The following is a 72089-nucleotide window of genomic DNA, read 5'->3' on the forward strand; positions in this document are numbered from 1 at the left end:
TGAAAAATACTTTTTCAAGTCCCTGAAATTCTCATTGCTTGTGCTATTTCTGAAGCCCAAATATGACTTGTTTACTAGTAAACCAAATGGAACTTGGACTTATTCTCTGTCCCTAACCATAATTGCTTTATTACTATAGTTCATCCTATTTCACCTTCCATGATATGAATAATCTGCATATCCCTGCTTAGCATGGTCCTTGGGCCACATTTAATCCACCATATGTGCCAAAGAACTATCTGAGACAGTACAAGTAGTCGAAAAAACTGTGGGGTGATGCTCTAACAATATAAGCATTCAAAAAAATTGAACTGCAGTACTCTGGGATATTGGTACAATGGAATTTGCTTATGTATAGGTATGTGTATACATACATGCAGAGATATATCAGTATAAAGGTGAAAGCAATAAGAAGAATAAAAAAGGAGCTTAGTAAGCGTGAGGACAATGTGTATGTCTTGGTTGAGTGTGTTGTCTGGGGGATCTCTTCTACTCGTTAGGGAATATCAGCCCTCCTGTGCCTGTGGAAGCATCCCAAGCTTTTGATGTGCTGTCAGTAATAGACAGACAACCAGATAATTTCTTCCTCTGGTTGCTATTGCTATGAATTTCCCTAATGGCATGAGTGGTTTCACAGGTTACAGGCATCTTTAGAAGCTCTATCTGTTTGCTTATAAAAGCAAGAGACTAAGCATTATGTAGAACACCCACATGAACTACCTGGGAGGTCCACTGAGAGCCAAGGACTTCTATTTAAGTATAAAAATACTGTGAACACTGACTTTGTAAATACAGGCAAATGAAAGAGCAGTGGAGACTCATGTTTTTCCATGTGGAACACAATCATGTTTCAAAACCTTTGCTTTTCCAAATAAGAGTGTGCTGCCATCTTTCTACTGCCTTTGCTTCTTTTATATCTGGCATTAACAGCAGGAAGTTTTGGCTTCATATCTTGAGTGAGAAGCAAAGGTGGAGCAAATCCAGTGTCAACATCCAGAGGCCGATTCTGCACTGAGAACTGCTACAATTTATAGTCCTTTCTAGCACAAAGCAAGATCTGTGGAGCAGCTGATTATACATTATATTTCAGTCATAAAATACTACCCATAAAATACTGTGCTAATAGTGAATGAAAGATATTGTTTTGCATGTAATAAGAATTGTGTTTTATTTGCAGTTGAGGAAGGAAGGCCAGAAAGGAGTAATTTGGACATTTCCACTGTTCCTAGGCAAGGTCATGATTTTTCCATATATAATATCTGTTAGGTAAAAGTGAACGTTCATACTATGTTTGGCCCTGCTCCAATCTTTGCTGTTCAGTTTTCTTATTTAGAATTGAGGGTTTAATTTTGCAGCTTCTTTAATTTCCTTTTTGATGCAAATATGCATAAGCCATTTCTGTGTGCACAAGAATTTTAGCATAATAAAAGCCAACAGGGTGAATCTCTAGTTACTGAATAGACCACAGATTTCATCCATTTCATATTGGGATCTGAAGTGTGGATTACTTAAAAATGCATTTATTAAGTCTGACCTACTTTTTAATCTTCAGTATTTCACTGTGGTTTCTTTACAGTGTGGGGAGCTCCAGGATCTGTATGCTCCTGCCTGTTCATACTCAGGTTGCTTTAGTCAGTATAGGGAAACCACGTTCATTTGGAGTTGACAATATCTCTCAATAGAATGTCCTTGGGGATAGGAACTGACAATTCCTCAATTCAAGTTTTGTTGGTAATGATGTCTTAAGAGGGTTGATCATCTTTTTTGAAACTTTCTATTTGCAAGCTTTGTGTTTCAAGTGCTTATATCTGCAACTGAGCTCAGAAAAACTGACTCTGGGTGATGCTTGTCATGCTCAACCTCTTTTCAAACCAAAAATGTGCAGAAACTGATTTACTGTTATCTCAAAATAGTAGCAGCTTTCATAAGTCTTACAAAAATAATTACAGTATGAATGAGACAAGTACTAGAATTATTGAGAGAGGAAATTAATATTGGCACTCCTTTGCCTTCTTATTAAAAATCAAACAGAAGTAATAACCAAAATTTATAAAGTGTGACTGGAAAAAGGAAAACAGTAATCAAGATTAAAGAAAAGACAGTGGTAAGTATTTAAGGTGATGAAATAGCAAATAAAAGAAAGAAAGGAGTGATGAGATTGCTAGTTGCTACTAAATGTGATGCAAAAGCAAATCTCAGCAAAATAGTATGCTGATTTGAGATTTGTCTCAGACATTTAAGTAACAAGAAGATAGAATCTCTTAAGCAAAATACATTTTTAAGCACCTAAACCTATACATTTTTAAGCACTATGAATTATATCAGTTTTGCCTAAAGATTAAAAGACTGTTATTGGATTTATGCATACCACAATGACAGCAGCTGATGCGATGTTACTTCTCCTTTAATGGAAAATTATGATAGAATGATAATCTTTACTAGTAATGAACAGATGGATAAAACATTTTTGGAAAATTGTTTGGAAGAATATAGCCAAGATGCCTCTATATATGAAATCTTAGGTTTACCAGTGTAGACATTTAAGAGGAGCAAATTTCAAATTTACACACACAAACAATATTTTTGAAACCATTTCTTAAAGTTTTAGACAATCCCAGATTACCATATATTCATGTTTTGTATAAGCATATATGTATTTGAGATATAATCCCATAACTATACTTGAAACCAGAAGTGATTTTATAAAATAGAAAAAAGGCCCTTACTATGTTTACTACAGCTCATCTGTCTGTGTCTTATATATACTCCCTGGTGCTTCCATGTATCTGATTTCTGGCAAAACAAACAAACAAACCCCCCCCAAGAAAACCAACCAAAAAAAAAATCTTAGAAACTCCGTAAGAGGATGTACCTACTGTTAGAGCAAAATGGTTTTGAAAGAAACCTGAGTTCAGGTAATTCAATTTGCTCTTAAGGTCAATAAGGGCAGGAGTTGGATCTGAGGAACATGCTGAACCTCAACTCTCTTCCTAGAATTTGTTACTTCAGGAAAGGTCAGCTGTGGGGCAGTGCTGCACTTTTATGCAATGGCATTGGTGTTACACAAACAATGTCCTGTTTTGCAAAAAAAATCCCAAACATCAATATTGAACTTCAAGAACGTTGAGCAAATATCCCTAAAGAGAATGAATCCATAACATTGAAATATAGCAACACTGATGAATATTTTCAAACAGGTACTAGGTATATGAAAAGAACACATATGGTTATGGGAAAAAAATAATAATCCGAGTACCAGTTATGCTGTATAAACTATCTGAAAATATTCTTCACTCAACACTGCTGTTTTATTGCCCAAAACTTTGGAAGTATCATAGCTCAAAAAAGTTGTTAACTTGGTACACAAGCTGGTATGCAAAAAAAGTATTGAGAAGTCTTTGTTCATTTATCTGATTTTTTTTTGTTTTCCCTGTTTCCAGCTGTTATTAGCTAGCTGGCCTGCCTGGATTTTAGATGGTGGCCATTGAGAATATTTGGTTCTTAGCCTTGCATTGCAGGGCCGACAATATTGTTCACTACATGAGACACTGTCAGCCTTATTTCCACCATTCTGTTGGTGACCACTTAACGTCTTGTGGATCAGCAACAGTGATGTCAGCTGTTAACCACATCTACTTTTCTGGTTGTTGCTTATGGCTTCTCTCTGATCAAAGATTTTATTTGAATCTCTGCTTGCCAGGAGCAAGCCAAAAATGAAGTTAAAGTTTTGTGCTCCCTCAGAAGCAATATGAATTTTCCTTTAGATATAGTGCTATCTCTAGCTCTCATATGTACATTTGTTTCCAGAGAAGAAGCTCTGCAGTGGAAAAAATACAGAGTTTAGCTATCATGGGGAGATATAAAACCCAATGTAGGACATATGCTGAACTAGAAAGAGCTTACACTGTAGCACATATATTTAAATAGACTGAGAGTTCATTCTCATGAAACTGCTGTTCATTGGGGCTGCATGATAACAACATATGCAACCATCAAAGCACTTCTCAGCTTGCTCATTCTGACACGGGGTATGTGGCAAAGATGCAATCTGGTCCATAGTAAAAATCAGTGTATTTGCTAGGATGCAGACATAGCAGTTTGGTTATGACTGCATGCTTCATTGTTCACAGAAGAAACGTGTCAAGTGTGATTGCATTCTTCATGCCTACTGTGAGGTTTTCAATACTTGAAATACGTGTTTTTTGGTTGTTTTTTTTTTTTTTTTTTTTTTTTTTTTTTTAATGGTCTTATAATAGAATAGAGTGGTTTTATATTTTAGTATGGAATGAAAAACTTTACTCTTTGTATCATTATTTTATAGCTACTAATGAATTTTGAAGCAGACAGCTGTGTGTTTATGGCAGTGGGGAAACAGAAAATCCTAGATTTGTACAGGCCATGGTACTGCAGTAGAGTGGTAATTAGCAACCAAACTTCTTCATTCTGATAACTAAAAATCTATTTCACAGTGATCCCGATGAGGTGATATGGTTCCTGGAAAAATTACTTTGTTAGTGTCTTATATATTTTCTAAGCGAATAAAACAGTACTTTGTGTTAAGCATGCTGGGGTTTTTAAACCAAATTTCATTAGTGGTAGAGAATATCTGGATGCCTGATGTACTGTATATGTTGATTTCTGTCTATCTTTACTCTTCCTCAGACCAATAAAATACCAATCAAATTCAATCTATAGGGAAAGAACTTTTGCAAAGGCATTTCATTCACGGTTGATTTTCAGGGGGTGAGGAAGGATTAGAATAATTGAGACTATGGATCAACTCAGTGAAAGGGAAGTTCCCTGAAGACATGTGGCCACATACACTCACGTTAGAGCTGTGCTTAAGGTATATGAGTATTTCAGAAAAGCATATATAATAAGAATTTTTCCTTACTATTCCCTTTTCTATCAGGTAACAATTAACAAGAGTGGTGGTCTTCACCTCCATTGGGAGGGGATGATGAATGCAAGCCCTTTTGAGGAAAGTGCATACTATTACTCCAAAATATATGGATATAATCCTACCATCTGGCTCAGGTACATCTTGATCAAAGATACAACTTTTATCCAGCTCCTAATATACCTCCTTAAGCTATATCAGATATCCTATTCTGTATTTTAAATAGGCAAGTTCAAGAGACTGTTTGCCCTTAGAAATAACAGACTAAGCAGTTAGTTGACCCATGTGGAAACCATGCTTCTCAGTTTCTTTTCAGTGATATATTTCTCCATAGTTAGTTCAGGTAAGGAATTAAGGCATTGAGGTGTGGGTCCTAGCAGAAGAGAACTTCAGTCTTCTTGGTTGTAGAGTTCTGCATAATTAGCAAGCAAGGAGTACAGAGCATAACACTATTCTGGGTACACCATACTCAAATTAACCTATTTGGCTGCCAATTAACTTTCTGCTTCCTTGGCTTATTTTTCCTCTCTGGAATAAACATAAAATAGCTTGTTTTCAAAGAAATCATCATGAATAACAAAGGGGTTTTTTGCTGCTATCACCATTAACATATTGTGACCTGAATACTAGACAGACATAAGATGACCCAGGAAACCGACTGGAAGCCAAAGCTTCAAGCACAAACTATTGTCTTTTAAGATCTCCTTTTTTTGCTATCTTCTTCACTGTTGTGCTTCTGCAAATGAGGTTTCCAATGCTTAGCAGTTTTAGTCAGTGATTAGACAGGGATTTTGAGCAATTGGGAAGCTGAAATTGTAACACAGCTTCTGAGCTACTATTGCTATTTACTTTTGTGTTTATACATGGTTCATATGGTTTTGTTTAATTTGTTTTTCTTTCCCCTTCCTTTCTGGACACATTTACTACAAATCAGGTTTTAATCTACTAGGAGCTTGGAAATTTCTGCTCTACAGCCTGAACCTCCCACTCTGATAATCCTTAGCATACCATAACAAAGCAGAAAAACTTCACAAGGGAAGCTTTTCAGACCTGCAAGACATCCTCCTGATTTTGAGAATGGTTTCTTAGAAAGGAAGACTACATTCCTATTAGAGCAATTTATTTTGAAGTTTACTGAGGGTAAGTCTGTGACTTTTAGCATGGCCTTGAGCAAAGAACCAATGATCTGCAGCATATGGCAGGGGAAGGGATTGATTGTACCATGTGCATCCTTTACAAACTAGTCCCTTGAGGTTGCTCTGTATTCTTGAGGGAATAGGACAGTTATCCCAAAAGACATATTATGATAACTATGTAATTCAGGCTTTCACATTGATTTCCATAAGAAAATCATAGTTTCTCTTGAGTTCCTGTTGTGCTATTTTAATATCTCTATTTAATCTCACTTTTTTGTGTTCAATTTCTATGTTGTCGAGGCTGAAAAGCCTAAGACCAGGTATTATGGAATATCCTGAGTGAATTGTGATTTTCAAGAGGCCATCAGCCTCCTAGCACAGCCCTTTGTCCCTTCAGCCAGTCAGAAGGGTTGCTTTGGTGTCAGCTAACAAGGAGGTGACACAGGTTTTACCATTGGGTTTTGCGGGTTTCACTGGGAGCAAAGAAGCAACTTGGAACAGCAGCATACCTCACATTTGAAAAATGCTAAATCCACATGCCAGAAAAGTGGCAGCTTTATCCTAATGAGGACATGATTTTCACAGCCTAGCAGGGATTTGAATACTGGATGCCCCCAGCTTCAGTTTTGGAAATAGTGGTATTCTTTTGTTGAAAGCTTTCAGTAGCCCTGCTTTTGAGGTTATGGGGGAAATATTTGAATACTTCAAGTGCAAAACGTAGGAACTAAATCCCAGAATTTTACAATGGGACATTTTAGACACTATTAGCAGTACTGACTCCACGTTCAACTTAAAAAGTTAAACAGATAATGTGCAAAAAGATGGCATTAATTATATGCAATACTGTTCCACAGTCTTTTGCCAGTTAAATATCTTAATGAAAACCGTACAAGAATTCTCCACTGTGGGTTTTACAAGTGCTTCTGACAATTTTCATTGTTAATGTTAATTACAATTTTTCTTTTCACTGACAATCTAAGTCTATACTGTAATAGGACTTGGTTATGATAGGTGTTTTAAAGTCCCCAAATAATGCATTAGGTGAAAGAAAGTGAGATTAAGGGGGAGTGGAGCAGGAATGGATAACAATAGAATGTGAACATTTCTTTTAGTGACTGGCTCACCAGAGAGACATACAGTCTCAGCAGACGAATTTTAGCCCTAATTAGGACATTGTCAGTGGAATAGTTACTATCCTAATCAGGAACTGTGGCAGACAAGTGGTTTGTTAGACAGGTTGTAAAAGACAGACAATGCATAATAAAGTCACCAGAGACCAGACAATGTATTGATGATTATCCCAGTGCTCTTTCCAATGCTGCTCTTTGCATTGAAATTTTTGGCTTATTTCTCTGATAAATGTGATCCTTGCTGTACAACTGTGACCTTTGAATGCCTTTGTTAACATACAACACAGTTCCATTTGATGACAGGATAGCACGAAGAGCCTTACAGGAAAACTGGTGTTATTTTTTGTCATCTGCAGAATAATCATGCAAGTGTGCCAATGACTAATTGTTGAGCAGTTTATATCCTGACCCCTTGGACTCAGTTTTACAAGCTGTTTTGTGCTGTATTTCAATTTAGGAAGAGTGTAGAAATCTCACAGTAACAGAAAAAACAAACAAATCCCACAAACCAACCATTAAAATTGTTCCAATGCCCCAAACAGTAGTATTTCTTATCACATGGTTTCCCTAGGCAGAAATGTTTAAGTCTGGTAGCACCAAGATTCTGGAGAACAACAGACAGTGTTTGTCTTCTACTTAAGGCTACCTGAGACTTTTCAAATAGATCTTACAGCTGAGCTCTCTAATGGCCTAGTGTACTCAGAGCTTGCTTAACAACCTGAGGGTAGGAAAGCTCTGCAGACAGACCCAGACAGACTCCATCAATGGGCTGAGGACAACTGCAGGAGGTTCAATAAGGTGAAGTTCTGGGTCCTGCACTTGAGTCACAACAAACCCAGGCAGTGCTGCAGGATGGGGGAGGAGTGGCTTGAGAACAATTCAGCAGAAAGGACCTGGGGGTGCTTGTTGATAGCTGGCTGAACATGGACCAGTGTGGGCCTTGGTAGGCAAAAGGACAATAGCGTCTTGCCCTGGACAAGAGTAATGTAACCAGCAGGCCAAGGAAAGGATCATCTCCCTGTACCTGGCATTGGTGAGGCTACACTATATTCAGTTTTGGATCACTCAGTTCAAAAGGGGTATTGAGGTACTGGAGCATGTCCAGCGAAGGGCAACAAAGCTTGTGAAAGGACTAGAGAACATGTCTGGTGAGGAAGAGCTGAAGGAGGTGGGTTTGTTTAGTCTCCAGAAGAGGAGGCTCAGGGGAGACCTCATTGCTCTCTACAACTCCCTGAGAGGAGGTTGCAGTGAGGTGGGGGTTGGTCTCTTCTGCTGTGCCTGCAGTGAGAGAACAAGAGGAAATGATCTTAAGCTGAGACAGGTGTGATTCCAGTTAGATATTAGAAAAGAAATGTCACTATCAAAGTTATCAGGCATAGGAATAGATTGCCCAGGGAGGTGGTAGAGTAACCCTCCGTGGAGGTGTTTAAGAGGTGCCTGGATCTGGCACTGGGTGATGTGTTTTTGTGTTTTAGGGGTTACAGTGGTAGCACTGGGTTGATGGACTTGATGATCTTAAAGGTGTCTTCCAACTTTGACAATTCTATGATTCTAACATGCAATAATAATGGTAATTTCAGCAATTGTAATGGTAAGAAAACTCAATAAGTAACATGCTCCAAGGAAAGTGGGTTCACGCCCTTTTTCACGCCAAGTACAATTATTCACAGCTACCTGAAACAAAAACAGTGGAAATCATCTAAATAAAAGAAATTCCATAGGAAATACCTTTTATCCTTCCTGATAGTATTACCAGGGACTTTTCTCATCTTGCCCTCTGTATATAGAGGGGATGTATACTTGTTAAGAGGGCAGAATTTAGGTCAGGAAATTTGTGGCCATGAAGGCATGCAGCTCATGAAACTCATGGACTCCCATATCCCATCTTCTGACTTACTACTCATCAGATAAGGACATTTCAGGAGCTTACACTTTTTATGGATAATGGTAAAACACATGGCAAATACTATTTCATGTAGGATCATTCATCATAACTGGCAATATGGTCACATGGAATATTGTCATCCTCTGAACAAGAATGAATTAATGAATTAAGGTGGACTTTTTTAATCCATCAGAATCCAAGAACATTGATCTATTTTGCCTTGCTTTATTTCTGAAATTATGTCTGAAATTATTTATGAAATTATTTCCTATTTTCCACATTTTTTTACTTGCTTCTTTCTCCATTTTCTCAGCACCATATTAATAAAACTGCTGCTTGACCTCCTGTCCTGATGCTCAGACCTGTGGGAAATCAGTAAATTGCCTAGCATGACAGCAGACCATCCACAAACACTGAGGATACCCTAGGTGAAATAAATTCCGCTTCTGATACCTGATCTGGCTCACATCCATCAAAAATGATGTGCAGAGAGTGTGGTCTTGCAGACAGATGTATCCAAGCTGGTGGAATCATTTTAGAAACAGTTTTTCTGAGATAAATGACACCAAGGGCTGAATGAGAAACCATATGTTGTTAGGATTATGGAAGGCAGACATGGAACTGGGAGTCATTTTTCCAGTCTGTGACTTATACTACTAACCTCTGGGAGCTGAGAAATATGAAGTGGAAGTTGGTAGGCCCTCTTATTGAGGCTGATATCATCAAAGGTCTAAGTGTGGATGTGTCCAGAACTCATGGTCCAAGTCCAGCATCCACACAAAGAAAAGTGCACAGATAGATTTTCACACTGAGATGGATTCGGAAAAGGCTACAAGGATTATTTGGAATCTAGAAAACTTGTCTTTAGTGTGAGAAATTGAGGAAGACCAGTGTATTTAATCTATCCTCTTGTGTTTTGAAAAATAACTTACTAAGGGTCCACAAATCTCTCTTCTTGTCACGCAAGTATTCTAACCTGAAAATCAAAAGTGTTTGTGTCTAAGAAGATTAAAGGCTTCTGATACAGGACATATTTTTAAAACAGGATAGTGATAGGGCCAAGTCTGACATCTGGTTATCTGACACGAGAAAAAATTAGAACTGCAGTAACTTCAAGCTTGTGAACATTGGGAAAGCAATGTTTTTCCGACAAGGTTGACTCAGTAAATTTCTTAAGATTGTGTTCTAAGTTAAACACAATTAATTCAGCCTCTGTAGGCCAAATCTTAGATGGTTAAAGAATGATGGTAAAGTCAATATTGCAAATATATAATTAATAAATAATTAATCTGCTAATTTAAATTTACTAGCTGAAAATTGAAAGTAGTAGAAGTAGTTAGCTGTCAACGTTCCCCTGCCTACCAACCACCCACAGGTGGTCCCATGAAATCCCTTCATTAATGCCTCTTTCAGGAATTATTAATAAAAGTAGTGTACAGATCCAGTGGAGGAAAAAATTAAGTCCAGAGTTAATGGTCAAACTCATCTTGTCATGGAAGGTGACAGCCTCCCCACTGTGAGTGACAGACTGTTGTTATTTACATACAGCTCATTTCTGCCTGGTGAAAAATCTGACATGGTGGTGAAGGTCTTCTATTGGCTCAGTTGCTAAGAGATAGGAGGATTTGCTTTGATGCAGATAATAAACAGCTGTTTACACAGCATGTTTGCACATGCTTTAATAGGATCACTTTGCTTATTTGGGTTTTTTCCCTACTGGTTGCACTGTGTTAACATCTGTCAAACAACAGATAGCATTACCTGAAATGCATTAATATTAATGAAGATGCTATTTTCATCATGGGAAGGACATGGAAGTAAATGTCATAAAAAATTTTATTTTAATATCTTTTCTCATTTGAGGAAATTTACCTATCCCTCACATGATTTCTTCACCCATATGTGTTTATGAGTGATTTTATCCCTTAACTCAAAATCAGACTAAGCATGAATAACTTGTAAATGGCCTCATGATTTCTTAAGCCTTGAGGCCATGGGGTTATGATTGTGCTGCACACAAGCCATGCAATTTCATTAAGTAGTTAATGGAATGGACATATTTATGTCTTTTGAGTGATCTAAAGCATATATTTTGAGAATGCTACAGCCAATTTGATATGAAAGGTCTTAAGTGAGAAAGAAAACACTGCATCCATAAGAAGTTGTTCCTGTGCTTAATCACATGTAAAATTTAAAAATGTACATCTTAACTGTAGTATGACTATAGCTTTGCTTTCAGAAACTGAACACCTTTTAGTGCCTTGATCTGAGGTGTTGCTTCGCGTATCTGTCTCTCAGGTCAGCTCAGCGTCAGCTGGGCCGCCCTGCTAGCTGTGATACGCCCAACAGTACCTTCGCGTGGGTTTTTGGCTCCGCAGCCCCTTTGCCTTAGCTGTCTCGGCCGTGGTTAGAAAGAGGGGACACTCCAGGCTCAGGGAGAAAAGGTTTTATTCGGGTAACTCAGGGAGCAGCCCCTGGTTCCAGGCCTGTGCCTCTGGGGAGTGACCCCGGGCCTCGGTTACAGGGGGTTTTTGTTCCCCCAAAATCTCAGGGGTGGATACAGGTTACAAGACCAATCACACAAAGCCAGGTGGGTAAGGTCAAAATGCAATACACAACATTAACAAATCAGGTGGATTTGGGATGTGGCCCTGTGAGACTCACCAATCCCTGTCAGACACCTCTCCTGAAGGTCTGGGGTCTGGGGGATGGTGGACATGTGGGGGAGAAGTACAATGGGATGGGGGAAAACACAATAGGACGATCGAAACCCAGGGCAGAGGATTAGAGTTGTCTTGGCAACTCTTACCAACCTCTGATAAGCACATTCCAAGGCAGTAACTTTACCTGGCTAGGGTCAAAGTCCAAATCACATCAAACCTACAACTAAGAAACTTATGATACCATTCCAGCACCCCCACACCTCCCCCTTTTTCTTTTATTTGTGTCACTGGTCTGGAGTGGAGATATCTGAATCACATTCGCTGCTGGAGTCAGAGTCCGGTGGGAATTCGATGGCAAGTGTATGGCGCGTTTTCCCCTCTCTAAGGGCTGGTTTTCTGCAGCGTGGGACGACGGCATTGACGGCTTGTAGCATCTCCTTGAGAGGAGGTGTCGAGCCTGGTTCTCTGGGTATCAGATTTATTGCAGCAGTGCACTCTTCGTTCGCATGAGAGAAAGCCAACTGCTGAATTACTTGTTTCTGTGCCTCCTCTCCATTAAATTGCTGTTCCATTCTGGGAACAAGAAGAAGGGGGAAGGGCACCAAGAGGTGATGGCTGTACCTCGTGGCTGCCGCCATTATGGAGGCCTTTTCCTTTGTTCTCTGGGGAGGGGGGGGTCTCTGTGTCTCCCTTCGGGGGTTTCTCACAGCCGTTTTCGCTGCCGGACCCCACCGGGCGGGTTGGGGACTGGTGGTCTTCCTCGGCGAATGAGAAACGGACTCTGGGTTTGTTGGCTGGGGAAATCGGGGGGGTCGTGGGGGGGGTTTGGGCGTTCTGGCCAGCCAGACTGCCCCGGGAGCCCCGAACAGCCCGGCCGTGGCTGCGGGGAGCGGGGGACCCAGGAATTCTCAAAATGCTCGGAGAGGGGGACCCCGGGGGTGCCGGAGCATTTTTTAAAATACCTGGGGGGGTTTTGGGGGTTTTAGGGGATTTAGGGGGCTTGGGTGACCTGGAGGAAGGAAAAAGGGGAGACCTGGGGGGTTTGGGAGATTTCGGGGAGGCCGGGGGATGGGACCGGGGGGGTTGGGGGGACTTGGGAGAGGCAGGGGGAGGGGTATGGGGGGAAGGGACTGAGTGAATGCTCTGAGAGAATGCAACTTTGTTATCTTGCATTCCTGTGATCTCTTTTAAGGCAGCTTTTATTTGCCACGGCCAGAATGCAAATTTTGCAGCCAGGACGTCTCCTGACTTCCCTAATTTTTCCAACTTTTTAGAAGCATTTTCCCAGAACCAAATGCTGTTCACTTGGTCCGAATTAACATTCGGAAAATGCAAAAACAAATATCTAATAAACTTTTTCAGTTCCTTTTTTGAGTATTTAACTTTGGCAACAATTAAAACTCCAATTAAACTTTTAAAAACCTCTTTCTGGGTGGTGTTTAGTCTGTTTCCCATTCCGACTAGCTGTTATCCTTTTCCACCACCCCTTCCCAGCAAAACCCCCCCCAAATCCCTGTGGGCGTCCTTTCCTAGGGGTAAGGGCTTCCTTCGGGTGGACCCCCGGTCCCCCCCTGTCCCGTCCCTCCTAGGGTTCCCTGAGGCTTCCCAAGCCTCTGTGGTGGGTATCCTCCCCTCCCTTAGAGGAAATATACTCACCAAGCCCTCGGTACACTGGAGACGTTGCTGGGGCAACCACAAGCCTGAAGGGACTCCTCTGGGCAGGAGCTGTTCCCTTCTTCCACCAGGGGTGCTTTTTAGCAACCCCAGTGGCTCCGTGAAATGCTGAAGACCTCGGGACACGACAAGGCGACGTCCTCTCAGAAGGTCTCTGGGTCACAGGGTCCGAGTCTTCCTCAGGCCTCCGTGTCAGCTCCCACGGCACAGCGGGTCAAAAGGCGTCTGCAGGCCCCACAGTTGGCGCGCCAATCTGTTGCTTCGCGTATCTGTCTCTCAGGTCAGCTCAGCGTCAGCTGGGCCGCCCTGCTAGCTGTGATACGCCCAACAGTACCTTCGCGTGGGTTTTTGGCTCCGCAGCCCCTTTGCCTTAGCTGTCTCGGCCGTGGTTAGAAAGAGGGGACACTCCAGGCTCAGGGAGAAAAGGTTTTATTCGGGTAACTCAGGGAGCAGCCCCTGGTTCCAGGCCTGTGCCTCTGGGGAGTGACCCCGGGCCTCGGTTACAGGGGGTTTTTGTTCCCCCAAAATCTCAGGGGTGGATACAGGTTACAAGACCAATCACACAAAGCCAGGTGGGTAAGGTCAAAATGCAATACACAACATTAACAAATCAGGTGGATTTGGGATGTGGCCCTGTGAGACTCACCAATCCCTGTCAGACACCTCTCCTGAAGGTCTGGGGTCTGGGGGATGGTGGGCATGTGGGGGAGAAGTACAATGGGATGGGGGAAAACACAATAGGACGATCGAAACCCAGGGCAGAGGATTAGAGTTGTCTTGGCAACTCTTACCAACCTCTGATAAGCACATTCCAAGGCAGTAACTTTACCTGGCTAGGGTCAAAGTCCAAATCACATCAAACCTACAACTAAGAAACTTATGATACCATTCCAGCACCCCCACACTGAGGGTAACAAGTTAGAGCATGTGGCATGTGGAAATACAGTTGGAGATGCATCATCTTTGTGCAGCTTTATGGCATTGCTTAGCAAGTTTTAGAATTATAAGAACTCTCCTCCAGAAATTTACTTAGAATTCTAGTGCAGCTAGAATTCCATACCCTGAGGACAATGGGTCACTAAATTTCTTTCTGAATGTCTTGTCTTTGTTTCACCATCACCATTTTGGCAGTACTATTTCTCCTGGATATAGTGGCTATCAGCCTCTGGCCAATATTTATTTGTTGTATGTCAAGTAGAAATGCACACTTGATTGCATTAGCTTTTGCCCATTTAGAGCTTTACATGAGCAGTTTAACAATACTCCTGCTTCAATGACTTTAATATAAAAGCCTGATTCTGTAATTCTCTCTGCTTCTAATGGATACAAAAAAACAGCAATACAGATGTGTTCTTTTAAAAATAGCTATCAGTAGTAATTTAATATTGTACACAGTAAAAATGTAAAATTATCTCAGTGTTCTATAACATTTAGAGTCTCCAGAGCTGACAGACCTAAAATAAAACAACAGCTCTTTCCTGTTTTCATATGACAGCTTCATTTTTTTTTGTTCCCAAAGCCTATTTACATTTTTCTTTTTAGCACAAGATAATCAGTTTTCAGCATACCAGTTTTTTCCCATAAACCTACTGAACTGCAATTCATGAACAGAATTGCAGAATTACTACAGAGAAGTTGATGCTTTTAATTTTTTTTTAATTCAAAAGAAATTTTGATGTAAATAAGAAGGATTTTCTATCATTCAAAAGAGTACACATATATAAACACACTAGTCTATAAATGGACAAAAAATTCTCAGTCCTTCCTCAGTCCCATCATTTAGTTTTCTGATAAAGATCACTTGAATTTTTAAAGGAATGTTGGAGATTATAATTAATTATTTTACAATTATAATATAATTACTGTTTTCCTGAGCACATCTCTTAACTGCACGCTTATTAACTCTGAAATAAGCATTTCTGTTCACTTTGGCCTTATTCATTCTTCCTGGACATCTAGACTGTGATCCTTACCAGCTGGTTATTTCCAGCTAAGAGACTTGGCATCTCAACAGTTTTCAAAAGTTAAATGTATCTTTTATTCCTATACACTTATCACAAATATATGAAGTTGAGTTTTGGTTTTGGTTTTTTTAATATCCATGTTCCAGTGTGAGGAGTTCCATACATTGCTGTAGGTAATTTTACATATTACTATACAACAATTCATGATGACAAATTTATTAGGCATCAGAAGTACTACTTTTAACAGGTTGATTGCTGCTGAGTTTTTCAATTTCCTTTATTAGTTTATCCCATAGGTCAACATTTCACAGCTTTTGTTCTTTACTTTCTCACTGCTGAGGATGTCTGGCAACTTTAAAGAACACATTATAATTGGAAGAATCTTGAATAATCTGCTGGTTTTAAACAGCAATGCAATCTGAGCTAATCAAGGGGATATAAATGACTTTCAGAAAGAGCTTCAGTGAGAACCATGTTGTGTTCAAAGCAGGAGTCTGATTCCAGCTTCAGGAGACTTTGGCAGGAGGTGGAAGCATCTCAGAAGTGCCCTGCAGCTTTGAGTTATCAGCTCTGGTAAGTACATTACCAATGTCAGATCACAGCTGCCTCCCCTCCTTGCTGAGCTAGCCTGGCATTGTGGGTCTCCTGGGGAGAACATCACCTGCAATGAGAGAGTGTGGCTGCTGAAGCCTTGAATTCTTCTGGGAATGGGAGCTCCAGCATCCAAATGTAAAGTTCTGCACTCACTCATGGCAGAAAATGTCTCTGGATTTCCAGTGAATTCGAAGTAACTTACTGAAAAACTGGCCTGGTAGAGAGCAAAGGCATTGCTGGTCACAGACATAGCCTGTATTTTTGGAGAACAGCACCCATGGAGACAGAGGCTGCATAGTGCAGTGGGAATACAGTATAAAGGACCTGATATGTTTTCCCTGAATTTGTCTAGCTCCTTGCTTCAGGGCCTTGCCTCAGGGATAATGCAATCTGTTTTTATACAGCAGTAGTAGTCACCTAAATAAAAACCTTCTCAGGAATCACAGCAAATGTTCAAAAAATTATAGCAAAAACTACCAGACTGTCTTGCAAAGAGGTGCTTCCACATCTTGGTGTTAGACTTAGCTGCTTGTGAAAATTTTGCAAAAAAAAATTGGCACTAATTTCTGAGTCTCAACTCTAGTCAGGCTATGTGCCTGAAGCTGACACTTTCTTGTGTCTAACATTTTGAGGTGTCTTCATTAGAGGTATATATTTGGCTGTTGCATGCATGAAATGAGCTTTACTGGGTGTGTCTATGCAATCTGCCCTGAGCAAAGAGGAATCCAGGGAGAAAAATGTCTTTCCTAGTTTTCAGAAGCTAAAGAACAATAAACTGGCATAATCTTCTTGCTGATTTCAATGAAAAGGAAAGTTGAAAGTAGTACTCAGAGCCTACCTGGTTCTCCTGTGACACCATCTAAAGTGTTTGAAGACAGCATCGATTTTACTGGTGTGAGACTAGGCAGGAACTTGGCAGAGAATCTACTGCTTTTCTTTTGTTAGCTTGGTGCTGAAATGAATGTCACAAGCTGGCATCTATTCTATTTGCGACATAACATTATATAATAAGCAAACAAATTGTGCATCTCTAAAATTATGTGCAAAGAACTTACCCTGGTTAAATGTCTTTATTTGGTATTATGTGTCAACTTTGTGCTGCTCTTCTCTTTGTCTAAATTGACTAAAATTACTTCTACTGATATTATATACTAAACTTCAAAATAATCACATTTTGCTACAGCATTTAGTGCCAAGTACTTTTCTGCACAGTGCAGCCTCTGTTTTTGTAAAAGCTATGTTCTTAGCCACCTGGCAGCTCATTCTCAGTTCATGTGCATTTAGTTACAGCTGGCACAAAAATCAGAGTTTTCCAAGGACACTGCAGACTTATCCAGTGGAAATTATAACCTCTATAAAATTTTTCGTGATCAAATTTTGTTTTCTCAGGCCTGTTTTGTCAGATCATGGCCTTGGGTAGAAATACTGGAGTCACTGAGCTGCTAGGGTGGCATGTCTAACTAGAATTATATTAAAGGTAACAAACAACTTTTAAATAGAAGGGACTTTTCCTTCCATTGATTCCTTTGCACAGTCAGCATTAAGGACATTCAATTATTCCCATAGAGATCTGCTGCCCACTTCTTAGTTTTAGTTTTTTAACTTCTAAATTTTTCGTGGTGTTTTGGAATTGGCTAGTTTTGTTGGATTTTTACAGAGGTTTTAACGACATTTAAGATTTATCTGAGGGGTATATCCAGGGATTTCAACCCTTGAGAATGTGCCAGAAAATTAGGAAAAGCACTAGAGAATATCAATCACTAAAATATATAATGGAGTTACAAATAATGGCTGTTGCTTTAAAAATAAAAAATACCTTACAGCCTCAGAATATGTCCTTGCCACATTTAGTAATGTTTTTATTCAGGCATGTGATTGCAGTAATTCTGTCAGGCTGCCAGAAGAGTGAAACTGTTGACCAGGAAGGTAAAATGATTTGTACAGATCAGTCCAGGAGAACAGCAGCATCAGGAGAAACAGGCTAGAGGCCATCAGAGCTCCACGTAAATGTCTGAGCAATTCAGTGACAGAGGTTTTCCACAGTCCTTCTGATCCTCACAGGAGCACTCCAAGAGGTAAGACCCTGTGCAGTGCAAACATATTAGTGGAGTCCTCATTGATTACCTTAACATATTGACAAATATCTACCATGTTCTGCCACAAGTATCTTTTTACAATATTCTGACTTAATCTTACTTATTCTAATGAGACTAATTATGACTTATTTTAACTTATATTTTAAAGTTTGGATTATTTGTACTGTTTTATATGTTAAAATATATAATGTGAGATGGGAATTGTGCGCGTATGCAGTCGGATAATATGGATATACAATCTGCCAGTCAGAAAATTCCCAAGTTGTACAAATTGGTTCACCTGCTCAGTCTAGTGCATTATTTTGTTCATGCTGGTGTTTTGAGATTCTTAAGTGAACAGCTTCATTCCTAAGTGAATAGAAATTGATCTCACAGTAATGGTTTGGAGTCAAGTGGGAAGTGTAAGTTTCTGATCGTCACTTGCAAGAGAGAATAAGTCATGAAAGAGGCTTCATTTACAAAGAGAGGTGCAAGAAAGTTGTTGGTGCTCTGTAAATCAGACAATAGAATCAAATTAATGGAATTAGGAAGCTCCCATTTCTGTAGGTTTCACTCTTCATGGCACAGTATTATAGTAAACATAACAGAAGTAGTAATGGCAACTTGATACAAGGGAAAATTAGAGTGACAATCTGTAATGAAATGTATTTTTAAAAAGGGGCCTATTTAAAATTGTAAAGTCACCCTGAAGTTTGAAGATGAACATGTGATGCCTTAAGTTCTAGCTTTCATATATTTCAGATTCTGTACTGCATTAGTATATAGCTCTGCACTTCATATAGAATGTTAGTGCATTCTCTTCACAGTGTAGCTAGATGAAACAATCCCTTTCCAACCCAAGAACCAAGGACACAGTGGCAGCTTCAGTCCCCAAGAAGTATAAACAAAAGCAAAACTATAAGAATGTGACTTCTTAACCTGAAGCTGTAATTGGACAATTAACCCCAACATGTAAATGGACCAAAATTATAAAAGTGTGAAAACACATGACCTGTGGTCCATCTTGGGCGTAGCAACGGCCAGGCTCTTGTACTGCCCAAGGTGTGTCCTTTGAAGGCCTTTTAGTAAATACCTACTTTATTCCTTTAACTCTGTCTAGCCTCTTCCAGGTAATCTCTCTAGGCATCACAAGGAAAAGTAAGACTTCTTGCAAATGCCTTCCAGGGCACTTCTGCCATCCCAGGAATAATCTAAAAATCACATTATACCATAGTGGTTCTGTTTGTGATTCTTTATAAAGAGACTCAAATTAATAAACCCCCAAATTAGCAAAAAATAACCCTTCAGAGCAAGTAGAAATAAGAATGTCTTTTTAGTTGGGTGTTGGATTTTTTTTTTTTTAAAGCTTGAAATTATTAATTAATATATTGGATTACTAAAATTTCTCACAATGACTGCATATGAACACTCAATTGATGTTGTGATGTTTTTATACCCAGTACTTCTTAGATATTATTTTAAAAACTATCTCCATCTCAGTTGCATCTACTTGGTTGCATAGATGTCAACCAGAAGTAAAGCAGCTGAAATTAACAAAGCTCCAATTCTATAAAATCAGCCTAGAAGGCAGGTTAACTTTTAATTAACTTTTGCAGCCTCTTTCTCTTTCATTTCATAATAGAGTAAAACCACTGCAAAACTCTTGGATTAACTGGAAATCTACATCATTTACATTAATAGGAATAGAGAGTAAACAATTTGTTTTTATTTTCAATAGCCATGATAACTGTAGCCTTATGTGTTACTATATAAAACACATGCTCTACATAACTCATGTTCATATAGAACTGGCATACGTAAATTGCAGATTATAGTTCCATTATAGTTCCAGCAGAACTGAACCTCTATTGCATAGGCTACTGCTACAGACCCAAAACTATGATTTGAAGTCAGATTCTTAAATTTAAGGACTGACATGTACACACTGCATGCTTAAGTTCTTATGTAATTTTTTAAAACTAGTAGCATGATCAGTGGATTCTAAAAAATTATTCAGCTTATGAGCCATTAGATATCTATTTCTATCTATTTCTATTTTTCTATCTATGAGAAAAACTGCTTTTCTAGTTTGTGTTAGATGTGCACTGAGAAATTTAGGGGGGTGTGTGCCAATATAACAGGATGGTTTACTAACATCGAAGTGAAATGTTTGAGACATGAGTCAGCACTGCCTCCTCCTGTTCTCGCCAACACCAGTCCGAATGTAAAGGGCATTTGAAAAAGTAGATAGAGCTTGGAGCTCGTGTGCATTCTTTTCCTCCTTTAACAAAGATTACTAATTTTTTAATCAGCTTACTCTCACCTTGTCCAGCTGCCTTAAAAGTAATGAAGTGGAGAATTCAGAGAAGACATAAAAAGGGAGTAAGAGGCTTCCAAGAAACTTCTCAGAAATCAAGTAAATCTAGATAATATTGTCCCATACATTCTTTAGTCTCTCATAGAGAAACTGTCCCTCTACCAGGAGTGTTGAGAAATTATTCTCTTTCATGAGATAGCAAATATTGATAAAAGGCAATTGGAGGCACCCTGGATATATCACTACAAATCACTTTGGAATGAACAGTCTTAAGAGTGAGGCATGCTTTGTACATAATACTAATAATGTATAGTGATATTATTAAAATCAAAAATCCCTGCTTGGGATTTCAAAAAATATATGGAATTACAATATTTTTGTGGTTTAGAAATTAAATTTTAATGCATCAGAAAAGTAGAGATTATAGTATGAGAAGGACTCAAAAAATCTGAGTCTGTTTATCTAAACTACCTATCCCAAAAAGCCTTCAGATTGAAGTGGTTAATTACTAGTCCATTTATTTTAATTATGATTGGTTATTTTTGGTCAGGCTTCCTCATCCATTCTTTCATGAGCCAGTACTGATATTTTTTCTTCCAACAGCATTAAAAAAAAATTGCTGTGTATGAAGTGACAGTGCTATCTTTTTTATTTTCTTTTCCATAATTCTAAGGAAAAAAGCTTTGATTTTTGATTTACTGATGTAGTTATTTGTTCACTCTTTCAGGCTTCATATGTCATTCCACTTTCCACAATGTTTTCTGTGAATGTTATCAATGAGTTTTCAATGCTTTTCTTCCAAATTGTTTGCTATTTATCTATTTCATATGGAAGTTTCTCAAAATTGTGATGTAAAGTCACACTAGTAATAGAAAAAATTTACTTTTACCTTTTCAGTGTTTATAAAAATTCTGTATTACTATATCTAAATATTGAGGTTTGTTCTTGTCTGAATGACTGTTAACTAACTTAATCCTCTAGATTCATCTGCTTTTCTTCAAGATATAATTTAGCAAACAGAGCAACACTCTGCTCTCCACTCAGACTACAGAGTTCACCAAGGAAACTGTACAACATTCCGTGCAATTGCTTTCTCTAACACCATTTCAAAGGATAAGAGAACATGCTGGAAACCTTAGATCATGTCTTATCCTGCTATCAGCAGCATGCAGACCCCAGGCATAGAACAGCCTTATTGGCCACAGCTATTTGGTAAAGCCTAATCTCAGTCTATCATTTTAGAGGTCTACTTATTTGATGCTTCACTCTTCCCTGATTGTGGTGATGGATGCCACACTGCACTCAAGAATGATGAATTTGTTTCAGATCTCTGAAGATTCAACAGTTACGGCTTCTACCTAAAGCTGATTCTACCTGCCAGCCTTTCTACAAAAATGTTCCACATCGCCTTGCTAACTCTAAGATGCAATTTATCAGGAAAGTGAAAAATGAGGCATTTTGTATTCTGTGAACATCTTTAAAGCCAACGGACACTTTACATGTGACAATGTTTATATTTCACATTTAGAGAATATCCTTCACAAGGATCATCTCTGCAGGCAGTTTAAAAAGAATTACATGTTATCACTGTACTGACTCCATTCAGTCCACCTTGTTTGGGTTTAATCCTGACAGTGTCAAACATTCAGTGCTGTCTGATCCAGGACTACATCATGGTTTATGTCTTCTGATGTGAAGGTACATGGAAAATCTCATCCATGTCTCTCTATGTCAGAATTAAGATACAAATTTTGGAAAAAGTGGAAATTTGTCCAAATATTGTACCCCTGTACCCCAAATGTTTCCCTCTGTTTTCAACACTGCCAAAATCCTGGTGTCTCTTTTGTTTGCCTTCAGACTAGCTTAATTTTATAAATAAATACACAGTTCTGTATATAAAAGAAACTGATTTGCTGTACCAATGTAATGTGGTCTTCATCGAATTAGGCTACAAAGTCACAGAAAAAAAGCATGGCTGTGCTGTTCAGACTTGAGATTAAATTTCTCTTTCCTTTCTTATGATAAACCCAATGACGTGGATGTTTTGTGAATGTATTTGCCCTCAGCAGTTTCCTATTTTAAATTCATAAATATAGTGTACTGTATAAGCAAAAACAAACCAAAACAACTTATCTCTGTGCCATATAGTACATATATATTACACAGGGTCCTGTGGAGGTCACCTGAAGTGCATGACCCATTTTGAATTCCTTCAGTTTGCATGATTTTGTCAGGCTTAAGCTGATGATTCTGACAATATTCATCAGCTTCCACTGTTAAACATTTAAAACTCTCTTCCTACTGCTTTTCCTACTGATGCTAGCTTTCAAATTGATGAAGTCATAATTAAACAAAAAATCATCCCATAGATAATTATAAAATATCACTCAGCCTATCATTTGAGCTGCCCAAAGGCATTTTAGATGCTTGTTTCTATTTGTGTTATGTGGCTTTTCTATAATACTAATAACTTTATTTTTTCCTGTATATCTTTCTCTAATTCCTCTCAGATGATGTCAGTTTATGAGATGGTTTAATTCTCTCAGATGTCTTTCCAGGAATAAGTGACCTCACTCTGCAGGATTGGACATTTGGAATGTGCAAATGTGCAGTAAACTTCCTGCCTCTTGGTATCAGCTCTTCTGAGGTGCTTTCTGCAAATCCAAATCTGTGAGTGAAGAAACTGCAATGGTGCCAGAAAGCTGCTCTGAAGTCCCTGATGATTCTCAGAAGCTATTTTGCTTGTGGGGTCATTCAATTATGCCTGAAGTCAGTTCAGTGAATAATTTTGGTTTGCAAGTATAAAAATAGAAAATATTTTGAAATTGAGGATTGTACTCCAACTGTAATTTTAATACATTGAAGAATAGTTCCAACTGTGGAGTCTGGGGGCTGTTCCATTTTTACGTAAATGCTGAGACTGCAGATTTATGTCAAGACCTCCCTGCTGAAAACTTCAAAGGCATTCCTTCCAGGCAGAGAGTTTATTCTAGAAGAGTGGAAGTTCCTCCCTGAGGTTCAAAGGGTCATTGTTAGAAAACTTGTTATCTGTAGGGACTGGTGACTTGAATAAAAATATGAAAAATACTATTAATATTCCCATGGTCACAAGGTTACAGGATATGGGTATTGGTCAATAAATTGAATAATGGGTAGAAAAAAATTTGGGAGGAGGGAGAGGGAGTGGGATGAGATGTGTGCAGGTACTTACAGTATAAAGAGAGATTTTTTAAGTATGGCAAAAAAATTTTATTCAAAGCATCTAAAATTGATCTGAAAGTTAAACCAAGACTGGTGTCAAAACTGATTTTAAAGAGGTATCAAGGAATGAGGGAATACTCATTGTTGGGAAAAAATCCAGAAGTGGTGGAAAGTCAACCAAGTATATATTCACTGAACTTTCTTTTTCCTGTACTTTGTACAGAGACAGATATCAGGAGGTAAGATGCCTGGTGTGACAAGACCGGAAAAATGGAATTGAGCTTAAAAGTTTTCTATATATACAGACTGCTCAGTACCACCAATACTCCTTCCTTTTCAGAAAATAGTAATTTTCTCTTCAATGCCTGCTTAAATTTCTATAGTCAATTGCTTACTCCTCGCATTCAATGTGCTCTTCTACTCAGAAGCACGTACCCCAAAAGATTAATTAAAGTTAAAAGATGATTAGCTGTGGTTGGGTACCATCACATACAATTCTGGAACATAAAACAGTGAGAGCATAATTTTCTTGTGCAAAAAAGTAAACTTTCTCAATGGTTGATGCCACCTGACAGCAAGGCACGGAATGGCTCTCACTGACCCAGCAATCTCACCTTTTTTCTTGTGCATATTATATCCTTAACACATTTCAGAAAATGAATGAGCATATTAACAAAAAAAAAAAAAAAAAAAAAAAAAAAAAAAAAAAAAAAAAAAAAAAAAAAAGCCAAAAATCCTCAAAAGCATGTCCCACCCTATTTCTCATGGATAAGGACAAGAAAGCAAATATTTGGCAGGCATCAATCACAGTGCCTGTCACATAGGTCACTTAGTAGAAGTGAAATCTGTGAGAACCTCTGGAGTTCAGGACCTATGTATACTGAATGCCCAGGCCATATCTGTTCTCACATAGCTACCTATCAGTGCTAAATCTGGGGCACAGGTTATACTGCCAGGCAGTCAGAATATTTAACCAGTTTGTATGTATGCTAGAGAAGAACAGTTTATCTCTGTATTAGTAAGTCCAGTGTTTCCAGGTACTCTTGTCAGTACTACAATATTTCTGGAATGATTGATGACACACTTTTGGCCTGAGTCTTTCCAGGAAATCTTCCCAGAATTTTGTTTGCAAAATTTGAGCCTTAACTTAGGGAAGAAAACATCCCCAAAAATCAGATCAGATATTCTGGAGAGTAAGAAGAGACAGTTTGGTTCCCTTTAGTCTTGAGAAGACAGAATAGGTGCTGACACTGCGTTAGTTAACCAGTAGAATGAGGTGTGTTGTCTGAGTATGCTGATCCCTTGACCCACTACTGAATTAGAAGAAAAAATATTGGCTATTGCATTTCTTGCCATCTCCCATGTGGAAAAGTGTTTTTTTTGCACATTTGCTTTCTTTACAATCACAAAATAGTTGAAATGATATTTTTTCCAAAATACTTTAATTTTGGTTGAACATATGTTCCTATATTCAATGATTAACAAAAGATGAAGAAAGCTTACTGGCATATTTATGTCTGTGCATGTGTAGAGTTCACAATAAGTAAAGATGAAACTAAAACTGTCCCTTCAAGACCTTTGCTGTCAATGAAAAATAAAAGCTAAAAGGTCATATTTCAAGCCAATGAATATTAGGATAGATTTTCTGGCTGTTGTACCAGTAACAAGTAACTAGAGTACCATTAACTACATGGGGATAAACCTGCTTAACAGATTTATGTCAGACCATCATCATGATTGTACCACAATTTATTAAACAAGAAATTAGGTTGAAAATGTGAGTTCTGATTGAAATAAATTTTAAATATAACTATTATGATCCATGCAAGACCAAAAGGCCTTCTTGCCTTTTACATTTTGAGTTGAGATGGAGTCACTTTTCTTCCACTCAAGTTTTCTTAGATTCACCCCATATGACTGTAATTACACTTGTGAGGATCCTTCAACCTCTATATTTTGTTTCCTCAACTGCAGCCATAAGTTTGATGTGATTTTAACAATATTTGTTCTATGTGTACACACATGACAATTGTAATAGGCTCGTAATAGGCTGCAGAATGATTTTATACTCTAAAATGTACTTCCACAAAGGAACCAACAGCAAAGTGTAGATATCAGCTATATGGAAAAATAACTGCCATAGAGTCTAAAGCTTTTAAAGTTAATGCTATAATAATAAAGTATTGGAGCATCTAACTTTACAACATGAAAAGCCTTTATCTATAGTATTCTAACACTGCAATTGATTTTAGTTAAATGATAATGGCTGCTGGTTGTGTCTGTTTCCTGATTGAATGTATAGAATGTTATCCAATTTTCATGACTCTTTAAACTTATATTTCTCTTTCACCTACTAAAGAGCAAAAAGAAGTATAACTTAAATTTGAGAAGTTAAAATAACTGTGCTATAACTCCAACTGAAATATTTTGGATGCTTAATATTTAAACATTTCCCAAGAGACTTGAAAAACCACTTGGAGAATGTAAGTGGGAGTGTCCTGAGTATGACATATATATAAATATTACCCACATCTTTTTATTTTGAAGTTTGAATGAGAAAATATTTAGAGTTGCATTGTATTGTCATAATCAAACTACTTTTCTTCATGTTCTTCTTAGTTTGTATTTCATATGCCAAAACTTAATTCTCAGAATTCTTCAAATTTATTGTCAGTTGGACCTACACATAGAAGTGATTTAAATTTTTTATGTGGCGTCTCAAGATTAATCTTGCTATGTCCTCACAGATGATGCTTGGATTTTAGACTTGGAGGTTCAACACATGTATAGTGTCATGGGGTTGGAAGTCAGACCCCCACTCACATGCTCTCTCACTGCCCCTCCTCAAGAAGATGTTGAGGGTAGGAAAAAAGGTAAAAAAGCTCAAGATTAGAGATAAATACAGAGAAATCACTTACCAGTTACCACTGCAGGCAAAACAGACTCAGTATGGGGACAGTTACGTTTATTGCCAAGTAAAAATGATTTATACAATGAGAAACAAAGATAAACTAAACCAACACCACCATCCCACCTTTTTCTTTTTCCCTGTAAGGCTCAATCTCACTACATTGCCAAGGCCTTTACCTCCTCTACCCCATGAGGTGCGGGAGGATGAGGAATGAGGGCTGTGCTCAGACCATAATAGCTCTGCTCTGAACTCTTTCCCCCTCACACTTTTTCCGTATGTGGGTGCTTCCATAGACTGCTGGGAAGCACCTCCTTCACCATGGTCTCCCCATGGGCTGCAGGGTGATCTCTGCTTCAGCACATGGACCATCCTCTCCAATTCCTTTGTCTCCTATCTTAGTGTTCCCAAAGTTTATTTCTTCCATTTTTTTTCCCCCGGCTCCTCTTTGTCATCTGGTAATTTTGTCATTTCTTAAATATTTTCCCCAGTGCCACTCCCACCTTGTGTGTGGGGCTCAGCTGCGCCCTGCAGTGGGTGGTTGGATCTGGCTGGAACTGGCTGTGTCCGGCTGGAACTGGCTGTGTCTGGCTGGGGCAGCCCTGGTCTGCCCTCACAGAGCCCCCACTGCTGCTGGAGCCAAGATATCTGCAACCTATAAAAATGTCCTGTGCTTTTAAATAATGAACTTTGAATATTCATGGCGTTTTTTTTTTCCTTAAAAATGTATAGGTGCAGCTGAATTATATTTTGCATTATTATGAAAGATTTAAATACCTGTATTTGGGGGTTTTTTTGCACTTGTTAACTCTCTCCTTCTTTCCTCTTTCTTAGAAGTTCATAAAGCCTCAGAAAAAAAGAGACATTATTTTTTCCCTAATTCAGCCTGGACATTCTGAATGATCACGGGATCCAGAAATGAATGGATTATACTTCAAAATGGTGTAGTGCCTTAAAACCAGAAATGTAGTGTGATCCATGATTCTACGACATTTTAAAATAACTGTGTAAATATCAGCAGATCAGCCATGATCTTTCTAAAACTTTCCACCCTGAGAACTCCTGAATGAATTTGAAATCCACAGGCACAACCAACATCAAAATAGCTGAAAATTTTATTGAAAAGAGTATGATTATAAAAACATTAATAGGACATCCTCTAGTTAAGTCTCAAAGAACTAAAGAAGTTCATGCAGATACATGGCTCAAAATTTCAATCACATAATGCATTTTTATCTTTGATCACTAATTAAAGGTTTTTGTTTCTTTTCATTCAGCACTAGTTACCTTCTCAATTTCCTGCAGTCATTCAGGTTAATCAATGATTTAATCATGTTATCCTTCCATCAGTTTAGTCTCAAATCCTTTTGTGGGATTTTTGCAGTTTAATAGAGCTAATTTTCAAGTTAGAAAGATCTGAAGAGATCAAGATTAAGATCTATCAAGAACCCACACAACTATCCACTATTGATTTGCAGTCTTGAATGTAAAATCTCTGACTTTCATTTGAGATCTTTCTGTCTTTTTTTATGGACGCCTTCTCATTCTATCTGAGGATCTTGTTTAGGGAGATAATTTTCCCTTGCTTTATTTCTCATTTCCCATGACAATCTTTGGCATAGTAAGAGCAGGATCAGATATCTAATGAGATTCAGAAATTGCACCGAATGCTCAAAATTTCCAACTGCATCTGCTCCATTATCTGGCCCTGATAATCTCCTGTCCAAATGAAACAAGATGTAGGACTTTCAATTCACACTTATTTCTGCCAGCCTTCCTATAAGCACTCTTCCTCAACAATAGATGATACAAAGAATGAGAAGTTATTACACTGATGCAGTTATGTGAAATAGAATGAAATAATTCCAAAATCATTTATTTGTGGCTCAATATTTTGACAGTAAGAGGCATTACTGGATAAATGACAGCACAGTCGTTGATCTACCTGAGGATCAATTCTTGCGTTTCCTAGTGTTGCAGAAAGCCACAGGGGTTTGAAAATAATTTTTATATTTTACTGTATTGTTTTACTCTTTCTCATATCCTAATAGCAGGACAGGATTAACAATTAAATCTAATAATCAAGATGTATTTATGTCATAGATTTAAGCAGCAGTAATGATGTTTTCTTTTGTCTTTCACTGTTTGCTTTCTGATAATCCCTAATATTTATTTTTGTTCATTAATTTGTTGGTTTCATCAAACTGTAATCTCATTTTTGAATGGAAATAGTAAGAGTAGAGCTCATCACCCTATATGCAAATCAAAGCTTGTTTTACTCCTTTTATATTACTTTGCATTTATCATCATCCAGTCTTGGCTATCAGATTATTGCCTAGTCACTTCATACTATAAGATACTACAGAAAATTTCCACGTATGACTTTTTGTTTTATCACCCTGAATAATATATAAATAAACTTAGTCACTTCATTATTTTTGTCTTTTCTACCTCAGTATAACCAAAAACCAAATCAAGGCATGGATGTCACTGGGATCTAACTGGAACTTCTATTGATAAAACTTGTTATTGATTCCTATCTTTTGCTTTATCCTTCAACCAGGAATTAATTCAATTATACTTTTGAAAAGAGTGTTTCAAGATTTCAGGGTTTGCTGTTGCTCATTGGATTATTTATTTCTTCCAAGAACTCTTAACACACCTGCAACGAGTGTGATTCTCCATTACAGTATCTAAGCTACTTCTCCCTCATCATATCACAGTCACCTAACATCTGTTAATTCTACTCATTCTTATAATTTCAAACATTTTACTTGGTATGGAAGTTTTACTTGGTTGATTTCTTGCTCCCTAGACATTACTTTACAATTTGACATCACATTTATTACCTTCCAATCCCCACATGCTAATGGCGTTTTAAGTGTTAATGTGCTCTGAAGAACTTAAAGAACTTAGTGCTTTAATGCTTCTTCAAGTTTTTGGGTGACTCTTTCTTTGTTCTATTCTTCTTTTTTATTAGAAAAAAAATTAAAAAAATCAGTTCCTTTCCCTGTTCTTTAGAAAATTATTCCAGTCTGGGAATCCTTCCTTATATCAAGGAATTAATTTAGATTTTCTAGTATGAGCCTGTATTTTCATTTAATTTAGTTTCAAATTACCATATATTTTTGTGTGCAATATATTTCAATTAAGTACAGATCACAGACTGCTTATGTGTTAAACTGAACCTTCAAAAGATAAAACAAATTGCCTAGATGTATGCAAACATTTAGCAGAGCTGGTAAAAAGTAATAAATACTTATGACAGGAAATTTCCTTTAACCTAAAATCTGAAAAGAGAACTCCAGAACATATGATTAAAGAAAAAACAAAATAAAAATAAAAAAAAAGCCAAATGAGTCTAGCTTATATATGAATGTTAGGGTTTTTTAAAAAAATCTAAGCTTTTCAGTATGGTTCTTAAAGGATGGCAATTTTCTCTTTAAGGACTTCAAGCAATTACACTGACTTTTGAGACACCTCTTAGCAAAATATTTCCCACAGGTATTTTACAGAACTGTCAGTTTTGCAGGCTGTAGTGTCTGCATTTGAGTTTTACTCTGACTCCCTTAGGCCAAAAGCTCATGAATCATTTTTTTACCTGCCTGCTGGGAAAGGCAAGAGGAACTGATTCAGTTTATGTGGGCTGATTCATCCTCTCCTTCCTTATTCCCTTTCCATAAATAGGCCCCAAAGTATTGTTTACTCTAATTTCTTCTCAAGTTCTCCCCTATAATCCTGCAGATTTGCTCTTGGTAGAGGAGGAAATTGAAAGGGACAAGAAGTTGACTCATTGGGGTTTTTTTACAAAAAAATAGAGGAGGGTTGTGCATGAAAGACTGAGTAGGAGAGGAGAAAAGCAAAGGATAATACCAGGAAATTTGAACCATGTGAATAGTGGCAGAGGTAGCTAGGGTCGACAGGTGGTTTCTGTGCAAAACTTGAATGCTCCAGACAGCGCGAGAGTGCCAGGGAAAAAAAAAAAAAAAAAAAAAAAAAAAAAAAAAAAAAAAAAAGTTGGGAGGAGAAGGAAAGAGCAATCATTTAATAATAATTAAGAAAAATCTGTTTCTGGTTTCAGTGAAAAAACTTAATCCTTTGTAGCATTCACTGTCTTCTCCATTTCATTTGGTTTCATTAACTTTCAAAACTGTGTTTTGTTTTCTGTTCCTCAATTCAAATACATGGAGAGAGTGACTGCTAAAGACATTGTGAAAGTTCTTTCTGGCAATTAGAAGACAAATATGGACAGTTTGAAACAGCACCTATTGGTTGTCACTGTCTTTCTGTTAGTTTCTGTTGTGTGCAACTTGATTTCCTGTCTTTATCTTTCTTAACATATGTAAAAATCTCTCTTTTAGTCTTAAATATTTTTACACAGATATTCCATATTTCATACAAATTATTATTAAAAGCCATAATTAGTTTCTTCCCATGCAGTTAATTGACAAAAATTTCATCATTAACAGGTGAATGCCGCTATGCAATATTAATCTTCTTTCAATTCAGAGCAAGAAGGCAAAATTCCCTGACTTTTACACTTGCTAGTTTTGAAGGCGTGACCTTGGAGTGACACTGAGGTCTTTGAGACTGGTCTCACAAATGTTTTACCCTGCATCTTGGTGTCAGAACAAATTACCTTAGGTTTTCATACAAATTACACAGTTGAGTAACCTGAGAGTACATCAATAGTCTGGTTCTTTTATATCAATTAAAACCTTTAGCTGGATTCAAATATATTTGAAAAATACTTTTATATTTAAAGATGCATTAGTGTAATAGATTTGTGCAAAATTAGTTGCATATATAATAATAGAAAGCATAAGACTGCTTTTTTTTCTTTCTAGGTTTTGCTTTGATGATGCTGAAGAAAACTTGAAAACAATTGATGAATGCAAATCTGTGCATCTTTTACTGCATCTAATTAATTAAGCACAGCCATTTTCCCTGGGAGCCAACTGTCAACACTGATAAATAAATAATATGCCAGATTTTTCATGCTGTCCAGTATCTCTCATTTTTTGTGTACTTTTATAATTATATATAAAAATGTAATTTTTCAAGTCCTAATTTCTGTTTCTAGGTTTTAAAAGTCAGGTGAAGACAGGTACTCACTAATGTTTTTGTAGGAAAAACATCCCATGATCTTTTCTGTTTCCAAAAAATTATAACCTGTGCATGCAAGTGCTTCTCTTTTTTGCTTCTGAAAGATTTTATTCCATATGCATTTTTTATATAGGACGTTTTTATTATTATTTTTAGAAAATAAAAATGTCTTGAAGGTTTTGTGTACACTTTAGACGTGTATTGTTTTTGCAAGGTCTGGTTTTTGGTGGCAGGTGAGAAGCTCCTCAAGCTTCCATCATATCTGACAGGGCCAATCCTTGATGGCCCTGAAGATGGACATGCTGCAGGCCAAGGCCAGGCCAATGAGAGAGGTTGTCTCTGTGATTACATGTTTAAGAAGAAAACTAAAACAAAGTCACAGTGTTTTTTTCAGTCAGAGAAGAGGAGCAGGAGGTGACAACATGTGAGGGAAAAAACATAGCCACACCAAGGTCAGTGGAGAAGGAGGGGCAGGAGGTGCTCCAGGCACTGGAGCTGAGATTCCATTGGAGGCCCTGGTGAGACCATGGTGAGGCACTGCAACCTCTGCATCCACAGGGATGCAGAGGTCCATCCACAGCCGATGGGGATCCATGGGGGATGCAGAAATCCACCCACAGCCTGTGGGGATCCACAGGGAATGCAGAGATCCACCCACAGCCCATGAGGGAGGCGCCCATGCTGGAGCAGGTGTTGTCATGTTCTCATCAGCCTTCTGTAAAAATGCTTTTTACACAAAAGTCTAAATTATTTCCTATGCTTAGTTTTCTGGAATATCCATTTTTCCAAAGAGCAAAGTCATTGCTATTTTTAATGCTAAGAACAAATGTCAGATTAAAGTCAGTATCCATAATCATATTTTAAACTTTACTTTAGAAACTGTAAGTGAAATGGCTAGAAAGATTTGGTTTTGGTTTAACATGGGGTAGAAGAGATCAACAAGTACTTGGAATTTTCTATTTAAACTATCCTAAGCACAATGTGTGATAGACACCAATGCAGAAAATGGCCTTGCTATTTCTGTGGATACATATATACCTAATATATATATAGGATATATACCTAAGAAAAAATATACACAGGTCGTCTGGAATTTCAAAGGCTCAGAAGGTTGTAATTTCTGGCTGTGCTTAAGGCGTCTTCCCAATAGGAAAATCTATTGCCTTGTAAAGATGTTTAATAGATGAGCTGCCCACCCTTGCTCCTTTGCAAAGCTGCTGATTTTTAAATGCCTCACTTGGATGCTAATCAGTTCTAGCTCTGTAGAGTTTAGTAGAAATAGTCTCCACCTCAAGGCTAACAGTGAGCTGAGAGGCAGGAACATATCTTGCTCTGTTAGTTGCATTTCCTGCAGGATGAAGGCGCCTCACCTGTGGGTAGTACATAGGAAGATTCTTTAGTTTCACTGTTTAGGAAGGGCTACAGCAGTGGGAGAGTTCAGGACCATCCCAAGCAGGCTGCCCTTAAAACGTGTGTTCCAAGGATGAGGGGCAGAGAATAGTGGGAGTATTTGGAGAATGGGTGGTGTTGATCAATTCATCCTGCCTGATATTGGGCATTTATATGAGATGCTAAAGAAAATCCCTTAATAGAAAATCCCTTAATAAATAAAGTCCCTTAATAGTCAATGTATCAAAGTTCTTATTCAGTACTTACATAGTGGGTAGGATAAGGAGTCTCTCCTACCATATATCCTAGTGGTGGATGACATCTTTATGTAAATAACCATTTTATCTGAGTGAAGTGCATGAAGATCAAATTGCAGTTTATAGAACAGAAACATGCAACCATTAATATTGGAAAATACCTCCAAGACTGAACACCGCCATGTAAATTAAGCCACTACACTAAGTGCTACATTCAGTAATTTCTTGAACAATTCCAGGGATGGTGACTCCACAGGTTGATGATTTATTTTCGTTTGGGTTGGGTCTTTTTTCCTCTCTGGGATTCTGTTTCCAGTAAACTGTTCTTGGGCCTGTCTGCCTCCTTAAATCTCTTTTGTTTCTGCCTGAGATGACTGTAAATCAGATGGGACCTTGCCAGAGTATTGTGTATCACAACTCACACAATGAGGCAATTCCTGTTATCCAGCAAGGCTGTCCGAGAAGAGAGCTAGTCATGGCTTACAACTTCTCAGCCTTCCCAGAGGCAGTGTCAGACAATTGGTCTTGCAGGGCACAGAGACAACTTTTCTCTCATGGGTTCATGACTAGGAGCAAGATGTGGACATGAATCACCAGTGTGTCCTGGCAGTCAAGAGGACAAACTGCACCCTGGGATGCACCAAATACAGCATCACCAGCCTGTCAAAAGATGTGATTGTCCCTCTGCATTCAGCACTAGGGCTATATCATCTGGACTTCATGTAATGCCCTGGTCCATTTGGTGGGTTTAGGGGAAGGTTTCAGGGAGGCATTGAGCTGTTCTCCCTGGTATGACAGGACAAGTGGGACAGGTTCAGATCTGCCCTAGTGAGTATTCATACTTGCCATTATGAAGCATTTCTTTACTGCAGTGGTGGGCAAACACTGGAACAGGCTTTCTAGAGAGGTGATTGGTGCCCTAAATCTGTCAGTGTTTAAGAGGCATTTGTACAATGCCTTTTGCAACATGATTTAACTAACTAACTGTCAGCCCTGAAGCAGTCAAGCAGTTGGACTAGAGGATCATTGTGGGTACCTTCCAACCGAAATGTCTATTCTATTCTATTCTATTCTATTCTATTCTATTCTATTCTATTCTATTCTATTCTATTCTATTTATTCTATTTATTCTATTCTATACTATTCTGCTAAATTCCAGGCAAAAGCCACATGCAGGCTTTAGTGAATAGAGCCTCGATTGAAGACTCCTAGAAAAATGCAACCCTGTACCTAAGTGGCTTGTTACAAAAATCGGGGAGCTTGTTACAAAGCCTACGGGGAAAATTTGATATACATTTTTAGTCTGTTTCCTGTTTGATGGAAAGCTTTTTTTTTTTTTTTTAACTCGGCAGAGATTGACTGCTGAATAGAACTGTATGAACAGCAGAAGTAATAGGTGTCTGCCTTTTTTTCTGGGCAATACCTCCTTACTTTGGCACAAATATCTTCCTGACCTTTTGATACAAACTCATCCAACCCTCAAAGATTATTGACAATGTTTTCTAAGTTCTCTGTCTCTTTATTGTCTCTTTCTGGTGGAAGCCAACAGATATTTCACTAGTGGCTGAAGGAGGCATGATTTTCTCTAGATTTTTAAAAAGAATTCACAACTCTACCTGACAATGTGGAAAACTGTGTGTATACTGAAACCTGCTGCTTCTTTTAGCCTTCAGCATGCACCCACATTCATATTTCCTTTATTGTCATACTGTACACATGCTGGGGCACTTCTGTGTCCTTGCATATCAATTAGTCCATCTTGTTTTCAGGCACTGGATAGTCAACAACACAAAAAAACCCTCATTACAATGCTGGATTTCTAAACATCAGAAATTTAAGTAGGAGGAGACACTTTGGAGGACATCAAATCCAGCCTCCTCCTCAAAGTGGGGCTAGTTTCACAGTTAGGCTGGATTGCTCAAGTACTTTTCCAAGTAGGTATTGAAAAACTCCAAGAACAGAGATTCTGAAACTTCTCTTGGCATGCAGTGCTTAACCACTCTCACATATATATATATATTTTTCTTACATTTCATTGGAATTCCCTCTGTTGTGACTTGTAACTCTTACCCCTTGTTTTTACTTCTGATGACTTCCAAGCCCTCTACAGATGTTGCCTGAGCACCTTGGGATGGAATAGGCTCTGCTTTTTGCATAAAGTTGTGAGTTAAATGACTTGTTCAAGACCAATCATCAATTAAAAGTCAGAACCCAATGTCAAGTTTTGTAATTATCCATAGACGAATTGACATTTCTCATTCTGTTATAAAAGAAAGAAATGAAAACAATAAAAACCCCACAACATGAGTGGCTTTTCTTTTTCTTGAGACATCTGTGATTACTTATGGTAAGAGTTGCTCAAAGTGTAGCTGTCAAACAAAAAAAAAGTTTGAAATTTCAGCTTTTCTTTTTTCCTCTAGAATAGTTTCCAAACTATTTACATGAGCTGACAATGTATTTGGTATTTGTAAGTATTTGCTAAGTCTTTTAGACTTTTCAGATTTAGCAAATTGGCCAGATTGCAATTTGTTTCTGAACTGTTCACCTCAGCTTTTTACTTCTGTGAATGTCTAATTGTTTTTTTCTTTCTGAAGGCTGTCAAACTTTGCAGACAGTGACTGGCAATCTGAGTATAGTGAATAGGAAGGCAGTGACATTCATCACAAATTCCTCAAAGTGTCAAGATTTACAAACATATTCATGAATACTCAGCTGTTATCTGAACATCTGCTAACTGTATATAGATTTTTTTCCATGAACCCACTAAACAGAAATCAGTCTGGTTTTCATGGTCAGTATCATTAATGTCACCAACAGAGCATTTACCTGAGGTGCTGGCTGATCTCAGTCTTCTCTTAAACACAGCTGAGCCCAATTTCCAACTAGGATGAGAAAAAGGCTCAAAACTTTCTTCAGGAAGATGAGGCAAATATTGATAAATAACTTGCACAAAAATATCCAGGAAGCATTTGCCAAATCATGGAATCTTTATTCTACTATTCCCAGTACAGAGCTTTGCAAGTAATTTCAGATGAAATTTGTGTTGTCCCTAATTTTGAATAGCTTTCCCCCCAACTGTAGACCAGTTCTATTTACAAAAATAGACACAATGTACACATTTCCTATGGATTTTACCTAGCCTGCTGGATTTGTCAGACGATGTGTTAGACTTCATGGTACAAGCCAGCAGTTTTCAGTCATTTACATTTCAGAAATATTATTGAGTTTGGTGTTATTGGGTTGTGGTGTGGTTTTTTTTTCACTTGGAAATGGGTAGGAAGCATTGTAGCTGCACTTGCTGGGATAGAAGGACAGAGATCTATGGTGAAACATTAATGCTGCCGGGCAGGGTACCTGGAGACAAACAAAGGCACTTTCCAGTCTGTTGAATTGGAATCCTATGTCCTGTCTCAGAAGCCACTCAGGGTGGGGCAGATATCTGGCTGCAGAACTGCACTTGCTGAACACCAGATACCAGAAAGGTGTTCACAGAAACAGAAAGAATAGGATTTTTTTAAAATAAAAAATCCTACCTCTATATAGTAATGTTTCAAATTGCTGCAGTGTCCCAAGCTCAGCTGCATTTTGAAATTTTTTTCAGAATATTGCAGTAGCTAAAGAAAGTAAAAAAAACCCACCAAGACTGCTTGTGTTTCAATTAATTTCTTTCTAATAAATACTACAGTGTAATGGTTCTGTCCTGCATTTGGGTACCTTGAACAGTGTAAAACCCAACAGCTTTTTTTTTGAGAGACAACCTCCCAATTGTTTGGATGGAAGAGCCAGGACACCTTCAGTTCCTGCTACTGTCACATCTGCTGCAAGGGCCTAGAAGTTTAATTTTTACTGTGTCTGTATTAGTTTAAATTCTGTGATGAATTTCACTTGTGGGTAACTGTTAATCTAGATCAAATTTTTTTTTTAACTTCCTCAACACACATGAACACTACAATAAGCTAAAGTGGAGCTGGTTTACTTCTTTTTATATTGGAGAGTTAAATCCAAAAGCAAACCAGAAATCCAAGCTTTGTCCACATAAAAATTCTAATTTATGATTTATAGAATATAAAAAAAATTTAATTTCATATTCATTATGTAGTAATATACTTTTGTGGTGGGAATACTATTTTTCCAGCTGCTCACATTTCTTTGACAATCTGCAAAATCATCTGTCTCACAGAAGGGATACTTGCTGTCTAGGTCACAAATATTTCCAGGCAGTAGCAGAACCCTGATTCCTCTGTTGTATAAAAGCTACAAAACCAAGCCCAAGCCAAAGGATGTTCTAAATCAGCAGTATCAGTTATAGGCCACTTAGCAGCTTCTGTTGTCAAGATGAAAGCGGTCTGAATCACGGGCATGCATACACAAGCACAAGTGTCATGTCACCATAACCTCTTTATATGCTATGCCTGGAATGAAGAACAAATGTATCCATACTTCAACTTCTTTTTCTTGAGAAAATCACACAGGGACCAGAGATATTGTTGAGTGAGAAACTATTACAACTGCTAGGTAGATTTGACTTTACCCTCTGCATTTCTTTAACATTAATTTAGTCCTATTACTGTAATTCTTCTCTTTTGATGGCTTTTACACCTCTCAAATATTTGTAAATTTATTTCTCTGCTCAGCAGCCTGTAAGCCAACCTAAACACACTTAAGAATTGCAATAATTCCTTTATGGAGACATGAGAAATGAGACACATCAAGCTGCCCTAGGTAAGAGAGAGAACAGAGTACTGATGGATTGTGACCCACATAGGGAAGGTCATCTAATGTACAACACCTGCACATTTCTGCTTAGCATTTGAAACTGAAATGCCTGTGATTTTCCCCCTCTTCTACACCCTGTCTACAGCTCTATGTTGCTTTGTTATTAAGGGAAAATACATTACATTTCTAGGTATTTTGAGCAGGATTTTTTTTTTTGTTTGTTTGTTTTTAGTAAATATTTCCACCCTCCAAACAGAAGTATTACTCAGGGTATTCTGTGCTGTGTGATGAGGAACTGCCTTCAGCAAAGATGAAGCCTTGGAGGGGATACCATGCAAGAACAATTTTCCTGCAGACTATACTCACTATCTGGTAAAAAAAGGGAGTGATTGAATAAATTGCTAGTCAGGGAAAAGCAAAGCATCTCATCTGCTTGTCTTTATCAACTTGGCTATCACAGCAGTGAGAAAGCACAAAAAGAATAACAAACAAAATTGAGCAGGAGACATTGTTTGGAAGTGAGAGAGCTGGATAGCATAGGTAAAAGCTTTAGTATCTGGCTGTCAGTCAAAGGTTAGGCATGTTGGCACCTGCAGCAGATTACCTAGTGGAAAAGAAAACCTATCACTCTACTTTACAGCTGGAGGAAATGTAGCAGGCACCATCAGGCTTTGCATCATGATGTCTGGAGCCCTGGTTTTGATCAGCCTCCTTGTCACTTGTGAGGAAGCATACTGTTATCATTTTGTAATCCTGTGCTGTTATTTGTAGCTCTTGCTTGGGTCTGTTTTGTAGTTGAGTAGCAAGCTCTGGGGTCATGGCCTTGTTTCTGTATATTTGTATATTTTCTGTACAGCATATGACAGTTTTTCAAGTTCTGCAAAGCTGTGCAAAAAGATTAACAAATGATTGTTTGTAATGAAGGGTAAAACTAAGGGAGGAGATAGAATCTGACTTTAGAATAATTTCACTGGTTGTGAAAGGTAAAATGTACCCATTCCTTAGCCTTGGGCCCTATTACAGGCATTGTTGGGATTTCATGGTATGCCACAGATAAATAAGGTCCAGGGATCTGCAAGATGTATATCTAATAGAAATCAGAAATATTGTCTTATTATCTGCTTATTAAAAAATGGCTTTTCCAAACAAAATCTTTATTAATTAATTCTCTATGGCAAAACCACCTTCCTCAGATAACTGATTCCCACATCTGGAGTTCAGTTGCAGCTGAGCAGTGAAAGTAACATAAGCTTCCTCATGTTATTTTGAAAGCTGTATTTCATGGCACCATCCATTCTTTTATAGTTCTATTACTGGAAAACCATTAATTTTTATTTAATCATTTTAATCTCTTGTATACACATTCTATTATCCATCCAGGATATTTTTCCTCTTGTTTAAGGTCTCTTATCCAAGCAATTAAAATAGCTAGTGACTTTTACAGTTTCCACAACTTACCCTGACCTTTTTTCTCTCAGCTTGATGTGAATCAGCTAGTATTCTTTTTCAATAAAGTTATGCGAGCTTAAAACAGGTGCAATGGCTAGAATCATGTTTGCTGTTACACTGATTCCTCCATAGGAGAAAATTATGATTTTCTCTTTGGGATCTGCATATTTATTTAGATATGTTTTTTCAGTTTAAATTACTGTTTCAATCAGCTGAAAGTAGTGATGAATATCTAGTAGTGAAAAGCCTAGCACTAAGCTGGGCTTATTTTTGGTAAAAGTACCAACCAAAAATATTTGCCCACCTTTACCTGGAATACTTTATGTCATGCTGCCTTTAAGTGTACATCCATCTCAGGTTTAATGTGATATTCTTCATTCAAAGATCAGCAAAGGAGCTAATGGGTAGCAGAGAAGCATCCTCAGGAAAAAATAGAAAGTAAAAATGGAGCAGAAAAAGAAGATGAGCAAATAGTAAAAAAAATATAATTCTGAGGTCTTGGGCTTGGGCACACAAAGAAACTTGTGTGTCACCAGGTTTATGGTAACTCTCCATGTGTGTGACCTAAGCCCCAGCAAATACAAATACTATCTCAGTAACAGAAGACTAAGTCAACTTGAATTAACTTGAAGTTTGAGGTTTGAGATTGTATACATGGATTGCCAGCAGAGCTTAGCTGATGTACACAATTTTTATTTTTTTTTCTCCCTTTACTTATTTACTAATTGGGGTTTTGCCTCATCTACAAAGATAACTGACACTGAGATGATTTAAGAGTTTACCCTCTTCTGATGTATGGACAGTTTAGCTGCTGCTGATCAGCTCCAGCAATGCTGGTTTGTGAGCTGACATGTCCTAGGTAAGATCAGTACTGTTTACTTCAGGTTGCTCTTGCTTATGAGCTTAGTGTCTGTGTGGGCACTGTGTGAGGCGATGGCTAAGCTTATCTAATATCTTTTTCCTGGTAAAAGGGTTTTTTCTCTTGTTCCCAGCTCTGTACTCCTGCCACTTCATGCTGCTCTGGCACTGCCTGACCCTTTGACTAGCCAATTCAGGTCACTGGCCTGGCAGAAGGAAAACCAAGCAGAAAGAATGGAATATTTTTTCTGTTGCCTTAATCAACAAAATTGAATCAGCAAAGAACCCCTTGAGTAGATCTAGTGCAGCTGCAGAAAAGAGCAGGATCATGCAATTAAGGAAAAGGGCAGAGGAGAGAAAGCAACTCTTTTTATTTGAGAAATCAAGTCAGTCTGTCTTTTTGAACTATATGGGAGTTGTCAAGGAGCAAGACAAAGGAAAAGGAAAAAAGCCTTCTTTTTGCTGTTACTTCTGGGTATTAAGAGTAGAAAACTCAAAATTGATGCTTAGCAGATGCTTATCTCCCAAAACTTGATTAGGAGCAATGCAGAGTTTAACAGAATTGCAGCAAAGCACCAGTTCAAGTCCTCGCCACCGGACTTGGTTGCCTGGTGGTCAGTGAGGTAATTTTCTCCTCCTAACAAACATAAACCATATAACTTAACAGGTGATTGCTTTTCTAAAAATAATGAAAACTCTATAGATACATTTTAGGAAGTCGGGGTTTTTTTATTCTGTTTAACTGCTACAATAGTTTGTTTCTTGAAGAGGCAACTACAAGACTGAAAAAATTATTTTTCTGTTCCTGTCTTAATCTTCATTCACTTTTTGACTTTATCATAATTTCTTGAGAAGAAAGATCTGATTAATTCTGAGCTATTTTTCCACCAACTATTCCTACAAGGGTCATAGTGCAGGACATGTGCTGGCCACATCAAGTAGTTGCACCTCCTGCCATTCTTTACTCTCAGACATATTAGCAAACTCCTGCAACTCTACTTTTGGTATTTTGGCCCTTGGAAATGTGCAGATAGCACTGAAACTAAGCACTTTTTAATCTCAAATTATGCTCACAAGTAATTTCTTCTTCTGCCTCTCCAATTATAGAATTCCTGTAAAGAGATGCTTCTCAGATTTTGGAAGAGACCTTGGTACAAATCCCTGACTCTTTTTTCTACTCTCTTCTAGGTGCTAACTTTTGCACCTTAATCTTCATCTTTGATTACACTTACCTATTACCTCAGTCACGTTTAGGGCATTGGTTAACCGTAATATCTGTGCACTAGTTAAACGACTCTTTAACAGAAATGCCTCTCACATAATAGCACAGCATATATAAATCAAGTTTGCTTCAGGCCAAGTGAGTCACACCTTCTATTTGTCTCTTCTTTACTCAGTCAGATGCCAGCAGAGAATTCACCCTTGTTTACTCTTGTCTCCCCTCTGCTTTTCCTGAAGGGATTTACTTTAGCTATCAGACTTTCCCCCTGAAAACACTTTGACAATAGAAATCTTCCATTACCTTGTGGGTCTCATTCTACCTATGAGATAGTTGAACAACTCTTGTTTCCAGTTTTGTTTGTTTTAATAACTGGATTGTTATTCTCTGATTTGCACCATGAGAAGAAAACAGTGCAGACATAAGAGAGGAGAGAATTCTTTTGCAAGGAGCACCTTCTTTTGATAACCCAATTTTGAATAGAGTTAATGAGCTTCAATTTCTGTTCTTCCATGCAGGATTAATATTGGCCTGGAAATGGTATTTCAGTGCCCTAAACAGAAAAAAGTTGGAGTTTCAAGTAAGAGCAAGAGAAAAATAAAAATCATCCAGCTTTTGGAATCTGACAGGCACTTGCCAAACTAGACAAACTTGGACTGCTGAGTAGACATACTCAATAAACATAACATACAGCCTGTAAACATACTCAGTGGTATTCTTGGATGGCAGAACTTTGCCTGTATTTTCAATACGCCTCTCCCTTCCAATTTTTCATTAGGGGATGCATTTTTTTGACTAGCCTGAGTGCAAATTACTTCTGTTACAGTAAGAGATAATGTGTGGTACTTTTGGCCCATTAACTGATATTCGCATGTGTTTAGATGAGTTCTAAAAGATCAGACCTATGTAAACTTTAAACATTTAACTTTTGAGCTAACGAGCTTGTTGACTTAAACTTCTCCTTTGGAGATCAGAATTGAACTGGCTACATATATCCAAGATTCAGAAGTGACAGGATTAAAGAGAAATATGTTTTGGCATGGTGCAAAACATTAACTAAAGCTCTATGTCCAGAACTTCCTGTTATGGTGTCCTCTGATTGTACCTTAGAAATTAGTATCTCAGGCTTCTTAAATAAAAATTTACCTGGATTAGGAAATATCAAATATGTAGTTGCTATTTTTCTGCTTAAACTGCTAGGGACAAGTGATTAATTTCCAATAATTTATGATTTTTGAGTGTTGCTTAACTCAGGACTTCACGAGTTTCATCAAAAATGTTCTGAGCTAGCTCCTAAGGTGCTATAAATTGGCATCATTTACCTGGAGGAAAAGAATATATATATGGCCATTACTGATTGATTACATTCTCTTTTAACATACAGGTGATTATTGCCACATATGTTTGATTAAGGGAATAAATTTGCTCCTAATTGATTTCACATTTAACCTGAACATCCTTATCTAATGCAATAACCAATATAACCCCCAATCCAGGGCTAACTGTTAGATCCAGGACCTAACAGTGCTCGCTGTACTAATGACTGAAATCTCATCTAGCTCTAATTAACTTGGAAATAAGCCAATGAAAATTAGTAGCTGATTTCTTAAATCATTGCCATTTTACTGAACAGGTACTTTTTACCCATTGCGCATTTATCTCATGTAATTTTGTATCAAATATATCAAATTATTAGAATTCTGCTACACATTATGATTCAATGAAAAAGAAAAGTTGCATTTTTCAACACTGGTTTCACTCTTTTGCTTAATATAGTCAGAGGGTTGAGGCTGATGCAATGTCTCACAAATGCCTTTCATCTTCTTTTACTTCAGTGTATGTTATGTATTTCTGGATCTCCTTAATTGTTTCTCTTAATAGTGGTGGTGCATGCATCTCTTTTGTCTGTTCCACCTCTTTATACTGCCATTACTACTGTGAATCTGAACTGGAAGGCTACCTCCTACTCTTGGCAAATGTTGACCCCAGGGCTAAGTATTTGAATTTGCAGCACTGAGTGTTAGAATGAGTGTGAGACCAACCTTCACACTTCAGAAACTTGCCAGTTGGCAGGTTATACTGCCTGTCTGTTTCTCATTCTGTTGTGCCCTCTGCAGTCTGCCACCCTACATCCCACAGTCTTTTTTGTCAACAATTTGTCAACCTAATAGTTTGTACCTCAGAAATTGCCTTATGGCCCATTGACAAGTATTGAAATCCACAGAATGGTTGTTCCAGTGAGATAAAAGTTTCCTATACGCTTGGCCAATGAAATATAATTGAAAATATTTGTTTTAGGTTAGCAGACACTTATGAAAAAATGAGTATGTGGGCACAGATTTGCTCTGAGTAGTTATGTGTTTTGCTATGAGTTTTTTCATAAAGCTCATGAAGTGATTTAGTTCAAACAAAAAAAATTACTAGGCTGCTTTAGGTTCTTCCAGCTCTATATCTTAAAAATGTTGAGCAATAACCTCAGAAAGCTAAATATTGGGTCATTAAATGTCCATTTATTGATACCTGCTTGTCTGTGGTATACTTCTGGAATCATGAACACTGTAGAGGCCTCTAAGTGTTGCTGTGAAGTGAACAGCTGAACAGTTTTGCTGGCATTTTTTTGTAGAGAGAGTTCAAAACCATATTTGTATTAAGCTCTGTTGGAACTTGGAGAATGAATCAGTTCACTTTGAATCAGAAGGTGAATCAGAAGATACCTCCTAACTATTCAGCTGATTCACTCTTAAGGTTCTTTTGACTGTTGACTTCAACAGCTCTCATGGAGTCTTTTGTAGTTGGGGTGGCAGAATGCTGGAACAGGCTGTCAAGAGACACTGCAGAGTTTCTAACCTTGGAGATACTCAAAGCCTGACTGGACATGGTCCTAGTCAACTTTCTCTGGCAGCTTCTACTCTAAGCAGTGGGAAAGGGACTAGATGATCTCCACAGTTTCTGTCCAACCCTAAGTAGTACTGTGGTTGTGTGGATCTAATCTATTTTGCCATTTCCCTGTTTTCCAAGAAATGCTGAATTGAGAGTTTTAGTACAACTGGGTTGATATGCAAAATGCAGATCTGGGGAAGAATTTTTAATGATTTTCCCTGGGATGAGTGTCCTGGGTTGACAGTGCTTCCTATCCCATATCGTGGACTACCTTGTTATGTCTAACAGCTGTCCCTGTTTTCCTGCTGGCTGGGCAGGCACTCTGCTCTCTGGCTCTGCTCTCTCTGCTCACTGGCTTTCAGGCTCTTTGCTGCTTTTGTTGCTCTCTTGCTCTTTCTTTTTCCTCTTTTTCCTCTTTCTGCCGCCTCTGTTTGTTTTTTTTCTTTCCCTCTTTTCCCCTTCTTCCCCCCCCACCCCCCCCCCCCCTCCCCTTTAAGATTTTGGACCAGCACCGGACCTGACCTGACCTGAGAAGTCTGAGGATCTCTGGGGCCTGCAAAAGAAGCTCTGCGCCCTCCCCCTCGCAGTAACCTGAGCCTTTTTTTTTTTTTTTTTTTTTTTTTTCCCCTGTGTCGGGGGGTGGGGTTTTTTTTATTTGTTAATAAACCGTTTTTTTCCACTTTGTTTGAGAAATTCCTTCCCAAACTCAGGGCTGGGGGAGGGCTGGTAGAGGTTTTGTTATTAGGGGATTCCTTTGGAAATTCTCCCCTAATTCATCCTAAACCAGGACAGATGAGACATAACAGTACCACTGGAAATCCAGAACAGCATCTGGAATCAGCTCAGCACTTCTGCCTACCTGGCTGAGGAGAGCCCTTGGTGATTCACCAGAGTTTTCTGTAATAGTTTTTCATTCTTACTCACAGCACCAGGGTTCATTTACCATCTCATTCAAATTTTTTTTTTCAGATTCCTTTCTTTTTTTTTTGTTGGTTGATTTCTTATTTTTTTCCCTGTAAGTAACCAGAAGATCATCTCTGCCTGTTCTGGTCTGAGGGAGCAGCTCATACTGTTTCTCTACCAGGTACAAGTCCTGAGGGTTGTGACAGGCACCTGAAGTTTCTGTGCTTTTTTAACTTTTGTGACATTTACTGAAGAACTGCAAATGAAGTGAGGGCTCTTACAGAAAGATGGTTTCTGGGGAGTCCTTCCAACTGCACCAAATACTGAAACTGCATCTGCAAATACCAAAGACAGAGAAAGAGATAAGGGTCACCATGGTCTTCAATAGGAATTTTCATTCAGGGTTTCCAGATTTAGGCAGAACTTCCTGAAACCTTGAAAACTTGTGCAAAATCATGAGACTATTTCAGTAAGAAGTAGCTTTCATTAAGTCTGCTTCTCCCTCCCTGATCAGCTTCTCATTTAGAAAAAGGCTTGGGACAAAAAAACAAAAAAAAACAAAAAAACAAAAAAAAAAAAAACCCAAAAAAAACCAAACAAAAAAAACCAAACAAACAAACAAACAAACAAAAAAAAAACACAAAAAACAAAACAAAACAAAACAAAAACAAAAAAAAAAAAAAAAAAAAAAAAAAACCAACAAAAAAACCCCCACCACCCAAACACCCAGTTATTGCACCCAGTTATTCATTCAAAGCAGGTGACACACAACTCCAGCCAGCTCCAGAAAATACTAACAACTCTTTTGTAAAACTAGTCTATGATCTGAAACTTTCTCATTCTGAAATTCTCTTAACAAAAGAAATTGAACAACAGAGAAAGGTGATTTCTTGTCCTTGATGACAATATTTCACAGCTGTGGCCCTGTAACAGTGAAGCGTGTTGCCTGTGATGGGTGTACAGCTTTACTCAGGAAAGTTGGCTGAAAACATTTAAGCATTTTGCATGGGCAGATGGAAAAAGTGGCCATTTTTAAAACAGGAACAAATGCATGAGTTTAATTACAAAATGAATTGACAAGTACTTGTTCACTCATTCCATAATTTTCTAAAGAAACTTGGAACAATTGTTTCAGAGATGATGTTAAGTAGATTTAATAAATGTATTTTTGATATCATATCAGAAGTCTTATTAAAAACTTCATGGAAAGGGTTTAAAGTGTTTTGCTTTTGTTCTGTTATTATATGCTGATCACTTTGGCAGCCCTCATATACACACATGTATTTAAAAACAAAAAAGGGGGGGAAAAAGCAAGCCTAAAGACAATTTATTGTACATTTTGCTCACTACAGGTATTTGACCTATATAGGGCTCATTGGTGAGCAGACAAACAGTCCAGGCAATCATGAGACTCCTTGCCTTGACTGTAATTGCAGCATCTGAGAGTTATATGTCAAAGTTACAATTTGAAATGTTTGTAGTTAAAATCGGATTTTTTTAAGCTATTAATGTAGGTACCTAAGCAAAATGGCTGCACTATTAAATTCATCATCCATTAACACCTTTTAGCACTTGTTGGGGATACCTGAAAGTGCCCAATTCTATGGTGAGCACTAAGAAATCAGAGGACCTATTCAAGCATTTCCTGTCAGTGAAACTGGTAGTTCTGGATATGTTTTTGTGTTTGATCGTAAAAACAAAACCTCAAAATGTATTCTGTTACATTTTGAAAGTGAAAAGGAACTCTTGTTTGTACCTTGCAAATAACAAGATAATACCTATATTATTTATTTATAATGACACTAGGACTCTATAAGAGCTTGGTATTTATTTCTGTACATGTATTAATTAATTTTAGTATCTTAACCTTCTTATTTTTTCTAATTTTTTTTCTAAAATAGCCTTTACAAAGCTGGTGGCAAATTACATTCAAAAACTATTTTAACTATATCTGCTCCATTATTCTGACATTTGTTTTGATCCATTTTCTCTAACAGTGTATAATCAGGGGGAAAAAAGAATCTCCATAAATTTGTTCTTATTTTATCAATATTTTGTTACTGATCTTAGCAATGCAGTAGTAATTTCAGTCTCATATACTTCATATGTACTCAGTAATCTCACAAGTGAAATGAGACTTCCTCTTAATAATGTATCAAAGATAAAAATGTATTTTCCCATAGTCATATTTGGGCCATGTATTAAAATATTTCTGAACTGGCTTTCCTTCAAACCATGATTTCTTTGGCAGATTATCTCAATCTTGATTTGGGTAATGGAAAGAGCCTTTTAAACCTCCACAAGGTAAGCTGAGATGATGCAGACTTCAATTGCAAGGGAAGGATAGGGGAAGGGGAAGGGGAAGGGGAAGGGGAAGGGGAAGGGGAAGGGGAAGGGAAGGGAAGGGAAGGGAAGGGAAGGGAAGGGAAGGGAAGGGAAGGGAAGGGAAGGGAAGGGAAGGGAAGGGAAGGGAAGGGATGCTAGGGTTATCTAGAGGTATAAATAAGGTAATGAATGTTTGTTTACATTCAAACCTGGAAATAATATCATGTTAAATAAGGCAGAGCTTGTAATATATCAAATTCTTCATCACAAAATTAATTCAGCTCCTCATTTCGCTTTTTTGGGGCACTTTTAATGAGAAGTTGAAAGGGTGGGGACCCTGAGAGCACCAAGTGGCCTTCACTGCCCTAACCAGCCCCAAATGGGTTCCATGCACACACAGAAATGGTGTGAAATGCCCTTAGAGGATGGACAGACAGCTACAGGCACACCAGTGTGCCCTGCTGAGGGCACTGGCAGATTTGGAGCCTAGGCTCACTTGCTCCCAATGGCTCACAGTGTAGGCAGAATAAATGTGTTCTGGATTACCTTACAAAAGGTAAGGTAAGAGTACAAAATACTCTCGTTAAGCAATTTTTCAAGTGGAACAAATCTGATTTTTTTAATGAAAGAAATTTAGTAAAGAAGCTCTCTTCTAAATGTTCCATGAGCAAAGGCTGACTTTTCAATGACAATTTAAAAAAAAGTTTATTTTTAAAAAATCTTTATTTAAAAAAAACTCTCTTTATTAAAAATGCTTTAAATGAGATAAGAAACAACTATCTATTTTCCATTTTTGTGGCTGAATGCCAAGAGAAACCTAATGATTTGAAGAGACACTATTGACTCTCATTTAAGAAAAACCTTATTTCATCAATAAGTTTTGGCAAAAGCTTTTATGTAATTATGTAGATTTTGTGATAGCTTTTTTAAACAAACAATTTAAAAATTACTTTTTTTTTTCTTCCTAAAAGAAAACCTTTTTTCAAAGCCAAAAATGCCAAAAGAGCATTGTGTCTGACAACCTGGATATAGAATTCCCCCATGTGGGTGGTCATATGCATCACTATGAAAGGGCTTTTATTTTGGAAACATAGAGTCTTGACCCACACAGATCTTTAGTTTGACACAATATATTACAGGGCATGTATTTTCCCCATATTAATTTCTGTATGAATAAAGGCATTCCTCATTGAACAGAAACAAACCCTTTTTTATTATAAACAAGATCCAAAACAACCAACTCAGTAATGGAGAAACTCCTGGAAATCAACACTGAATATTTTAGTTCTTATTTAAACTCACTGCAAAGCAGAATAATTTCTTTTTGGAATGGGTAAGAGTCTCATGTGACTCACAATTTTTACCTGCCTCCTTTGAACTCTCATTAATTTACTATTTTGATAAATCACTCTGGTATCACATTCTGGCAATAATGACAAATGGGCAATGGCTACATTTTTCTATTTTGTGCCCTATTTATACAGTTGATGATCATGCTAGCTCTCTTGACTGCAGCATTTTGTATAAGGATCTCATGTTCTGCACATAATCCACAAAGACCTCTAAAAGTCCTGCCATCCCATGTCAGGATAGGGTCCCTCTCCTGTGTGTTTGACCTGCACACTCTGAGTGACCTCTCTTTTTTGTTTGTAGATGGATAACTTTACTCTTGGTAGTAAATATGTGAAATGATAGCTAATCCATCACACCTCTAGGTAAACTGTTCTAATGATTGATTACTACTGATGTTAAATTGTTTGGTTTATTTGCAATCTGATTTGATCTGCCCTCAGATTCCAATCTCTATGGATTATGTCAGATAATAATTCAAAAGTGCTGTTAAATCATATATTTTTTCTCTCATGAACAACTTGTAGAGGATTTGAAAGACAAAACATCTTCATTAAAGAGTGTTTAGTGAGTTATTTTTCGTCATAATCCTCTTTTTTTATCTCCTCATTTCTGCAGACTTTCCTGTTTGTCAACTGGCTTTTCAGGTACCTGATACTAGAGCTAAACACTGTGTTCCAATAATATTCTTCCTATATACAAAGGTGTCACATCTCTCAAATCCCGTATATAATTTCTCACTCACACTGAGGGATTGCAGTTGATTTTCTGTCTGAATCACTCCATTGCAGGTTTATGTTAAGTTTATTATCTGACATAACTCTTAGAATCATTGCTTTCCAAAAGACAATCTACCAAGTGGGGGAAACCTGTAGTCCTTACTCCTACTTGTGGCAAATCACATGGCATTTCACATATCACATCGTAATCATAAGGTATTAAACCTTATGAAGAAGCTGAAGAAGGGCTGGTCTTTGAAACTGTTATAAAACACTAATAGGATTAGGCCTTTCTACATGCAGTAACTTTTTGAAAATACTTCAGTGAGTTTCAACTCACTTAACACCTGTTGTCTGATTTTTTCCCTTGATTTTAAAATATTAAAATACTATGAGCTGTTAATTTAAATCAGTGTTAATTATCAGCTGTTAATTAAAAATCAGTGTTTATTAATCAATTTCTATATTTCATTAGAGTTCGTATGTCCTAGCTAAACCCAAATTATCATAAAATAATTCACCATTTAAATCTGTCCTGTGTTTAACCTGATGGCTTTAGCTTGAAAGTTGTTGCTTGTCTTACAAACGCATTGTGCACTTGTAAACCCATTTAATAATGTCACCATTTTGACATCTCATTGTCTGGGATTTCATGTTTGCAGCTTCTGAAAGTCCTTTAACTGCATGGAGACCCCTTTTTACTAGTTCTTCCTGAACTCTTGAGACTTATGGCTAAGATATGCTGATTTTGAATGGACCTATTCTTGCCTTTGTTGCAGAATCCATTTTCTGACTTAAAGACTCAAATCTCAGCTGGATTGGACATATGCCCACTGCCAGTAAAACCCGGTAACATAAGAGCTTTTCCTGACATTCTAATTCAGTATTAGCCTAGTCCTTGCGTCAATTAAGATAGGCTAGAGGGTAATTTATTTCATCCTAATAGCATGATTCCTTTCCTATCTTCCATGCATTTGGACTCCTTCCAGTGTAGTTTCTCCCTACTGCATGTTAGAGCAGAAATGAAGACTAGAAGTTGAAATTGTCCCCTGAGTAGGCAGTAAATCTCTATATAGTTTTTTGTTTTCTTTTTAAGGCCAGAGACTGGTTCTTTCAAATGTCCTGAGTACAGTGGACAAATTGTCTTCTTGTATTGCATTTAAAGATTTACAATTTGGCATGCCTTGCTGGATATTGACTTAAATGATATTAGACCTTGAAACTTGTATACACAAAATATGCTCATCCCATACTTTTCCAATAAGTATACGGATAGCTCTTAGCAAACAAACAATTTAAAACATGAAGTCAAGTACAAAGAAGAAGCACATTTTATTCATAGAATGAATGATAGAAGCATAATAGTGTTAAATGTGAAGACTTGATAAGACTATAAAATGAAACTTCTGATAGTGTTCATTCTCTCAGAATTAATCAGCAGTGTGAAATTTAAGTTGGCTACCTGCAACCTGTCTGTTCTGCTGATTATTTTAATTGCCTGTTGCCTAATGCGAGGAATCAAAGGGACATACGGAGACAAAATTCTGTAGTCAGGTGAGCAATTTTCTTTTCGTGATTCAGGTGACACAGTGGAGTGAGTGGTGATAAGTGACAGTGAAGTGACATTTTAACCTTTTTTCAATGTCTCTGAGAAGGCTGTATTCATACACACTCCTGATGTCTCTTGTGTGAAGAAAATCTGTGGTATGCCGTGAGTGATGAGAAAGTTCCAGTTTAGTGTTGTCTGGCATCACTGTTGCATTGCAATGTGATTGAAATAGAGTAGTGAATCTGGGCCTGAGAGAGCATATTGCTACAGACACTTTAGGTGGACTGAAATTGTGCTCCAGGACAGACTTTTATTCATCTTGAACTTCATTGATCCCATATGCACTTATCTCCTCCAAAAATTTCAGCATCTAAGTTCACCAAAATGCACTGCCCTCTGGTGCTTACAGTATTTGCACCAAGATTATTCAAGTATGACTACTGTAGTTGTAATCCACTCACATGTCGCATATTTTAGTTATTAATTAAAAAAAAAAATGGAGCTCGAGTGTGGAGTTTGGAAAAGAGTCAAAACAAAGTAGACATGAATTTGTCATAGTGGTTGTACAAAGAAGTGATTGTGCCCTTTTCTAGATGGGGGTGAAATCTCATCAAATTGAGGTTAACTCCTTGCACCCATGAAGATCTTGTTACTGCCCAGCTTCAGCTCTTATCATTGCAGACCACCAGGAAGGGAGATCCGGCTCACTGTCCTTTGGGCCCTTTGACCTTCCTGTTGACTACAGGTGAGCCTGTGCTTTCTGAATGTGTGCATGTGCCTTCTATTGAATACAGGCACACTTGGAATAAATGGAGACTAGGATATCCTCTTAGTTTTAGGAAGCAATAAGAGAGGAAATGAGAGAGAAACAATTATCTAGATTAATTTCACACTTTGTTAAGCTTGATCTAAAAAAAGAAATCTGTGTTTAAAAAGCACAGTGATTTCTATTCAAAAATTATTGTACGGTTGTTCTCACAATCAGTCATTATATTATCACTGTAAATATCAAAGACAGTTTTTAATAGAAATAGTTAGAAATGGCAGATTAGAATTTCCTTTGCCTAGAAGTCACATTGCTCTCTTGTTTCCAGCATTTTTGTTTTATGCACTACCTATGTAAAATTAGAATTTATGACAACATGAAAGTCAATTCTGGAATAAATGAAAAATAAGTCAAGTTTCTGCAATGAGGACAGTGAAGCAATGCTATTGCTATTGAGCTGAGAATCAGGCAGAAAACATCTTCTACAGAAAAGTGTAATTTTTTAGATTGATCTTCTGCATATTTATGGTGCAATTAAGATTATTTGTACTTACTTAGATTCAATCCTGTAGCCAAATGAATCTGAATGAAATTTATTTTTTATGTAAGTTTAGTGTGGATAAAAATATTAGTTCAGTGTGAAATTAGTAAGCATTACTGAAATCCTTTATAGGAGACTGAATAAAGGAAAAGAGGGATAAAAACTTAACCAAGGAAAAAATTTAAGGATTGTATACCTTTGTATATATTTCTGTTATTCTTTCCTCTGTATATTCAATAATTTAAACATTAAATAATCTTTTGATGACCAATTTAACTAACTCTTTGTAAGTGTTTGCAAAAGGTTCTCTAAGCTTGGTTCTACAAAAAATGTGCAAGGAAACAGCAAGAATGCTTTGATGAGCATATGATCTTCTTAATTCCATCAGTTTACATAACTATTTTAGATGCTATTTCTTTGCATGTCACACATAATTTTCAGTTAAATTCAGTCTCCTTGCACCTAAAATTTTCAGTAAACATATTTTCAGTTCATAGTTGATTTGACAAGTGCTATGGTATTGACTTAATGTTCTCTTCCAAACATTCTCAGATGTTCCTACATGAAACTTATTTCAGGAGAGCTTTGCCAGATACCTGATATGTTAGTAGGCACTGCATCTAAGGAAAACTTGGTTGCTAACACTGACTATTTAGCTAGGACCTAGAAAGTGCAGATTATAACCCTCCATCTGGGTGTTTCTTGGTAAAAAATAAAATCTCTGCTTGCAACTCGCCTTATTCTTCTACCTTAGGGTTTAAATGGGTTGACAGGGTAGCAGGAGTAAGGATGAATTTGGAAATTACATTTTAGTTTTACACTTGTCTCTATGTTTGACTAAATCATGAGAAGTTAAATTCATTTTCCTTTAAAATCAGAAATCAAATGTGGAAGTTATGGAAAAAATAATCATTTATTTAACTGTAACACACTGGTGCTGACTGAAACTATTGCCACTCACACAGGAGAACTACTTTTAAAGTGTTACCTGTATAAGTTTAAAGCTGCCAACTGGGTAGAATAGTCCCAGTGTAAAGTACCAGAATATCAGTATTCATGTCCATTTAGTTATAGTGGCCTTGTAGTATGTGTATTTGCACATGTGAGTATTTATAAGACTATATGACTGGAGTCTGAAGTTACTTGTTTGTGCCTGTTTTTGCTTAAGAGTGAAGCAATGGATGTGGCTTCTTTACTTACGTACAAAACAGAGAAGTTTTTAATTACACTCTGTACTTTTCTATCAGAAACTTACTGCACAGATAAAAACCCAGATGGATACTAAGAACATTTACTTCATTTTAAAGAGCACTTTTGAACTCTTTGGAAGTTCACCCAGGAAAGAAAATATTTTATCAATGCAGTTTTATGAGGATCTTATGCTATATACAGATTGAAAAGTAGCAAATTATCTTCACTCTGGAAAAGAAAAAAATTTACATATAACCCAGCATGAAGGCCTCCAGTATTGTCTGACAGCAAAGCCCTCTGGCATTCAGAGCACAGAACTCTCTTGTCTGACATCCTGGAGGAAGCCTGCTTAGGATGGAAACTCAAGCACCCTTTAATTTCACAAACATTTGTTTTTATCTTTTACTGTGTCCTGCAGATACTTTTCTGTCTTTCACCCTTGAAAGTCCTCTAATTAGTCATGGAATGGACAAATAAAAATCAGAATATAGTCCATGAGTGTTATTTATATGTCTTGAAATCCTCCCATAATATTTTACATTGTTCTCTTCTTCCACAAATCAATTGATTTTGGTGACAATTTTACCTGATTAAGGAAAGGCTAAAAACCTTCTGAACAAGGATCTCAATATTGTCTTAATTGCTTCTCTGCAAAAAATGGTTTAGTTTAATGACTTCTCAGTTCTGTCAGTACACGCACATTTCTTATTAAGATGCTTCTTTTCTTCTCTGATGTTGTGCATTAACTGAAAGGTGAGTGGGCATTGTGCTCTCACCAGAAATTATGTGGGTGGTCAACTACTTATTCATTAAAAGGTTTTATTAGAAAGTAGAAGAGCTAAAACTGGAGGGAAGGGTAAACCCTGAAGGATGCAAGCAAAACCAGAGCATGTTATTTCTTTGCTTGTCAGTATTTTTTTTCAGGACTAGCATCATGAGACTTGGCGAGGATAGCAGTTACCTAAATGCAATTCCTGCATGAATTAGGGGGTTACTGCAAAGGAAGGAGCATCATCAAGGAGAAACTGCAAAGAATGGTAATTATAGATGTCCTTGACTAATGGCTAGGGGTGAGATGTCTTCCTTGTCTCATTCCATGCGTATTTCTTTCTTCTGAAAGGGAACAGCTCTGCATGGCAGCCAAGGGTTACACTGTGTTTTGCTTTTTGCAGCTGTAGGATCATTTTCATGATGCACATCTTCACTTGGAAATTGTATCAAAGTACCAGGTATTTGATGATGGTCAGGGATGTGGATAGAAAAAAACCAGGCAAAATTGCTAGGACTTTGCCAGTGAAGAGGGAGCTTTTAACATATAATTGTTGCTTACTTTTCTTAGACATAGTCCCTGCAGATCCTTTGCAGATCAATATTTGAAATTTACACTAACAGATTTATGAGAATTCATGCTGTATGCTGCTCCAGCCAGCTTATGGAAGATCTATGTTGCAGTTATAGTAAAGTCTCTACTAACTCTTAAGACCAGATTTTAAAGCGAAGCGGGATTTTGAAAAGTTCTGTCTTGATTTAGGTAGTTCATATTCCCTTCAGATACATAAAGGCTATTACCACAAAGGGTTTCAAATACTGATACCTATTGTAATCCTCAGATTCCTAAGGGTATCTGAAAATCTGATACTTAATTCCTTAGGAATAATGTATGCAGCTGCCACTGGCATTGTTACTTTGTATGTTCATAACCTAATGAACATTATCAATGATATGGTAGCTCATTGTTTGCCTTCTTTAGGAATAAAAGTTCCTTGTGCATAATTTATTGTATAAATAAAGAACTGTGCTATGTTTATTTTACCCAATAGCTGCCAGTGCTGCTGGACCTGTAATATAAGAAAAATATTTAAACCTTTTGTCTTTTGTTTATATTTTTCTTTAGGTGGAAAAAATATCAAAAAGTAAGTTTCATCAACCGCTTTTTCTTAAAGCAATTAGACATGAAAATGCATCAGGAGGAGCTGAGACGACACTTAAACCCTGTCTGATGGGAAGCGGATTGCATCAGAGTTGCCTAAATGTGTATCTTTGAGCAACTGGGAAATGTGAAAGCATCAGCACTTCCTGAGCTGTGGTGAAATAGATTAATATGGGAATATATCAAAGCAGTGGATGCAGAGAAGAGCAGAGGGGAAAGGGAAAAAACCAACTAGGCAGAGGCCTTCAAAACACTCAGAAAAAACCTGGAATACTGTGCATCCATGGTTTATTTCTTTAATGGATGGTATTTAATGGACAGATGGGGCTGTTGAAAAAGGCCAAAACGCTTATGATTTTTTTTCTAGTAAATAAAGTGTTTCCCCTTTAGGCTTTTTTTTTTTTTTTTTTTTTTTAATTCCAATTTTAGTGAGGCTTCCCTTCACTGGTGCCAAGAAGTGCCTGATTTGCATGTGCAAATTCAAGATTAATATGAGTGAACTTTTTTAGATTTAATAATCTCTTGTTGCCTATGAGGAATGAATTGCTTTTTTTTTTTCCTTCTAAGATTTTGTGTTATATGCTTAGATGACTTAAGTACACAGGATTTTTGTGTCAACTATGATTATGTGTCTTTGCAGGATTTTAAATCAAGTATTAAAATTAATTTTATTTTAAGAGATTTTAAAAGCTTCCATGTTTTCCTCTCTATATTTTTTCCTTCTGGGCTTAAAAAAAAGCAATGTAATTGTTTGTGTTCAATGAACACACAGTATTTTGAGACTCTGTCTCTCAAAATAGCTATTCAAATTGGAATCCTGTAGAATTTTATAATTGCTCTGGACCTCTGAGTCATCTGCAGAAATATTTTTAATGATCAATAGACCATAAAGCTCATAACTTTTATTTGAGGTCCCCCAAGAACAAATTGATTCTTTCTTTCCATATGATTAAGGAAAATACCCTTCTAGTTAGGGATTTGCATTAAAAGGTGAAGAAATAGGGAAACAAAGAGCAATTCTGATTTGGAAGGGTGAAACATCCTACACTAATAGTCCAATAAAATTATTAAAACTGAATATTTGATTAATTTTCAGTATACCCTTCATACATATGATCACAACTTTCTCCTGAGAAAGTGAGCGGTAAAACAATTTCTTCCCTTGCCTGTAATTCCCTCTTAGCACACAATTAAAGGCTTATACAAAGAGGCAGGAAAAAATTCATTAACTAGGCAACCATACAGTTTTACCCAATGCTACTGATGCTGAAGCTGGAATATATGCATGTGTAACTTAGAAACAAATTTCTCATTTGAGTGTTAGTGGCAGGTGAGTTGCACTGGTAATTCCATCCACTGCAGCCTGTCTAAAATAACTATATGCAGCAATTCATGCATGTAATTCAGCTACCTGATTCATTAACATTTAAACAGTCTGTTAGGCAATGGCCATAAATTAGATGCCTTGCAGATCCTTGGCAAAAGTGTGTTTAAGAACCATCGATACACTAAACCCTTGTCAAGAAAAAATTACCTACATGCTATGCAGTAACTAACTGTGTTTTGTGTAACTTCAGTGTGCCCTTTTACAGATGGCATCTAATACCACTGGGGCCACAGAAAAATACTGTGGTTGTACAGAAGGAGGGCAAACACATTGCACTTAGTTACAGGTATTTGCTAGTGGGACTATCTGTGTCTGGTAAGAGACAAAGATATAAGGTCTAACATGGAATACTTTTAAGGCAATGGAAATGTTCCTATTGATGGAATGTAAAGGACCCCACAAACTCCCACTGAAGGGAGTTGCACTCCCTTGTGCTGGGAAAGATGAGGCAGGAAGAGCTTACAAATATGATTGCCTGGCAAGAAATACTGAAAATATAGAACCTGTGAGTGAAATAGAAATGAAAGCCAGCTTTGAGATGTAGGCATGGCAGGCAGGAAGACAGTGATTAGCTAGAAGATGGGTGAAGAGATAACAAACAAAAGGACACCAAGGGACCCAAGGGTGTAGCCCAACTATAGTATCCGGAAAAGGTAGATTAAAAAAGTAGTCTTTAGAGTTTAGAATACAGGGTCATATGGTAATATAGTAGTTCTCATAGGCTATATGCAAAATTTGTAGGTTTTGTATCTCGTGCTGGTTGGTCGCTCTAAATTAGAATATTCAACACAAAAGGACATATAATGTATTGTAACAAGGACCTCGCTCTTCTTACCTTACCTCTCTTACCTGGCCCACTTACCTTACCTCACTCACCTCCCTTACCCCTGCCACCTCTCTTACCTCTCACCCTCTTTCTCTCTCTCTCTCCTTCTCTCTTTGGGGCTTCTGTTCAGCCCAGGCTGGTGGCTGAAGGCAGGCCCTCTTTACCCACGACCCTTGCAATAAAACCATGTGTTCTCCCAAGAGTGTCTCAGGTCTGCAGAGTTCCCTCTCCCTGCTGTCCACAGATGCCTCCATGTCCTTGAAACATGTTTTTAGCGCCATTATGTTCCCATGAAACAGAGTAATGGAGCGAGGAAGGAGCTGGGAACACGTCATCCTGTTTTATGCCCCAAGGGTTGATATCCCCATTTCTTATCTGCCAATATAAGCTGTTTAGAATTCTGTACTGTGGCAGTGGGGTATAGACTAACTCCAAAGCAACTCATCTATGGATCATTCTCCCTTCTGTCACTGCTCTTTCATGGTTGTGCTCCTACTGTTGTGTCCTCCTTCACACTTGGAACTCACCTTGGACAGGACCATCCCCATCACCTTCATCTTTCACAGTGATTATGTTCAGTTCTTGCAATGAACCAGGCTGAAGGGTACACAACTGGGCTTGTAGATGTTACCAAATCCTGCACATATGCTGCATACCTTGGGTTATGTCCTATGCCATGAGAGCAGGAGAATGAGTTTTAAGACACAAAAATCTGATGAGATACTGATTAAGGTACGGCAGAGGAGTCAGACCTGCTGTCCTTCAGACCAGCTACACTCAAAACCATACTGAAGTGCTTTTTGAACAAGAATTGGCATAATTCAATTTCTTTCCAATGTGGATAATGAGGGAAAAGGACCAGGTCCTTATATCAGAAGCTAATTCAAATCTGGATACTTGAAAGCAATATTATGAAGATTTTCACAGTGGACTTTAATCTCTTGATACAGTAACTACACAGGCAATACTAGTTTAAAGGTCAAAATGGAGAAGAAGAATTTCAGGGAAACAAGAACTTCTGTCATTCCTGGGTAATATGTATGACTATTTTTAGTGTCTTGCAACTGACAACAGAATCCCTGTACCTATATAATCAGGTGCTACTGTGGTTTCATTTCTGGAAGATGTTTCCATCTGTTTCAGTAATCTAATTATGAAAACTGAAATGCTGATTGTTTTGTTACCAATCATTTATTTGAATAGATTTTGGCCTCATGGTGTATTGCTGTCCCAGAACAGAATTTTTTTTTTAAACCTATTTTTTAAACCCAAAATTACCTTGTAAACTACTGGTAGGTCTAGCATTTGGGTTGTTTCTTTAATACCGGAAGAGGTTCCCACATAGTTTTCCTATGGTTGTGTTGGAGAAGTGAAGATCACTTTTCCAAATGTTGGAATTAACTTTACCTCCAGAAAGTTGATTTTGATCCTGGTCATGCAATGCACTTCCATCTTGTGATTAGCCAGAAGATCAGTTATGGTCTAAATGAGCCAAGATCCTCAGAGCTTTTCAAGTCAATGTTATTTGACTACTCAAAGAGGAAGCCTGGAAAAGTGTGTAAGGAACCCCCCTGAGGGGCAGCTTAATGCTCTGTTCTAGCCTCATTAACAGCTCAATATATTGCTGATCATGAGGACGGACAGAGTGTTTCACAGGCCACATGCAAGACCATTTTCTTTCCCTCAGGAAAGGCAGAACCCATAAAACTACAAGTTCTTTAAAACATTCTGCTGATCAAGCAAAATGATTTTACTGATACCCAGAACAATATTTCCTGGCAAACTCTTTGGGAAACTGAGGCTTTGTGGACTGGGGCTTGTTTTAAATATTTATTGTAACACCCACATTTGGAGTTTACTACTGCCTTTAAAACAGAAATGGCAACTAGACCCTGGAGAAGTCCTTATTGTGCTTTTTATAAAATTTTAGGTGGCACAGATGTTTGATTCTTGCTAAAAGTCTTAAGAATTTTTCCACAGTGCTTTAATTCTTTGCTACTATCATGAATTTTATAGTTCTACTTTACTGAATTTTTTGAGATATTTCAAAATATTAAAAATTAAATAACTTTTTAAATTACTCTGATGTTATTGGTGCTATTCTCTTGGACACTAGAACTTTATTTCAGAAATAACTATAGTATTTGTGAGGAAAATATGCAGAAATAGAGACATGTTCCCAATAACTTTTTGTGACTTCATTCCTCCTTGCTTTCCTCTCTGTTGTAATTAGAGTATTGATTAGATCTGTGTGACTACTCCATTTCTAAATGAACATAACCTGTTTAAACTGGTTAAATTAGCAGTCAGGAAGTGCTTTCTGATTTTTTTAGCATTTTGTACTCTTTAGAAAGTAACGTGCATAAAATGAATTTGTTGTTTCTGTGGACATAATGAACGCATGGGTGATATCTTCTCAATTTAAACTTCTTTCAGACAACTCATGTAGTTCAGTAAATTCTGAATTAGTCATCAGTTTTGATTTTGGCTGTTGATGAATACAACCCTTAAAAAGGGTAAACACTAGAATATATCTTTGAGAAAATAATGTTGCCAGATTTTGTTGGATTTATTTTATAATAAATTTCAGTTCTTTTTTTTGTCATCACAGACATGATCTCTGGTATTTAAAAAACAGCATTTTAATAGCTACTGCACTGCCATGGAACAGAGGCACCCATACACAAACATCCTTTATTTTCTATTTTGTACATTTTTTAAAATTCTCTGAAGGATAATTGCATTTTTCTAGTCTGCATCTAACTACTGATAGTTTTAGAACTGTTGCCATAAAACAGTGCTTTCCTAGTAATGCTTTCAAATCTCTGAAATTAAACACATTTATTGCAAGAATAATTCTGCCTAGGCACAAGCTAGCATTTCCATTGAAATAAGTGGAATTTTGCAAAAATGTATCAAGCAAATTGCTTCATCATTTGCATTCCATAATATTCACACAAATTCCTTTGTCATGAAATATTATCCAATTTCTAAAATTATCACTCTTTCATGATGCAAAGCAAACATATTTTTCAGTTTATCCTTGGATGTGGGAAGAGAAAGGCATAGACTGCTTATTTATTACTGAATGTTCTTGTTAACTCTTAATGTATTACATTCGTTGTATCTATCATCATTATGTATAGAAATTCATCATAATGGCTCCAGTCTCCCATAAATAAAATATTATTTAAGCTATTGGAAAAAAAATTATGAGAATAAAATACGGGTATTTGCTGGATCTGAAGTTTATTCTGTGGGAATGCTTTGCTTTTTGCCCAATACAGCCCAACTTCCTAGCCCTTTGGAGATTTTCGTTTAAGTTTATTATTTCCACTCAGAAGGCCTGCCTGTGTCTTTCTGAGATTTTTCTGATTTTCTCATGTTTACCCCTTGAGAACTTACTGTGAGTTCAGTGTAAAGATGAGGGTTGCACTTTAAACTGAGGAGAGGCAGCATTGTCCCCCAAACGCTGCTGCCTGTGGGGTTTTCTGAGCTCACTGTGTTTGCAGGAGCTGTAAGTCTTAGAGCTGTGGCCTACAAGTATGACCATGTCAGCTGCTAGTCAGGAGCAGTCCTTCTACACATCTATCTTTCATGCTCAAGGGAATCTGGAAATATTCAGTGTTTGTTCATTTAACTCTGGGTTGTGGGCCAATAAGAACAACAAAATAGAGCCCTGTGACTAAGATCAAGATGCTGATGAGGAAGGGGAACAGCAAAAAGGAGATCTGTGCAAGCAGGTCTGTGCAAGTAAGAGCGTGCTTTAAATGCATAGGGAGAATAAAAGAGAACAACAAGGGGACAAAAGTGAACTGATTTGATTGCTTATCCACTGGAGCTTGATATTCCTCATCTAATATAGTTGATTGTTTCAATAATTTATGTTTGAATAGACTGGAATTTAAAGTTTCCCTAGAAACTATTGCATTCTAACTCCTTCCTCTTCGTGATATTGGGGCTACATTGAAGTTTCTGACTAATTCAGTCCGGATTTACTTTTCAGTCCACATTCATCTATGACAGCTTAGCTCAATAGTTCATGGGGTTTTAAAGCAGCCTCCTGACCAGTCTGAGAAATGCTGTATGGGTTTTCTGTTGTCATGTTCTTTACTTAAACACCTGACTATATTTCTAGTTTCATATTTTAAAATGATTTGTTAATCAAAAGTTACTTCTAAATTTCTAAAGCAAAAATTTTTTTCACTGCAAAAGTAAATGACTAAAAAGTGTATTCATGTTTATATGTGTTTGTGCAACATCTAAATTAGCAAATTAAAGTGTATTCAGTTCACACACTGAAATTAGGAAAGTTGTTGGCCTTTTTCCTTGCCCCCTCTCCCTTTTCTTAGCTTCAGATCTCTTCCAAATCTACAATAAATGATTTTCTACAATGGCTGAGTCTTACTTTATTCCATTTCAATTATTTAGCATTCATTTATACAATATTGGAACATTTTATTTCACAATATAACATTTATAATAGATTTTTTCCATTTTTTCCATAGTTATTCCAATATACAATATTTTATTCCAATATTTTCCATATTTCCATAAAATTTTCCTTCTTTTTCCAGAAGCACATAAGTTTTTTCCATATTTAGCTTGTTAAATCAGGCATTAGTGGTTGTAAGTTATAGTAATACAGGCTGCAGAGGCCCTGCATTATCAGAGAACTTTGAGTTCTGTCAAAGCTCATGGTGTGCGGAGGAATCCTACACAGACTGTAAAAGTAAGGTCGTGGTGGCTGCATTTGGCTTTCACTACAGGAGAACCCAAGTAGCATAGAACAGATGCTCTAAGTGAGAATGACATCACATGTCTACAAAAGTAAGGTTTCTTTTTGCCTTTAGATATTTCTTGAGACATGGGAATTTATTGAAATGCAGATTGTTTCAAATGGCTCGGAAGGGAGATCAGCTATAAAGGTGGAAAAAAGACAAATGCTAAAAGAGATCAAAAAAGGGGGGGGGGCAGGTATATCTTTAGGAAAAAAAAGAAAAGCAAGTCATATTTTTATAACAAAAGAGATAGAAACCAGTAATAGATCCTGATTGCTGTAGCTGTGTAGCTCAAGGGAACTGAGGGAGAAATGTGGCTGAACTTGTCCCACGCTGGTGAGCAAATCAAATCCTGGTGCATTTTCATCAACTGTCAGAAACAGACAGATATTTCTTTGGGGCTAGGCAGGAAATTAGGCTATTAAGTTACAGCTTTTTCACAGAGCTCTTGTCATTCTCTTCTCCTATTCTACAGATGTTCTATCAAAGCAAGTCATTGTGACCATTTATCTTTCCAAACTTAAAATACTTTTTCCAAAGCTAATTTTTTCCCTCAGTACTTGAGGTCTTTGTACTCAGCGTCTTGCTTCCCTGATCTTGTATGGATCTAAGATTAATTTGCACTAGCAAGGAGTTCAACAACAAAATCAATTTCAGTTGGGTCAGGTGAGGTCACTCCCAGCTCAGCAGTGTGAGGAAAAAAAAAAGATTATTATCATTCTGGGAACACTACTACTTTAGTATGGAAGGGGAAAAAAATGTCTATTAAAGAACTTTACAATAATTTTCATATATTGGAAATGATTAATTTTTTGTTTACTTTCTGCAACTTTAGTATAGTCATCTATATACAAATAATTTGTGTTACAGAATGCTTTTTTATTCCTTAAGGAGAATTGAATAGAATTTGTTAGCTGACTGGTAGCATTTCACAAAAAATGTGGCACTGTCAAGCAGATACAGAAATAGCTTTGATAGATCTTTTTATAGCCCTGGTACGTAGACAGTGGAAATTAAACAGCAGCATTCCCTCTGTTAGGAATTCCATGCACCATAATGCAAATAGGCAGTTTTAAAGAAAATTTAATTTACAGCTCAAAGGAAATATTTAAGAAAAAAAAATTAAATGTTTAAAATTTAATTTACAAGGAGAGAAACCCCAACCTGTTTACAGAATCTGTTCTTTAGTGTCTATTTTATATCATAGCTTTGAAATAAAGAAAAAAAAAAGGAAGCAGCATCAGCTAAAATGCTTAATCAAGCATTAGTATTTAATTTGCACTGGATCTTAATTATTTGTTCTGTCAGGTAGAGAATACCAGTTGAGAAAATGCACATGTGTTTGCCAGTTCATTCATACAGCATCAGATTGTCAGTTGAATTAAAGCTGTATGTTTCCTTTAGGACAGCCGTGCAAACTGGTGTTAGCTGGTCCACACAGGATAAAGGGAAAGAAAAGCTACTTAAATGATTGCTGGGCCATGCCTTTGTTTCTGCTTTGTACATCTTAAATTTCTGTGTAATCTGTGTTGAAGAGTGAAAAATATCTTAGTATTTTTAAGTTATAATCTATATTCTGATGTCTGAGGGAAAACATATTTTGGATTTAAATGTTCTGTATATTTATGTCCAATAGAAAAAAGGGAAATGAAGTATATTAGGAAGATTATTTTATGAAAATGAATTTGTCTTAAAAAATAAAAGCAATTATTCCAAATTGGAATAATTTCAGTTGCACTGTAGCAGTACTGACTTCAGGTGTCTACCTTAACCAATTTCATTATATGCAAAAGAATTCAGATTTTCTGGGTGAAAATCTCCCCAAGTATATTTTCCCTGAATTTTCTGGGGTAACACCAGCAATGGATGTGGCCCCCTGATCTCCAATTGCTTCCATTTCCTTTTTGTGTGATCAAAACATGTAAAATGAAATAATGCTACTAATCATTCCTTAGAGAAAAAGATACTAGACATATGTTTCTTTATTCTAAGAATTTGAGCCAAATCCTCTGTCTATATAAATAATTATGTTCTTTGTACAATCTTAGATGATCAGCTATTTGAAAATCATTGAAAAAATAAAATGAAAAAAACACCTTCACATGAAAAGTCTATAGCCAAAGTTTATTGTATTACCAAAACCTAAAATCTTTTCTTCCCTTAGTCATGAACAGTTTTCAACAAATGTTAAATTAGCTCTTGAATGACTAATATACTAGTAATACACAAGGTTTAGTACAACCAAATTTGCCTTCATTGTCATGGATTCAGTGTTTAAACAGATACTTCTCTTTCAAAATATCACTGATTACTACTCAAATTATTGCACTTCAGAGAGCATTGAAAAGGTATCCCTAAATTTTGTGGTATTTGGTAGCAACACATTTTAGGCTTTATATTTCCATTAGACTTAAATTTTCAAAGGGCTGAGTGAAGATTTCCTGATTATTTTCTCATCATTCTGAACTAATAGTAGTTCAGGATTAATATCTCAATATTACAGGTGAAAAAACAGACACAAAGAGTGTCAAAGCTGGATCTCTACACATAATTGTCAAATTGCCTTTTCAACCAAAAACTATTATTCCAATGATTCACAATCCAAGATATTCCTACGTTTCCACTGTAATATTATACAGGTCTTTAAAGTAAAATCTTGCACCTACCTGTGTTAGTGTGAACATTTTGTAGGCATATAAAATTCAGACAAATGTATATCACTACTCCCAGAGAACACTTCATAAAGTTCATTGTGTCATAGAACAGCTGTTACCTAAGGGCTTTCAAAGGAAGATTTAAATTGCCATTATAATGTGCTCTTGTAAATGTACTTTTAAAAAAATTATGTGTTTTTTATATAATTTACATTTTATATGATCTTTATGATTTATAAACTTAAAGAATTTAAAACATAAAATTTATGAAAATGAAATTTCAATTTTAGGCTGCACTGGATTTGCACACCAGCATTCATATTAAATTTGGATTAAGCAGTATCTTGAATTGTGCCATTTTTCCTTTGGGCTTAATATAAAGTCCATTTGAAGTTAGTTTGCTTTGGAAAACCTGCAGACTTAGATGCAGGAGAGATCATTGCATCTCCCACTATATTTAACAAAAAGGAAGCTCAGATTTTATTAGCTATTAGAGAACATGTACACAAAAGTATTTCACATAACAAGCTTCTGAGGTAGGACACTGATGGCAGAAGTACTATAGGGTTTTTTATAGGAAAATAAAGACTTTTTAGCTGAAAGTCAATGTTTAGTCTAGGTTCTGAAAATAATCAGACTGGAGTCTGATGAGTGCGGACAGGAATGTAAAGTGAAATTTCTGAATAGACGTTAGGTTGTTATGATAATCCCAACTATTTGAGTGATAGGTACATTTATATATCTGCTTTTTCACAGCAGAGGCCTGTGTTAGAGACAGAAACTCAGTGAGATCTTTAGGTCTTACTTGGTTTTACATTGCTGGAATGCAACTGGGCTAAATGAACCTATTCCTTATTTACAGTAACGATCACAGATCAGATTGGCCTTGTATTTTCCAGCAAGTCATGAAACTGTGGACTTGATTATTTGTGAGCAAAGTAGTATTTGGATGGATAAGCATGCTTACTAACAGCTGGGCTAAAATAGCTAAATACAGATGAGATCAATTCCATTCTGCTTGCTTAACTCTTGCTATTTCAATTAGATGTGTTGTTTTTCTCACTCTGTCTCAACCCATTCTATTATTTTTCCTATTTGTATCACACTGCATCACTGAACAGGCTACACAGCTATCAGTTTCTCTATTTGAAATGAGAACATTGCAAAAGATGATGGAGATGACTTCTTAATATTAGGCTGATAAAGAATATAAAACTCTTTTGCACTAAATGGCCTGGAGATTTCCTAATAACATCTGCAAATTATTCAAGATATCAGGTGTACTAAAAATGTTGAATAAAGAAGTATCTATTAACTGTACACAATGTTCATGAATTAATGTTCCCACATAGTGAAGAAATTTATGTTTCCCTTGGAATACACTGGGAAAGTGACACATTTCTTTGGAACTAAATTGTTTAACCTAATCTACGAATTACAATTTGCAGAAGAAAGAATACATTTGTATTTTTAATACAAGAGTTCTGCTCCCCAGCAGACATTTGTATTGCCAAAGTATTACTTTATCTTCAGAATACAGGTTTATAAACTGAAGACAAAATTGCACAGAAGGATAATGTGAAGACAGGTTCAGCGGAATGATATGGTAAAGCAGAACCCATCTTGAGGGAAATACTCTTTAGAGACACTTTTATTAAAATTTGACCCCAGGTACGGCAATAATGTAAACAGATTAATCTGCATATGAGTAACCAAATCCATCTACAACATTGTGTATTTTAGAAGAATTAAAATCTATGGATTTTTCTGATGATGGAAATTATATCTATTCAGTTAGATTTGAATTCATAGCTTGATTTTTAAGGATTAATGTGTTATGGCTATTTAATATGTACCATTTAAAATATTTCTTATTCTATCTTCTTCTTTTCATTTTGTTTCATTTTAATTTTCAATTTAATTGACAAATTATTGCACATATTTTTCACCCACTCAAGCTACTCTTGCTTTAATCTAATATCACTGAATTCTAAGATCATAGAGTAAACAATTCATGTCACAGATCTCTTGTTGCTATTGCTCTAGTCCATGGTTTTGCCTCACTTGACTTCAGTAGTCTTGAGTAATCTTCTAAAGACACCAAAGTTAGAATTTACATTAGCGATTCTAGAATTTATTGAAAGAGACTGATGCATTCTAGGAAATGTTAAACTCATTGATCTGAGTGGTCGGGGTGAAGGTTATGTATTTATACAAAGAGAATTAAAATGGATAAAAAGAGGACATACCCTGGCTACAAATGATACAAAGTAAGAACTTGGGGAAAAGTGGATACAGACTTTACATGCATAAAAGAATTATAAGCTGTAATTTCAAAGAGATAGGTAAAATATATACGTTTTCAACTAATTATGTTAATACCTTAAATTGCTTTCAAAACCTTGCTTTCTGGAGAAACCATGTGAATAAAAAGCTGCCATAATTTAATGTTTTGTTTACTGCCACTTCAGAATGTCAGAATTGAAGTATCATTTCATATGTAGTTGGTGTAGAACGTTTTCCATACCCATGACAATGAAATCATTACAAGATTTCTAAGATGAATGGAAAAACAATTATTTCTGAACATTAGAGTGATGAATAGCAATGAACTTTTAATGTACTCTCATCTCATATTTTATTGTGACTATGTATGAAGAAAACTAGTGATGAGATCAGTAACGTTAAAATATATACAGTCTCACAAATATTATTAAATATAGGCACAAAGTATTAGTTTGATTTTAGATGTAAAAATCATTTGGATTTGATCAAATTATTGATACAACTTTCTCTTGTCCATGTGTTTGAAATAGCCAGTTTTGAAGCTAAATTTGGACACAGGGATGTTTCTCTCCCTTCACATATTGTGTATTCTGAAGTTGAACTCAGCTGACTTCTGCTGATGTGAATGTCAATTCTTATCAATGATATTTAGTAGCATTTCCTTTGCTAATCACTGACTAATCTCCCAGTTGTGAATTCACCTCCTATTCATCTGTTTCATGTCACACCAATGGACTTTAAAAGACCTTCTTAGGACTCTGATCCTTACAAAGGACTTGGCAGCCATCTCCTATGCTAATTTTCATCAATTCCATTTCTTTTTCTTTTTTTTTTTTTTTTAAATTATCAACTTCCATAAGTTTTCTTCTCAACTGATCCATGAAATCTCAGTGCAACCAATGAGACTTGATGTATTATGAAGCATTAGATACAACCCCAGAAACAAAATTATTGTGATAGGCTAAATAAAACATTTCAAAAATAACAATTGTTTAGCTGGAACCTTGCTGATAAGCTCTAGTCAGAGAGACTGAAGATTTTCAATTGAAAATGCAGTTTATAATGTAACTAATTTAAACTTGTTATTTTTTTGTTCAAGTAAATGATGTTGAGATTATTATTGTGCATTGCTACCTTATTTTTACATTAAAGATGTTAGGTCTTTTCATCTTTGCGTGTTGTTGATGGAAAATTGTTTTCTTGTAAGCATAAAATTATTGCAAAAGCACCAGGTAAAATGTATTTTGTCTTATGCTGGATTGTTTTCTAGAATAATTTTCTTTTATTTATGTAACATATAGACATAGACCATATTAATTTGTCAGATCTTTTTACCCTTCTAAGACTACACAGATTAGTGGTTTAAAAAATAATTATTACCATTTTAAGATTTACAACCTTTGTTTCTCATTTACAGTCTTCTCTGGTTTGGCAAATAATGAAAAGCAAGCTGATCCATTTCAACATGCTTTGGATATTTGTGATTTCTGCTTTCTTTTTCTAAATCTTTCAGAAAAAGTAAACTTTTAATACCTTTATTCTAGGGTCAGAATTGACCTTTCATTGATTCTTGAACATTAAATGGTGACTTAAATTCAGAAAAAAAAAATAACCAAAAAACCAAAACAAGCCCAAATCTGGGCCCAACTTGCTCCAGGTGGTACCCTAAAGAAGATTAATATCTGGCTTAAGACAAGTCTGATATTCAGATTGTTTTGTTGACTTTCCCAGCCAGCTTGTCCACTCCTGCCAAAGTGTCTCTTCACTCTTGCTGTGGCTGGAAACAACTGAGGGTATTCAGTTTTCCCTTTTCCTGATTTAATGAAAAGCTTCAGGGTCAGGGCCAGATCCCACCAAAGATGCAGCTAATTGTGAAGTAAATGAAAGCAAATAAGAACTTACACAAACCACCACAGCCTTCCTAACTCTATTTCACATAAAGAAGATAATAGGATACAAATCCAGTGCTCTTGAATGTTTGAAAAATACCTAGTGCAAATCTTCATAGAATTGCAAAGGACTGTTGTGTGATTGAGCTCTGAAAACTGGAGTAAAGCTTGATTACTGGAAAGGGAGAACAGAGTCTTATTTCCACCAGAAATTAATCTACTGCAGCTCTTTACCCCTTCAGGAACAGGGGACTTTCTTTGCAAAATCATGTGACTTCTTTCGACCTTAGTTTTGCTTAATAAGGGGGGCACTGGAATGAAAGGAAAGGCAAACTATGCTGTGCCATCCTAGGCAGAATGAGCATTTCTGCAGGCTTAATTAACCATTAAACCTTGACTCTGAGATATTTACATTACTTGATCTTCAGCTATCTGTCACTGTATGCTACAGGGGAGTAGTGATAAACAGAAGTCAGTACTGTCAGACCCAAATGTTACACAAAACATATTGAGCAGCCAACATAAACTTCAGTCTTCTAGGCATATCTAGTTCCCTCTGAACACAGAGACATGCTTAGCATTAATATGGCTACATTTATACTGTATTTCAATAAATAGTTCACTTGGTTTTTGCTGTTATAGGTCCTGAACTGAGATAGGACTTTACTGCAATCCCATGAATAACTATGAACAATAAAGGAGAGCATGGATTGTTAATCTACCAAGGACGAGAGAAAAAGGCTGTTAATGTGACACCCCTAAGTGGATCCTGGAATGCCCAACTAAATGTGCCTCCTAAATTTCCACCTTTGTTTGCTACCCAAGGACTTTTCCCTTATATGTTATATAAGGCCTTGGTTCTGGTGATGTGGGGATATTTCCTTGTCAAGATATATGTTAAGAATTTATTTACAGTAAGCCAGTATTGTTTCCTCCTCTTAAACATTCAACCCCTTATGCAACCAAGTTCAGCTGCACATATGAATTCACCATTTTCATAAAAAGGAAATGTTTCTGTTAAAAAGTTGATCTGCAAGGAAAGGACTGAAGCTTGTTCATTGTTATAGAGTTCAATTGAAGGCAAATAATCCAATATATGTATGTTGGGGAAGTGAGAGGGGAGAATAAAGAGGTAGAAACCTATCTTTCCCTGGAAAAGAAATAAAAATAGGAGCAAATATTATCATGTTCAGATTGTTACTAACAACAGGGAGACGTGATCCAAACAACAAGTGAATGACTGCATACACTGGTGCAAGATAAAGACCACAGATAGGAATTTGATTAAGTATTATTATCAGTCACTGCAAAGAGAATGGCAGTCAGCCAGCAGAGCATTAACTTTTCTGTCCCTCTCTGCCTCTGGCATACTGCTTATGCAGGTTGTCATAAAAGTAACTTGGAGATCAGACTGCATGGCAGATAGCAGTCATCATTTTCTCCATGCAGTCTCCTTAAATATTACTCTCATTGCAGACACAAAATTGGTGCCTGGTAGCTTGAACTGTTCTGCTTTTTTGTTGTTTTATATTCTTAGATTTCTTATTATTACTATTCTTCCACCTAAATGTGGAGATTTACAGCCTGTGTAAACATATTAATATCCACCCTGAGACCTTTCTACCAGAAAAAGGAAAAATATTCATGTCAGAGTGAGAAAACACAAATAGTGCCTCTCTGCTATCCATTAGGGTTTTATTATTTTACTTTTTATCTTGATTTTTATTTGGAACAGAACTTTGAATTAGGAATATATTTTTAAATTATTTTTCACTCTTTCTCCAATGCAGATAAAATGGGAAGGGGTAAAAAGTGTTGATGAATAAACAAATGTGTGTTTTGTCCACTTTCCAGTGCATATATCTGTACATACTCTAGAAAAAGAGTTTGGAAAGACAAAAGCAAACTGTCATCCTGGAGAAAGTGGATAGAGTACTCTAGGCTTTGATTTGGGATTGTTAATTGTACTTAGCTCTTGTAGCTTCATTTGCTTAGATCTTGCCACCATAATATTTACAGTATATCTGCAACATTGTCTGTAGTCAAAGATAGCATAAATTCCTATGAATCTGACATATGAAAACTAGAAAGAGTGAGAACGAGCTGGAACCATGAGAACAAGCATTGTGCCGACATTTTCTCAGAATATGTCCAGCTCTAGGAATTTTTGTCCACTCTCCATCTTGTTACAAAACATTCTATGAACAATTTTTTACAGTGATTAAATAAATGTTCTAAATTGATGTAATAGCATCACTAAACTAATAACAATGATTTCCCTTTGATGGAGATGCTTCACTTACCTACTTGATGGAAATTAAATGCAATGCAGGGAGCTGTAAGAGGGATCTATTAAAGTCTATTACATTACATAACTGAAGCATGTCTGATGTGTGTTTTCTCCCAGATTTCTAATGTATAGACAAATACTGTCCTGGTTTAGGGCAAATTTAGGGAGGGAATTTTCAAAGGGATTATTCCCTAAAGGGCACAATTCAGCAGCCCTTCTGCCCACCTGTTTGGGAGATAAACCTCTTTGAGAAAAGTGGAAAAAACTTTATTTAACAAGCAAAGTATTCACAAACATAAAAAAAATGAATTATATTAAACACTAAAACCTCTTGCTGTTCTGAAGAGATGGCAAACTCAGAAAGTCCTTTTGTAATTCAGA

The sequence above is a fragment of the Zosterops lateralis genome (genome assembly GCF_965231275.1).
Source record: "Zosterops lateralis genome assembly, chromosome: 3".
Lineage (NCBI taxonomy): Eukaryota > Metazoa > Chordata > Aves > Passeriformes > Zosteropidae > Zosterops > Zosterops lateralis.